Here is a 51,774-nt window from a genome sequence, read left to right on the forward strand (position 1 = left end):
TTCTAATCTCTTTCCAAGCATCAGTCTTGATTATTACTGACCTCTGAAGTCAATAACCTCAGCCTCCTCTCTTTGAGGCTTTGGCAGGGTGTCTCATTGGTCCCAATAACACACTCAGGAACTCTTCATGGAAAGAGAAGACATTTTCAAAACCCAGCACTAGACTGAAGAAGCTGCTTCTCCTTTCTCCACATTTGTTTGCTTAAAGACAATTTATATTTCCTGATTTTGCAAATCTGAAATTATTTGTTGTATCGATTTATAAGCTTTTTCTTCATTATGTGCACTTACAATGTCTACTGTTAGTTAAGAGGAAAGTCTGACCTCTAATTAAATTGTGTCAGTCTTCATCTTTGCTGCCATCTGTAGGTACCTTGAATGGTACAAAGAAGACAAGAAGCGAGTTTGGATCTGATCAGGTAACAGTCCTGTGATCAGGACCTGTGTTCACGAGAAAGTGTGATGTTCTTGTTACCTGTCCCTCCTGATTTTAATGTTAAAATTAAGCAGCAAAATATAAAAGATAAAACATACAACAGCTCGTGGCTTTGTCTCATCTTGTACCTCAAAGTAATAAAAAAAAAAAAGACAAGTTAGAATCACAGAACCGTACAATGGTTTGGGTTGGAAGGGACCTTAAAGACCATCCAGTTCCAACCGCTACACCATAGGCAGGGGTGCCATTCACTAGATCAGGCTCCTCAGGGCCCCTTCCAGCCTGGCCTTGAATAATTCCAGGGATGGAACATACCCACCTTCTCTAGACAACCTGTTCCAGTGCTTCACCACCCTCTGGGTAAAGAATTTCTTCCTAACATCCAGTCTCAACATGCCCTCTTTCAGTTTGGAACCATTTCCCCTTGTCGTGTCAGTATCTGCCTGTGTAAAAATTCCCTCTCCCTCCTTTTCATAAGCCCCTTTAAGGTACCACAAGGCTGTAATGAAGCCTCCTCCTCTCCATCCAAAACAACTCCAGTTGTTGGATCTGTGCTACTTTACAGCATTGTTACACTGTGGTATGCACCGGGAATTTTGACTGTAAATATGAAATACAATTCTTGGTGCATGTCGGGTAGTTGAAACTCAGTTTCTTTTCAGTGAACTATGCAATGTTTTAGCAAAACTGTTACTGTAAAGAACTATTTCCAAAAGAAAAATAAACCAAAAGCAGATAGGTTGATCATAATTTTAAAGCCATTATGATCAGTTTTGGAAATCTGAAATTAAACAAGTGAGGCCAGAAATTGAAATGGTTGATTTAATGACTGCACAATTTTAATACATAAAAATAGATACTTAGTAATGAACAAGTTTATACAAACCAGATTTCCTTTGTATGGTACAAAACAATGATGGTGCTAAAAAAAGATTTGCTGGATTACAGGGCAAGACAAAAGAACAACAAAACATCACTGAAGAAAAGTTTTAAAATTATCAGAGGCTTATTTAATAAATACAGTGCAATGCTTTCATTTAACAAATACAAAATTTACTATTTAATTTATCAACATCAGGAAATATACAAAATGTCTTTCAATGACAATCTTATTTAAAAACCGATGCAAATACAATAGCTTTTATAGTATTCTGAGGTAATATTACATATTAAATCAAAAAAAGCTCCAATAAATAAAACTAAACTGAAGGCAAAGTGCAATTCAGTGAAAATGAGAAGATAAAGCTTTATTTTAGCAATAATAGATAAATAGTTATTAAAAGTGGGCTTGACCCATAAAAAAATATTTTGGCTAATTTGCCATGTTTTCAGATAAACTGTATAGCTATTTATTTGTAAGCCGACCTTCCATGAATCCAACTCTACAAAGAGGGGAAGGGGGCAGGTGTTTGTTCCCAGATTTCTCAACTAACCCCATATTCAGGTATTAGAAATTTAACATTGTTTGAAGTTTTGTAGTTCATTCAGTGCAACAGTGAAAGTTTCATTTATTCCTTAACATCTGAAGTCCCGTAAGTTAAAATTTATTTCAAAAACTCCATTTGGGAGAAACAATGTAAAATGCAGAATTTTTCAGTGCTCCTTTTAACACTCTCATGTTAACCTAGTTTAATTCCAGGCTAAAGTCAATTGAAATTTTACAACTGGTTTCAAGGACATTACAATGAATATAATGCCCAATATTCTAAAATATCCTAATAGTTATCACTGCCTTAATAAAACAGTAAAATCACCAGTAATTTATCAACTGGATAGAAGAAAATAAAATTTATATTTTGCTATTGAAGAATATCCACAACAGCTTCGAAACTGGATTAGATCAATTAGTTCATAATCTGTAAATATTTTAATTATATGTAAATAATACAGAGAGAGAAAAGAAGACTAATATAATATTTGAGCACAGACACTACAAGATATTTAATCATCCATGCCCTAGCAGAAGTCAGTGGGGAAGGCTGACAAATTAGATGACAAAGTGTCTCGAATGACCTGGGCCTCATCCAGAAAAATCTATAGGAAACACAGTAGCTATTCATATTTAAAAATACTATACTGAATGTTGATAAATTCTTTCTGCTTAATGATTAAACCCCAGATTTACAATTACATCAGTATTTTAGAACCATTTATTTCCCAGCTCCTAATTTACTAACTCAGAACAGACATACCAATTATTTTTTCATGTAGTTTGCGCAGTGAAAACCACAAAACATTATATTCAAATGCTGGTCTTCAAGTTAATGAAAGCTTCAAAATTCTTCTGAAATGTTATTGTATTCACTTTTGTCACAGCTTACTTGAGACATTCAATAAAGGTGCTGAAAAAATGATAGCATGATACACTATATCTGTTGGCCATGAACTGTAGATTTAATTCTCTTCCTAAAACATATCATCATATGTGGAATTTATTTAAAATATCTAGTTTTGTTTACTATAATGCTACAGTAGATTGGGTTATTTTGCTGTAAAGAATGAACAGACAAGTTCCTTAATACCTGCAGCTTGAACTTGAATCCCCTCAAGCTGAAAAAATACCTTTTAACACTCTTGTACAGTCAAGTGTAAAAGCTGAATATAGAGCATCTAAATTCTCTTATTCATAAAAAATAATTTTTTAGCAGTAAAGGACACTATCAAAACCCTATTTCTTCACAGGCAGTTATTTAATCTTTAGACAGCTGGTTTCACTAAGAAGGAAAACCAGAATAATAAAACTACGTACATTTTATGAAGACTAAAATTTCTATTTGTGAAAAAATGGCTACATGCTGATGTTATATTTTTTCTTTTATTAATGTTAATTGAAAACATTCTACCACTGGAATTAACTAATAAAGAAATATTCTGTATATTATCTCCCAGTGGGATACCTTGATGTAAAGTAATTATGATTAATGATAAAGTGCTATCAAGAAAAAACTAAAACTCAAAAATTGTCTTAGCTGGGTTTCGTTTATCAAAGAGATGAGCTTTTTGTATAAAGAAAGCTACTTTTTGTGGCAAAGCAAGCAGTAAATATATTGCCATCCAGGAAAAACGATACATTTCATATTTAATTTAAAAAATAATCTAAGTGAGATAAAACTGGCACAGTAAAAAATAATCTGAGATAAAACTGGCACAGTACCAAGAGACATAACAATGAAAAGCTTAAAGGCACAATCAGAAAAGTGAATGCTACATAAAAATGCTGTTCTTTGAGTATTTAATTTTATTCTAGACCAAACCCCTCTGCATTTGAAATTCCAATGATCAGCTTTTGCTTCAGTTCCTTCTTGTTCTTGTAAGGAGGGAGACAAAGCTGGTTGAAGCAGGTATGGGCCACTGGTAACCTAATAATTTAAAAAAGACCCAACAAAACACATTTAATAGTAATGCAATAGAAGTGGAACACTGCCAACTGCCTACATATTTTCAGTTAAACATTACTTAAATAAGAAACCCTGTAAAAGGAACATTTATTCTAATGTTTGTTCAAGTTCTGCTGAATGCAAAAAAAACACCACTGTTGGTCATAAGCATCTCAGGTGACTCTGTTTGCCTTCAACTCCCTATCTTTATTTTTTTGTTAAGTTGGAAACATCTCCTTCCAGATTTTGGAAATTCCCAGTACCACATGACTTCTCTAAACACAAAACATGGGTACAGACAGAACCCACAAGACAAAGAAGGAAGGTGAGTCCTGCAGTAGGTACAGACAAACCTTGAGGAACCACAGTTATATGAGGATACAGAACTCAAAGTTCAGCCTGATACAAAGCATCCTTACAGACATCCCTCAGTGCAGAGCTCTAAGGAGAGGACTGAAATGATGGACACTTCCAGTTACAAGTTTCTTCTGAGAGAGAGTTCGTATTCATCTATTGCAGATACTGCTAAGAAATGCCTGACTGATACACTGGAAACTGCTTCTCACTAGAACAGACTAGTTTGACAAATCACAGATAATAAGAAGCCACAGGATCTTCTTGCCCTTTAAATTCTCGAGTGACATGCAGGACAACACTGAGGATAAGGACTTGTCCTACAGCTGATAATACTTGAGGGGAGAGAGGAGAAACACAGTGAGCTGAAGCTCAACCTGATGCTTGGAAAACGCCCTGAAAAATGTCTAAAACTCAGACAATTAAAAGTTAAATTTTTGTATGTGACACAAAAACTCTCTAGGTCTCCCTTCATTTAAACCCAGTCTTTTGAAGGGCAGCAGCTTGGCCTTTGATCATTGGCAAATGTTCTTGAAAGGGGGTGGAACTGCCCAGATCTGGAAATGCAAGCTACTTTTATTTAAAAGATCAGCAAAGACTGGTTAATCAGACTGGAGTCACATGCTTCAGAATTTGGAAAGCTGAGAAACTTTTATTAATTTCACAATTTTTATTGCTATTATATTCTTTGATCCTACTGTATGAGCAACATACCTACATTCATCCCTGTGCAGACACCCTGACAGCGACAATTATCTTGCAAAAGAGACCTACATCAGTTTAAAATGCACACTATTTCAAACCCCATTTTCTAGTTTCTAAGAAAAGGAACAAACAGAAATTTAATGTTGACTGATTTTTCTTCGCTTTTTATCAGATCCTCATGCTCCTTTAATGTTATTGGAACCAGTTATTAGCTCATTGAAAAAGGCATTAGAAATACCCCAGTAATGAGATAAATTGAATTTAAAAACAAAACCAAAGTTTATTTTGTTTATGCATTTAGTTCAGATCTACACAAAAAAAGCAACAAAACTTTTACTTTAAAATTATAATTCCATTTAAGTATTTTGATAACTGTAAATGTTTGAGAAATCTAGGTCAAGTCAGTAATTGCTGCTTATCAGTGAGTTTCAGAGCAGCCAGTTTTTCTATACGACTTTCCAAATTATTTTAACTGACAATCTCTAGTCTTGAGAAGACAAATACTAGCTGAAAAGCATGTGGAATGTCTCAAGTCAATTTAATACAAAATAAAACACTACCAGAAACATAAGAACTTGGCAAGAACAATGTAATCCTCACAATGAAATTGCAAGAAAACTTGTTCCTGTATCTTCTGAGCAATTTCTCTATAAGCCATACACCAGAGGCCCTAAAGGAATGCTGCATCTTTGCAGCCATACGTGTTAAAATTCTTATTTAGACCATCAGGAGAGAATCAAAGCATCTTCTGCAGCTGCAGGGGCTGCTATAAATAATGCCATCAAAATCAATGAATTCAGAAAAAATCATATCCAAGATATATTTTCATTTTTTTCAGCTGTCATGTATGAATGATTAAATGAATAATTTATTTGAATTGAAAATATGTAAGGCATCACTATTAATAAATAATTACTGGCCTAAAATGTAAACATTGCCTGGAGACAATTTTATAATAAATAGTCACCTGCAAAATCTATGCAATCACTAAATAAGCATAACATTTTGAAGTCAAACTAAGGGAGTTCAAGCAGTTTCTTCCTTGTACATTTGCTTGCTCTTCTTTAAAAAAGACACTCAAGAGAAATAAGGGCTGTTGGGAAACAATTTAACAAAAATATGTAAAACCCCCAAAACGCTACTTACCAATTCGTGGATGTTTCACTCTTTGAAATCTTGAAATTCAAATCAGCCATTCCTCCCACAGGTACTCTGTCACTTCCTGTAGCAAAATGTAGCAGCTTTTTTTGAAGGTCAAGAGAAAATCCAAGTACTACATCCCAGAAGTATCTATGTTCAAGGCAGAGAGAGAAGAAAATGTTGCCAGATGAAATATCATGACAAAACAGTATGAAGATGATAATACAACCACAAGTACTACACGATGAATGTCACTTACTGAGAATTTAATTAATGTAACATATAGGACATCAGTAGTATCCCAATATACAAGGTTAAATTCCTAAGGAATTGGTAAGTTCAATGTTTTATTAGGTTTGGAATTACGTCTTGTTAAATGATGTCCCAATTCACCTTCCTATGAAAGTATAAATGCCTTCTGGTCACTAATAAATGTCCTTAGTATCAAAGAGAATTTAAAAAAATGACTATTTTTAGAAGACTGGATTATAAAGACTCATATTTTGTATGGAAGCTATTCTTTTCAATCTGTCTCCACTTCCACCTGGTCATAACCTTTTAAAGATATTCAGCAACACATACCACTAACAGCCCTTCCTCCTGAGGATAATTTAATGTGTCTTTGTCTTATTTGGAAATAGGTTTCTATTAAACCATTCTCAGATTATCCTTGAAGAGATTATTGGCAAAACGTTAAGGTTTTGATGTTTCCAAACTCAGTAATTAGAACAAAACCCCCAAGCCTACCGTATAGTGAGATCAGTTTTCTGGTAGCCCTCGTATTGGGTAGTCCTCTGCAAAGCAGACATATCCAGCTCAGGGCTGCCACAAACAAGAATTTCTACCTCTTCTGGACGAAGCAGCTGCCAGAAATCAAGGATAAAATATTTATGAAAAAAACCAGATAAATGAATGGAATGCAATGTCATTCAATAGAAGTCTCTAACTTGGATATATACTGATTATAGAAAAATTAATCCATCAACCCTTTGAAGAATCTCTTACTAAGGTATATAGTAAAAAGCAAAGTACAGGATAACACAATACTCTAGTGTATTTCTTTTGTATCTCACCTCTTTTTCATTCTTACATTTATGACACCGAATTGCCTGCCATCTGATTAGATTACAAATGGGTCAGGAAGAAAATTAAGTTTGTATGTATGGAATTCTCAGCGAGGGTCTTGATGTCAATTTTGGTTACAACTCCACTTAATTTACACTGACAAGTCCCAGTGCAGGTGGCTGAGCACCAGTGGCTGACATAACTTTGCTCTTAGTTGTACACACTGCTGTGCAAACCTTACTTACTCATTTACTACAACATTGTAATATTGTATGGAAGTTTTGTCATGGCATTTCAATGGGTTCTCGTTCTCCTCCCAAAACCTTCCCTGCAGTTATTTACATCTCGCCTTGATGCAAGCATGTCATAGTTCACTTATTACACAGGAATTGAGAAAATCTCAAGCAAATTGTAATTGCTTCCCTCTTTCTCAGTGCAGAAGGGATGATGTCAATTACAAAAGTCACTCCGGCAGCCAAACAGGACTGAAAAGAGAATGTTTCAGCTCAACCTCACTGAGTCATGTTCTTGCAAAAAGTAATAGATTTTTTCAGAGGAGTCACTCAGGAGCACAGACATATACTTTTATAAATCTTACAATCATCCAGCACAATTTGTTTAATTTAGATAAGACATTATCAAATACTTGAAACAGAAGTGAAGAGTTGTTTCACTTTCTTCTTACCAGTAATGCATATGAAGCACAGACACTATGAAATCCATAATAAAAAGCTGCAAATGGTTTGTAGATGGATTTGTTGAGAAGAAAATCAACATAGAGCTGCACATACTCTAAAAAAGAAAAACATTTTGTTACATGATAATAATTTTAATCAATGATTTGTTCCACTCTCCCAAATTGTACTGCATTATGAAAAATGAATGCATTTCATTTTAGATATGATTAAATTGGCAGGCATAGCAGAAAGGACTAGTCATTTCATTTTCACACTGTTAACAAAACCCTAGGCTTATAGGAATGAAAAAAACCTTAAATCTGCCAAATATGTGTAGTTCATATATATTGAGCTACCTTTCCTATTCTTATTTGTGACTGGAATTTTATCTCCATTTGGCTTTAAGCTGTAAGATTTTATAACACCAAATTCTTCCTGAAAAACCTAGAGAAAAAGAGAAGTCAAGGTCAGTACTGGAAAATACATTCATATCCTCACAAAGTTTGCATTTATTATGTTATGTATTTCCCCTGTCTCTCTCTTTAACAGCACATGCTGGAATTCTGAGGGTTATGGGGTTTTTGAAAGTTAAATATTACCATTTTCAACAAATTGCTCAAGAAATTGGTATTCAAAGTAGAAAAATGAAGCCTGTTACACAATGGCATGTCAAACTGACCTGCATACTCTGGAGCCACACAGCTTTTCATACAAAAGAACAATCTAGAAATAGTAAATACAATTAAGAAGCTATTTGTTCTGTTGTAGCTTGCCTAGGAACTAAAAAGTACCTACTTGAAATTTTATTAACTAGTATGTGTTCTAAAGCAATAAATAAATGAAAAAGACTTTCTTGACTAAAGCAGCAGTTAAGAGATAAAGGTCAGGCGAAACTCCCATGACTTGAACAACCTATTGCTGGAGTGAGATTTCCTGGACAGAGTGCATAAAGGAGCCAAGGAAGCTCTGAATAGCTTCTGGGTTAGACAGAAAAGGGATTGCCTTGCAGCCAGATGAATTCTGCAAGCCAGGGCACTGATGGCAAGGTGATGGTGTCAGAGAAAGCAAAGAGCTGGAAATGCAGCAGTAGCTGGCTCTGGACCCTGGCAGTCAGCACTTGGATGCACCTGCACGGTCAGGGAACAACAGCTCAAAGCCTCCTCATGGGGCCAGTCCCTGCATGCCCAGAGGCCCCAGCACAGACCCAGTCTTGAAACCTGTGCAGGTATATTCCAAACAATCAGCAATCACACCATAGAAGGCCACTCTATTGCCTTATCAACATTCGTAAAAATGACTAAACAAGTTTGAGAATCCCTTAATAACCTGAAAGGTTGAGTAAAAATCCTCTTCGACATTGCCTTCATAGGATAGAAGTTCACTTAGTCCGTGGGCCAATTCCTACAATATGAGTAAAAATTCTTTAGTAAATCCACAAAACTAAGTGGTTTGATGCACTATGCAAGGACATGCCACAAGCACTACTTTATACAGAAAGTATCTTGGAAAAAGCCATATATTTAAAATGCATGCAAAATACCCCCATCACTGCTTAATTAATATGTGCATTTTTTCATATATGTAACAATTTTCTTTTTACTATGGAAAATGTGTCTATGCTCTTATCAGATTTTGGTATTTGGACTTCAAGTAGATCAATAAAAATACTGCTATGCTAGAAAACATGGAGATTTTCTGTTTTCAGCAGCAGAAGGAGACAGTCTTTGCTGAAAAAAGAAGCTGTTTTCAACAGTTTATAAATCAAGAATTAAATACAAATAATACAGGTTTTATATCAGTAAGTTAGCTTCTTTAAAAAAGGTTATACTTACAGGCATGATCTGAAACAGGTCATCTAATGTGACATCACAGATGCCTACAAGTGTGTTATGATCACAGGGAACAATGGGAGGACTCAATAATTTCTTGTAACAGCAAGGTGGGAAACGAATATCCAAGGTGATGCTATTATATACAGCCAGTCCCATAAGCTATATATGTCAAGTAAGTTAAGGGCAAACTTGACATAGCCTTATTACAGTTAGTGTTCTAGTAACTAAGAAAGAATATTCTAAGATTTTATTCAGCATGCTCTAATTCATGCTCAACAAACAGAAGGAATGGAAATTATTTATTTCTGGACTGACAGTTTAAAATGCAGTTTTCTATTTCAATTAAATAGAGGCTAAAATGGTCAAATGACATACATTGACTGAACACTTGAGGATCTTATTCATAATTTTCTGCACAAGTACTTCTACAATATATTGTTTCAAAGTATTGTTATTGGAAAAAAAGAATTGGATAAATATATACTCAATTCAAAAGTTCTAGTGAGAGCTCAATATAGCAATGTTTCTTTTAAATAGATCTAAAAGTATAAACACAAACCTGCTCTGGCGAAGTGCAAAAAGCCACATATTTATCAACAGGGACTTAAATGAAGCATTAATGCATACAGGTACATTGATGCTTATTGAATGAAACTCAGAGGTTTAAGTACATAAAAATTAAGTCTTATACACAAAAAATGTTGCATGTTTAAATCTTGATTCTAGTATGTTCTAACTGTAAAATGTACCATGTACCCACACATCACCATTTTCTTCCTACTTTTAGTTCACTTGCTTGAATGATATTCAGAACAGTTCATTGAAAGTGGGGCACAGTTGAGTACACAACCCCCGAAGAAGCTTTAGCCAGTGCCTTGTTTCAGCCCCGTGCCCGTTCACCCGATGGCTCATCGTTCAGCACCGTCTAGTGGACATAAAAGGATACAGCTCCAACCAGTCGGAATTCAGAATAGTTATCGCATTTAAAGCTGCTGAACCAATGGCAGTGCGAGTCCTTGTGGTAGGTAAACATGCCTGTAGAACAGCAACGTGGCCTTTACAAAGCCTGAGCTTCAATAAAGACTTGTACACAGCCTCACCTTTGTCACACGTGCACCCTTAGAAGTGCCCCCTTCAGTGTCCAGATCTCCACACTTGTTCCCTCTTCCCACCCATGGCAGGAGCCTACAGGCAGGTGCTTGGGAAGGACCACCAAGGGCAGAGCCAGGCCTGAAGCAGCTTCAAGCCCATCAGCACCCTGTTGGTGCTGGTATAATCTGCTCTTTGGGGCCCCTGGTTGTGGATATTCTGCACTGACTCTGTACAGTCTGTTTCTTCACTGCACTTTAACATCTGTACAGCCAGAAGCATTACCTAACTAAAATTGCAATGTAATTTATTTCTTCCTTTCTTCTAAGTCAACAGCAGATACAATCTCTAAAAACACAGGTATGAATCCCATGATACAAATACCAAAAGCTTTACCTTCTTAGAATAGAAGTCTGTAAAAGGTTTATGTTATAAACACACTAGCAGCAAAGGGGTATATTTCATATTTTCTGTCAAAAAATTTTATCAGAGAAGTTAAAAAAGCCACTTACAGGTCTAAATGAAAAGACAGATCCTACTGAAATCATGAGTATACACTAGTTTGACTGCTATTTGCATCAGATTTGGAACATCCTGTTTTAAAGAGTGACAGAACATAAAATCCTATATACTGAAAGCAGATAACAGCTTTAAAATGCCTAGGAAGTATTGCCCAGAGAAGCAAGACATACTCTAGATAAGCATGCACTAACAGTGAAATTAATTTCAGCAATGCTAAAGTAAACTGGATGAAACATCATGACTGGTTTTAATTTGTTGGTATGAAACGGGCCAACAGCTTATTATTGTTTCCACAGTCTGTACCAACCAAAGCACTGAGTAGTTTCAAGGACATCTTGTATGCAATAGCTCACTGCACGTGTGTTTGAAGATAAAGCTGGTAAAAAATAATATTTAAATGAAAAAAAAATTTAAATCCTTCTGATTCAAAAAAAGAATGAAAATCCAACTTGTCTCAGGGACATCCAGTTCTTACGATAAATTACAGGCAAAAATCTGCATTCATGTTTTTCCTCCCTACTCTCCTGAACAATTTATGTTTTGAACATCAGCTCAAAAAGGTGCTCATCACAAAATGTTTAGGCAGTGCCTTCATCACAAGCAACAGAACAGTTGCATGTAAGGCAGAGTAAGGTTTGCATACTAAAATATGGCAGGGATGCAGGACCAAAATAGATTTCAAATCCCATTTATTAATTGTCCACAGCAAGATGAACAAAACATTGGAAAACACATAGGAGAAGAGACAGTTTAGCTAATTATGAGTTCTTAAATTCCAGGAGTTAAATCTAAGGGATTAGTTAAACTAGAAAGTGTAAAGAATAGTGATGTTTTCCATTCCAAGCTTCTGATACACCTTATTTGCAACTTAGTCATTAAAGACAGCAGAGGATACAGTTCCTTTCCAAGGGACATTAATTATTTCTGAACTCCTCCCACACTTGGCTGATAGTCGTAACAATGAAAGAATTTACACTTTAAAGCAAGGAAGCCTGCCAGAGATGGTGAAAAAATAAACTACTCTGAATGTTTCCAAACTCATCAGTTACCAAGCTCTGCTGACAACATTCTTCCTAACAGAGCTGTCAAACTTACAGAACACTTTTTTCAGGATAAATTCTTTCCTATTAAGGCTGTTACCATCAATGTCATGTCTCCACATAGACCCCTTTTTACTAGAAAAAGGGCTACAGACAAATAATGATCTCAGCAGATTTGAGGACATATTTATGACTTAAAGTTTTGTATCTTTAGAAGAAGTCCTATAAACAAGAAGGACCGTGCACTTAAGGGACATGAACACTTTCAGGAAAAGACAGACAAGCTCTTGCATTCTACAAGTGACTATCAGGTGTTATGCTCAAGTCCCTGGAAATCAATGTTGCTAATTTAAAAGCCAGCCTGGAAACAATTTAACCCACTGAATCATCAGTAATGTATCCACACTCAATTTAGAAAAGCTAAATTTCTCATTTGAGAAATTACTGGAGTGGGAAATAAAACCCACCCAGATACACCTTCAGCATCACAAAACAAGTAGATTAAACTGCTTGTTTTTATGACTGCTCATTCATGTCTTACAAACTCCTATTTGCTCAAAAAGTCCTCAGTTTTTTCCTCTGGGCATGCAAATATCATTATGGGCTCACAGGTCCTGATAACAGCAGAGGCAGGCTATTTCATTCAGGCTCACACCTGCCTATACTGTCTCTGCACCTGACTAAAGGACCTTTCTTTCCTGAATTATCTCAGACTACTTTAAGAATACTGGCTACACAAATAATACAAACAGAACATACAATGAGAAAGATTCAAATAAGAACTAACTTCGACTTAGCCTAATCACAGAAATAGTGTTAGAACTTGCAGACACTCTTGGAGCTACTATCAGCACCAACAGAAACAATTGATATCCTGGAGATCAAGGTCGCAGTTTGCTAGAACTGAGCACAGTAACAGCATCCAACTGTAGCTACTTACAAAACCCAGGAGAAATCCCCAAATCAGGAATATGAAGACAAGAGAAAATGCAGCATGAGAGGAAAGAGTCAAGGACGGAAGATGATAAACCAATACATTTGGCCTTATCTCCACTCGAATATTTGCTAAACCATTGTTCAGGTTTAGACTGAGATAATTTCCTTCATAGCAGCTAGTGCAAGGCTACTGATTTCTGCTGAAAACAGTATTTATAATAAAAAGAATTTTTCATTATTGCTGAGCATTGTTTACACAGAATCTGAACAAATTTTTGCATTGTACCTAAGAACATTAAGAGGACTCACCATAATCTGGATGAAAAATCTGGCGAATTAGAAGAAGAAACCATTCTTTTGTCAGGCCACCCATATCAAGACCAGCTTCTCCTACAAACGTGACTTTTAACTTCTTTTTTAGATCTGCCCTCTTTCTTGCTAGCTATTGCAAAACAGGTAGGGAAGAAGAAAAAGATTCAAGATATTATTACTACCTCTAACCACAGAGAACACAATTCTGTCTCTACCACTCTTGCTTTCTTTACACTATTAATTTTCAGAATTTTCTACTATATTAAAACAATTTATTTACAGATGCAAGACAATTATGACTACTTGCCATCATCAACTACTTTGCACATGGTGCTTGAAAAGAAGTTGGTAGTGTGTAAACAGACTTAAACCACTACATACAATGAATTGAGTCTGTCTCAAATATTTTGGACCTTTTTTACTTTTTACAGAAGACATTCTACCAGGACGAAATGGCAAATTAAGAAAATATTTAGAAATAAGGAGGTAAGCTGAAAAACTTTCAACATTTGGACACCATTTGGTTCAGCATAAGATATCTTCCAAAAAGTACGAGCTGCTTTTTAAAACTGTGCTTTAGACAATGGTAACAAGCTCTTGTCATTGCTTTGCCCTAAGAGAGAGCATTTCATCCAGTTATGCAAAAAACCTGCAAACAATTAGACTACAGCCTTTCATAATTAACAGTGATCTTTCAGATTGAGTCCCTATACAATTTTTCTTTAAATCATTAATTACTGGCCAACTCCAGAGAAAGTGTTTAAACCAGTCAGGGAGATGCATGTGCCAAAGTAATTTCCATGCTGTTAACTGCTCAAGTAAATTCCTGTTGCACAAGTTTTATAATTATGGGTATTTGTGTTATTTGAAACAAGTTATTCATTAGCTGAATTTATTTTCCTTGCCATTTTTTTAAAAATTGAAATACAAATAAAACATCTTCTCCCTCACTTGCCATTCCCCATAACTTTGAGAATATGAATAATACGATTTTACTCATCTCTGAAATGGGCAGAAGAAAACATCAGAAATAAAAAGGAGAATATTTTGACCATTAGAACTTTTGAAGTTGTTCTCGGTTATTTCAGTGTGGTAAAAACCCCCTACAATGCCTGAGAGAAAGTAATAATATCACTCCTATTTCTTCTGTCTTAGGAGAGAAAGCCAAAATGAACATAAGTTTAAACCTACATTTTCTGACATGAGTAATTGTTATGGGTTCACCTAGGTGGGCCTAGATTTGGGCTCTGAAGTCTGGACTAGGCCGAAGCTGTCAGCTGACTTGAGCTGGGCTGAGCTGACAGCTGACCTCTTCTAGCCAGTAATTTTGTATTCCATACCACATTATGACATCATCTCCAGGGAAGTAGGAACCAGTGTGGGAGTGGTTAAGGCAGTCGCTTCTCAGCCCTCCTCTTGGGAGGACGCACGATGCTGTCCCAGGGGGGATGGAGAGGACCAGGCCCACCACTGGCTCACAGGGTACCTCAGGAAAGTAAAATGCATTGTTCTGGGTCTCTCCTTTCTGCTTGGGTTTGTCTCCCTGGGGAATAAGGTTCTTCTTAAGTAATGTGTAGTTAAGACAGTAGAATTTGTGTGTTCGTTAAGAAGTTGAGGTGGGGAACTTGTTGTTGTAGACTTGTGTGAGTGTATATTTGTACTCTCTTCTAATTGTCTCTTTCTTTCTGTGAAAAATATATGTAGATTTAGTATAAATGCAGTTTGAAGTGTTTTTTTTTCTTTCCCCTCTCTTTTCCTCCCTTTCCCTGGTCTTAGGAGGGAGGTTTTTCTCTCTGTGCTTGGGGGGGGTTGGCAGTTGCTTATCTCAAACCAAGACAGTAATCAAAATTTATTTCATTGTTTTTACTACCTGGACTTATTTTTCAATATAATTAGGCTGTTCTCAATGCTGAGCAGGAAACTAGATTTCATTAAATAATGTTCATTAGCAAGGTTCAGTGGATACTGAAGAATTGCCTACTTTAATGGACATATTTGTTCCATTTATAAAAAAAGGGAAAATTACACTCAAGAATGTGAAGAATTAGTTAAAAGCAAGATAAGAATTTAAGAAAAGAAAGCCCCAAATAATTCTTATAGGGTAGAGAAGTTAGGGGAAAAAAAAGAATAAAAATATTCCAAGAACTAGAACAGAACAAACTGACTAGGGATTAGTCACCTACTATTCATGCTCCTATCATGGACTCAAGTCCTACATACCATAATAATTATGCACTGTACTTTTAAAACAAAATTACAAACACAAATACATACCATGTGCAAGCATGTATGTTTATTATGGGCTTGGTCTTAACCATGGAGCAGTAGGAGCACAGAAAATGAATTTCAGAATGTCTAACACAATCTATTCTGCAGCACTAGAATTGTGCCAGTAATGGAGTTCTTTTTTAATTACTATGTAGTTATAGTCCCAATCTCCTAGTGCAGAAAGATTTAAGTATGAAATAAAACTGAACTCTAAGTTCAATAGCTATTCTGCAGCAACACACCATTTAATTACATTTTTTGTTACCTCATCAAGTGAATCACTAACAAGGTGTGTCCTCCTCACTTTCACATTCAGGAATAACACATTCATGTCAGGTTTCTGTCTACGAGAGACTTTATCCACAAGGCTTTGCTGTTTGAATAAAAAAGAAACATCACACATGCAGTGTCTGCATGAAAAAGAACAAAGTGCCACACTTATTAAATGTAAACATTTCTCATTATCTTGCATTAAAGACATTTTCCTAAAATCATAGCTGCTTCAGCATCTTCTAAGAGATGGAGAGCAATTCTTTCCTATTGCAGAGAGTATTTTAAATTATATTTGAACTAATTTATCAGGAGGTTTAACAAGAAAGTGGCAATTGTGCAGCAACTTTTTCAACCTCACAAATTCTTCAAAATACAGATTCTGGAAATGGCTTGTGCTTTAATTAGCTATTCACAAATCATATCCAGCAAGACAGGAATGGACAGGTAGTGGTGCTGCTACACAGAGCACCAAGGAAAAGAGTCTCACGTAGCACCTGTAGAGAATCAACACTGAAAGAGGCAGACAGACAATGCCTCTTTCAAAACAGAAGAGGCTGCCCAGAAGCAGTACCACTTCCATGACTTGAAAGTATAAAGTTGAGTCTTGGTCTTCCATGACAACACATCTTCACAGAATAAAACAGGAAACAATCCAAAATTCTCACAGAATTTGTCTTCCTTACTTATCTTGTTAATTCAACATGCTACCACATTATGCTGATTTCTCAAAAGAGAAAAAGAATAAGCAAATTACCGTAACTTTCTCCGTAACACTGGTATGTATAACCATCCTGAAACTATGCACATAATACATTAAAAAATAACAAAAAAAATCCAGCATGGACATTCATAGACTGATCATAGTAAAACGACTTAAGTTCTTTTTTGAGGTAGCCCAAAATACTAGAAGTTTTAATGACAGGTTGTGTATAATGTCAATCTCAGAAAAACTTACAAAATACCGTAGGACATGATACAAACATTTATCACTATGTGACTTACCCGTGCAATATTTATCATCTGTTGTTCTGAGTCCCTTTGAATAATAACTTTTTTTGCTGCTATAGAAATAATAAATGGGTATTGACAGAAAGAAAATCTAACAAGAGAAAAGAAGATAAAATTTTTTTAGCATATAGCACATTGTTTTGTATTTAAGAATACAGGACTGAATTGTTACATTATCATTCAGTAACTATCTTCCATTCACTGACACTAATTGGCAAATAGCTGCTGGTTTCTTTCATGTTGTGTATATAGATACTCAATTCAGTTGAATAAATTGTTACTTGCAAATGGTGCTAGAAACTAATAATACTTATCCTCAATAAAGCTCATTTTTATTGTTTATTATTATCATCAAGAGACCTAATAAAAACAGTCATCATCTGCTTTAAATACTAAATTTTAATTACTACATTGAATTAAAGAGAACAATAATATCTTCTTACTAAATGAAAGAAAAACATTATCTCAGTGCAGCATTCTTAGGTACACAGTGGTAGTATTTCTGGTTTGGCTTATTTGCTACAGAACTGATTTTCAAAGGTTTTCCACAGGCCCTTCAGATTTAACCTGGGGTTACAGGTGTTTGGGACTTCTGAAACATCAGATCAGAGCCACATTTTACTGCAATCAGATAATAAAAATGGATTTGAAAAACTTCAGAAATCATAACGTAAGAGATTTTTTTATTACTGGTTGTTTGGGTGAAGTTTTGTTGATTTAGCTCATGCATCACCTAGCAGAAGTTCATACTGAAATAACACAGCCCACCTGATCTACTGGAAATCATAATCCAAAATATTTTACCAAAGTGTGTTGACTTAGTTCAAAGCATTATGTATTTTAAAATATTCCATATGGAGGGTAAATGAGGACTTGCTCCTACTTGTCCTTCTTGGTTGTCAGGTTGGTTTATATATCCTTTTGTTTTAAGTGGAACAACACAGAGTCAGAAGATGGAAAATTGAAAAAAAGTGTCCTTGTAACAAATAAACAGAATTATATTTACTTTTAGAATAATGCAGCTAGTCTTCACTTCAGCTACTCCAACAATTATGTATCAAGCAAACTTTGACATACATTGAATTCCCCGTGTCCCAGCTAACTGAAAAGAACTGGAGCAGGTGGAAATTTCACAGCCCTTTTATAAGATTGGATGTGAGTGCCAAAACAGCCAGATGGTGCCAATGGAAAAAAACGAAAATCAAAAAACATTCGAAGCTCAGCAGTATTCATATTCCCATCCTTTGACTGAGACTATGCAAAGCTTATCACACACCTTTTGCTATCATGTGTCATGGGTTTTGGAGTAGGTTGTTTTTTGCGGGTTTTTTGTCATTTATTTGGGTTTTGTGTGGTTTGGGTTTTCCTTCCCAAGCAAACTATCAGATGTAAAACAGAAGCCTGGCCTGAAATACCTGCTTTGGTGGAACAAATTATGCTCTTCAACTTTTCTCCAATTGCTGCTAAAGGCAGGGAAAATTGCACACACAAGAAACAAAAAGCTATGTTTAGAGGGTTGAAGTCTTAAATTAGCTTACTGAAAAGTCTTGAGATATGGGGAAATTTTAATTGATCTTGTGATTCAAGCTGTAAAGACTGAGTGATACATAGTGATATGCTGAAAAATACAGCTATGCATTTTTATTAAGAAAATGTTAATAAAATTTTAAACTTCAGCAAAAAGATGAAAAGTCACTTTCTCTAGCTCATTCTAAATCATACTGCTGGGCTGCCTCTCACAAGAGGAGAAATACCTTTGCAAGCTTTGAGTCTAAAGATTTAACTTGTGTGTTTATTTTCAAGCAACAGAACTAGTACAATTGATTTCACTGGAATAAGCATGATTGGAGCCACATATATACATGCAATTACATATATTTTCATCATTAAGTGGTAAGTATGCACACACCATCACTATCTATGACTGTATTGGAGGATAAAATGTGTGCGTAGTAAGACACAAAAGTCTATGCCCATAATTAATGTATTATCATCTATATTTTACATCTTTTCTCCAGTTTGCAAAGGCAGAATAAGATTTAGTCCAGTCAATCTCACATCCATGCAGTAGCAAGTATAACAAGCAGTAGCTACACTATGTCTGTCCAATAAAATACAGTATTTATCGTGGATATATATACACATAAATGCTTTCTATAGCATATACACACACTATATATATATCCATAATATTTAATTTAGATAAACACAGCACAGATAGGGTGTTTTAAAATACTGCTTAACAAGAAACAACCAGCTATTCCTCTTACCTGTGAGAATTCCCATAGCACTGCCAGTTATGATATTCTTCCATAAGATCAATATGATCAAGTGTAGAATTATAAAAATCCGTATATGAAATTATAGGAGGACTGATCAGACTATTTGCAGCATCTACAAAGAAAACATCAAAGGCTTTTAAAATAGTGTCTGGATTCAGCACATCTCTCTCTCAGCATCATGAGCACAAGTGAACTCAAACTTTAAGCCAAGTCTAAAATAATACTAATAAACAAATAACTTAGCAACAGCACTTAGCTCAGTCTTAGCTACAGAATTATGCTGTAACATAACACCAGATGACATCACATTAATTCCTGTAGGAAACAGTAAATCCAGAGCCCATTTATGACCAGGGAACCTCAACTAGACTCCAGCTCCCTTACTGACATACACTTAATTAAGGTTTCACAGATAAAGGACACCATGTTCTCCTGAAATCAGTGAAAAAGCAATTTGATAAATGAAGGTGTTTAAGAAAGCCACTTAATTTCAAACACAGCTATGGCTAGAATATCTACATGCCTTCCAGGTAACAATGACCTGTTTGTGTTGGATGCCTTTTGCAAAAGGCATGGAAAGGGAGCGGCACGAAACACGGTATGCAGAGATACACCTGTTTCCTCAGGGAATTGCTATACCATCTGGACTCCCCTGTACAAAAACTATGTGACCAAATGAAGAAAACCAAGTCACATTTAAGCTATCTCATTAGGTCACATTCATATAATGTCAAATAGCTAATAAATGTTCTCTATTTGCATTTCAATACAACTTAATTTTGATCAGTCAGACACAAAGTAGTGTCTTTTGATTTATTAAATAACTCTTTTTCCAAAACTAAGGAACCAGCAAGTCTTTCACAGATGACTAGAAAACACCCATCTTGGTTTTAGATATGGGTGTGCTCATGTACCTAACTGGACAGACAGGTGGGGGTAGGCCAGTTACAGAAGAAATTCTGACAATTACACATTTAAGAGAGTTTCTTTTATAAATCTAAGGGAAACCTTAACCATTGGTTACTTCTCTCTGAATGATCTTCAGTTGTTGTCACAGGAAAATGATGCATAGCAATTATCTTCTACTGGAAAGCAACAGACGACTTACTTTGTTGCTTACTAGTTTTATTGTAGTTTGTACTGTGCCACCACCATTGTAAGCTCCCCCTAGAAGAGAAGTGGTATAAACTATCCTCTCTCTCTCTCTAAATGTATCTCCAAACACTATATACACACAAAAACATACATATATAAACACAGATATTCATAGAGTTCAAGAAAAATACCTACTAAATAAAGCCAGGACTTTTGTTGCTGATGGAATCCACCAGGTACATTTCACCATGGGTGGAAACTCTTCAGGTTTTGCAGGAAACAGGCGTAAAGAAATAAATTGCAGTAACCTGTCCACCACCTGCTTGAACCTCTTCTGTGAAATCCTAAAACAAACAGGCTGCACTTAACTCTCATGTGATCACTACCTACACTAGAGTTCATGTTATAAGATTTAAATGTTATTTTTTAAACAACATCCTCTGGTCAAATACATAAAACCAAAACTCCAAATACAAAGTTTGAAGAAGCATGCTTTTAAATATTGACACACGGCAATTCTCTTCAGTGTACCCCTAAATACTGAAAAAAAAAAAAAAGAAAAAGCAACAGAATCATTATCTGTTCTTGACTTTTCTTAAACAAAAAAAATCCTTATCTCTTTCACTCACAGTATTCTGAATACTGAGGAATTCTGATTTTTTTATTTTGAGATATTTGGTCCTATTGAATAAAGAGGGAAAGTACTTCATAGGCTTGTGACAAATGCACATTTTAAATTATGTCCTTTGCCACCATGGTAACACAATATACAGGTGTAAGCATATGTTAAAATATCCTTTTCTAAACAAAAGCTCTCCTATTTTAATGATTTCCATTTCTAATACATGTTTTAAGACTAAACACATCAATATGCCTATTGCATCCTTAACCAAGAGTGCAAACCTTATTGTAAACAACAGTTCAAATGAAATCATATATTACCACAATTTTTAGTAAAGCTAGACATAGGGTGGAGGATGTGAAATTGAACTTCCATCCTTGCAGAGAATAAAATCCTTTACTAACAGATTCCCTAGGAGATAAGGGAACTGTGAATATGGCCAATTTTTTTTTTTATCCCAAACTGAAATTTTCCACAGTCAGTACAAGGAAAGCAATCTGCATACCAACTTAGAAGCCACTCTTTGGGCAGTTACCCCCATATGACTTTATTAACAAGGTGCAATAGAGTTATTTCAATTAATTACCAATCTAATGCCGTAACCACAGTCTCTCACCACTTCTATTCCACTATGAAGCAAGGACCCTTGTTCATTGGTAGTTTTCATACAATGCAATAATGCTACAGTATATTTTGCTAATTATGCAAGATTAAATGTTATTTAAACAAAGATCATAAAGATGTTTGTTTTAATAATACCATATAAACATGTAACTAAAAATTTACACACAAGTTATTTTGCATGTTAGGGAAAAATAACTTAGGGAAGTTATTTTGCAATTAAGGCTTTTTTGCATAAAGATATTACTTTTTATGCACTATATACATTTTGCATCTATAAATCAGTATCACTTAGTGGATCATGTTTGCATGTACCTTGAAAGCAACAAAAACAATCTCTTTAGTCAATGAAATTATCTTTCATATAATTTATAAAACAGTCAACATCAATGGAAATACAATAACAATTGTAATCCTATACCGGAATTTTTAATTTTTTTTTTTTTTTTTTTACTTTTTAGACCAGTGCACTAGGAAATGATGGTCAGCTTCTGTTAAGGCTGCTATCTGTCTTAGCAAGTGAGCATAGATGACATAAGTAGAAGTGTTACTAAATTGAGGATTCTGAAAAAGATTAAAAAAAGGTGTTAGGTTAATAAACTGCATAAAGGGAAAAAAGTCATTAGGATTTTTTGTTATATTTGTTGTTGCCAATACAATTTAATTATGCAAGAAAGGAATTCACAAAATAGCAGTGACATAGGTAAAACTATGGGAAACAGTGACTTGCAACTTCTAGCCAAATAAGAAAAACATAATTGCTATACTATAAAAATATGATTCTTTTTCAAAAGAAAACCCACAGGTAGCCCAAAGGCAGTAGTCAGTGTATTTTTCTGCATTATCCTTTATACTGTAGTGCATAAATTATACTACTCTGAGTGATGTGCTTTTCATTTCAATAATAAGGATTCTTGTAGCTCCTGTCTATCCGCACATCAGTCCAAACTTATTTTCCCTCTTATCTGAGTCCACACATTCCCACATTTCAGCAGGAGACAGGCCTTGTAATTCACAAATAGTAAACCACCCCAGAGAAGAAAACAATTGTTTCAAAAATTAAATTGCCATCTGATATTCTCAAATCACACCAGAAACCACTCTCCTTTTGTAGAGAGGTGTTACACTGAAAAAATTTAAAGGGGAAATCTGCTACAAATGCAAATCAGCTATAGAAGCAAAGGTAATAAGCGAACTCAGAAAAAAAAACAGACAATGCAGCCAGTCAGATAAACTGGAGAAAGTCTGCTGGATAAACTGCAACACTGGAGAAAGTTACAGCAATATCAGAAACTGCATATACTGAAACTTCCAGAGTTACAGCAGACCACTAAAGCAAATCTGGGAATAAGAATGAAGTAAGAACAAATAACCTGGTAAAACATTTGTTCTTTCAAGCCACAAAATAATAGGAAACAACTACTTGTCTAACTGTTTTTTCATAGTTTTAATCTGAGCAACCCTTCCCCATCAACTATTTTCCATTAAGGTCTCATTCCCATCATGCATTCCCTACACTTCTTTCATAGTTTAATACATTCATATAACAGGAAATTAGAAGTGAAGCATCTCAGCTATATAAATTATCTTGTTTGCATAGTATACTGGTTTATAGATTATAAGTTAAGCAGACACATACTTAAACAAAAAGACTATTTTTCTTACCTGTAAAAGTATACAGTATGCTCTAAGATCATCTTTTGTTCGTGGTCTATGAACGAATGACATAATAAACAGGACCATATGAATGCATAATTTACACACATTAAGAGCCATGAAATCACACATGATTTTATTTTGCTTTGCCAATATGTACAGAATACTATACTTAAGAATCTTCACTGCTCTCAGAAATTGAAAAGGACATTTAGAGATTCTGACAACTCCCTAAAAGCAGTAGGCTATTTTATCATCTGTCTTTCGTGGTATAACACGAGAGAAGGCAAATAAAAAGACTAGAATTGAAGAGTCAGAGGTACTTCAAAGAGGCAATTCCATGCTATCGTCCATCTTGACTGACACCACAGATGATTTTATTTGCCGCATCTTTGATGTTTCCTGCAGAAACGCTCCATAAACTTCTACCACTGCTGCCTGTGTACTTCTTGCCCTTTATCAAGCCTTTTACATAACCACAAGTATACATGCAGCAACAACACAGACAAAGTAGCATAAACTGGAGAAAGGAACAGCCAAGGCCTGGATCACCAGTGAGTCAGAACAAGGCACTGTCTCTTGCTATATCTTTTTATGAATTACACTATGCTTTCTTCTATTATTTCGTGCTAAGATGTCATCACCAAAAAACTCTCCTGCTTTTGGGCTCTCCCTGTCCACATCCTGCACTGCTCTTTCTATGCTGCTGCCACACACAAACAGTATTGTGAAGTAAATATTGGATCAGGGAATTATACTAGTTGCTGTTGCGGGGGTGGAAAATGAGAATAAGTTTTACCCTAGACAAATTCCTTAATTCATCTCACAAGTCAGATGTCCAAAAGAATGCCCTGGCAACAAGCAGCTGAGAATTGGTGAAGGAATGTATGGCTGGGTCTGGATCCGCCTCTCAGAGGCTAAATGCCAGCTTACAAAGTTCAAGATGTATTTCAGCAGATTTGCCATGCAAAAGGAATTAAGGTCTTATGCATCAAATAAGTTGTATTACAAAATTTTCTTTCTTTGTCTAAAATAACGAAGACAAAACATTACTCAGTTTTAAGTGCTGGCACAGCACTAATGCAAACATTTGTTATAATTACCCCGTCCATTCTTGTAGCAGACCATTAATTATTCCTTTTAAGACAGACTTCTGAACATCTTGAGGCTATGGAAAAAGAACAGAAAAAATCAAATCTGAAGTAACTACACATATTCAATACAAGACACCATAAAACAAGCAAGCTTGTTTTGCTTGTGGTTCAAGCTAAGATATCTTCTGTGTTACAATGTTGAGCTCCTGAGTGTGTTCTGCACAGATTACCAGCTGAGGCCTGCAGTTGTACCAGTTGTGGCTTTCAACACTTTAACCAATGTAAAAACTGTAAATATAATTTCTAAGTTACTCCTGCTTTTAGTTTACTAGGCACAATGCCTACTTTTTGTTATCCCCATCCTCACATTTTATTTCCCACCATGGAGTGTCCCATCACAATCATGTCACAGTTTGCAAGTGGCCTTTAAGACCTACCACAATATAGACTGTGCTCTACAAATAGGAAACATTTCCTCCTCTTTCACCAGAACAGCTTTCATGATTCTATGGCAATTCTCACAGGATCATTTTAAGAATGTTTTGAGAGATTCTTCAGAACTCATGCCTATCTGAGAAAGATTTTTGGTATAAATTGCTTCTTAGCATATTTCTTTGCTGAAATAAATGTTACAATGTTTTAAGACATAAATTTTTTTCTTCTACTTACAGTGTTTAATAAGGCATCATAGACAACATTCACAAATTTTGCATCGATTCCAGAGTCCTCTATGGTATTAAATGGAGAATTGGTATCTTTCTGCAAGTTAGATAATACATGAAGCATTTTGGGTTTGAAATATTTTGAATATTTTATCTATTTTTGAAAAATGTAAGTTTAAGAAAACAAGTCCAGATATAACTATTTTCCTTATAGAAACATAAGAATATAAGTTTCTGTAATTAATATGCGAAAGATCAAGCAAAATAACAGTAATCATACACATTTGCAATATTCATGTAACTCCATTACCTTGCTGTTCTATCTCACAAATTTAAGAGGGCTTCAAATAATGAATTACATTGAACTTTCACCTTTTATCTTTGTTGTTGATCCACCATCGGACAAAAGCATAGAAATTTCAAGCATTCAATGTTTGTTAAGCAATTGAAAATCACAGGTTATTTTGTCCAGGTTCAGGCCCTACTGTCCATATTAAATATTGTAAGTTTGTTCCATAACAGACAGGAAATAATAATTTAGCATGAATAAAGAAATACAAATGTAATTTTTCTTAAGGAAAAGCAAGTCTGCCATCATAACACATGAACAGCTATACTAGAGCCCATATCACACCTTTTCTTAGGGACGGGGAATTCCTGTTTCCCTATTTGCCTTGGCCTCCACATCAACTGCATTAGTTTGGATATTTTAAAACTGTAATTTGTGTAGAAAGTATCTACACAGTCACAGTGTCACAAAATGTACTATGTACTGGAATTTTAAAGCTGCACATAAATTTGAAATACAGTTGCTTAAACTGGAATCAATAAATCAATGCAATAACAGATTGTCTATCAAAGGCAGGTGAGATCATGACAAAATTATCATAATGGCCTTGAGCAAAGCCACAATAAACTGACTGTAAGACTTCACTGATACTTTTGTAAACATTCTGAAGATACAAAGCACTGTTAATTACTAAATAATATTGTAAATTATTTTTTACCTTAAATGCAGCATTTATTTCCAGGAAAGAATCAAATGTTGTAGAATAAAAATCATGTACAGCTTTCCAATCTCCCGATGCCTTAGACTTTTCTACATCATCCCTAGAAAGAATATATTAAAATACTGGTAATAGAAGGGTTTGATCCTTCCAGCCATTTAGACTCCAGAATGCACTGTAACTCTAAGCTTTTCTCACTAAGCACATTTAGAAGACAGACAAGTATAATATCAGTATCTTTCTAACATCTTCCTTATCATTTACAGATTATGGTATTATAAGAGAACAAAAGCATAGTTTGTGTTTGATACACCTGAGCAATGTCTTTTATTCAAAATGTTAATTCACAGTGTCACAGTTCAGTGTGTTAAGACAAATAATTAGCAGAACAGAATTATGCAGAAGCTACACTAACATGATAAAATTTCTCAGACTCATTTAAATAAGTATGGAACCTCCTTTGGCAGCTGTCCAGTACCTGAAGGGGCACTTTGGAGCAGAATTTTATTTTCGCTCTTTGTACTAGATACTAAATGAATGTATCTAGTACATTCGGATATTAAAAAAATGCTAGTTACTTTTTAATACTTGAAAGAATAAAATTATTGATAATTCATAATTAGGCAACAGTCAAATAGATACAAAAATCTGTATATGGAAAAAAATTAATCTCTTCGGATCACCTGAATACCAGCAAAGGATCACTTCTTTTCAAATTCTTTTTATACCACTTGTCTTTCCCAGCAAATACACATCAAACAATTAAAAAGCATTCCTTTTCTTCACTGAATGCACAAAATTTCAAATGTGGAGAATAGAAATAATTGGCAGTGTAAATAAAATACTTAAGATAGCAAAGGATTTTCCAGACTACAATAAACAATGCATAATTTTTTTCCAAAACTAGACATCCACTGAATTTCTAACTCTGAAGTATATGCTTTGCTATTTTCTATATGAACAACACTAAGTTAGAAAAAGTATTTTGATAATTTTCACAGTAACACGGTTATCAGTCCCACCATCACAACCAAACTTCTTGTCAGTCTTACTGAACTGTTTCCTCATTTGAGATTAACAAAATCAAATGTGTGAATTAGGTCAAAATGAAAAAAAGTTCAGAGTGTACACTTTCAGGAACACCAGCGTAACTTACTGAAAACCTTTCACGGTTTTGGTTCGGATGGGAAGGGAGGGCTCTGAAGGAAACGGCACTTTCAGTTCCTGGGGTACAGTATCTATCGACATGCGCTGCTTTTGCCGTACGTCAAGGCAAATTGGGGGTAGATCTCTCACTTAAAAAAGACAAAGATGAATAAACACAATGCAATATATACATAAACATCTAGTTGGTAAAATGCAGATATACAGGAACTAGGGAAAAAAGAGAAAACCTACAATATTTGATTCTACATGTTTAAACAAGAATGTTTTTACCACATGTACATCCCAGACCTGATAAAAACTTTGACTAATTTAAAGAAATAGCAGTGTTGCCCCCATTGTACTTACAGTATAATTTTAAATATTGTAATATACAAATTGCAACAATGGTGTTCCCTACAGCTATGAAAAATCTCAAGCACAACCACACCAAAGTCCAACAATCATACCAGAACAAGACTTCAGTCCATTTTTCTACACTGTGATATATAATTTTAGCTAGAGCTGACTGTGGATCACCTACTGCCTACTTAAAGAGTATCTCCAATAAATTAAATGGGAAAGGCAAACTTTTTTTGCGTTACAGAGAATTAATGAAATAATAGCATCTTTGAGCATTTCTTCTCAGCAAATTTGGCTGCCTATTCTAATACAACCAGCAGTGCTTTACCAAGGTCTTTCCGTTCTAGTCCTTTCCATTTGATCTGAGAACATTGTATCAGGTCAGTGTGGCAAGATTTGGCAACAGCGCAGCTGCTGTGAGAGGAGAGATGGTGCTGCTTCTATGTCAGACACAACCAGCTGCAAACATACCCACCAAAAGCTGAGCCCCTCAGTGACAGCGGTAGCACCCTTGTGATCATATATTTAAGGAAGGGTAAAAAACACAGCACAGCTGAGAGGAGGGATTAAAAAGAAAAAAAAAAAGAAACTGCCCTTCAGACACCCAAGTGAGTGGAAAACAGACCATAGTGAAGCAGGTTATCCCCCTGTGGTGCCAGAGTGGAGCAGGGATCCCCCCAAAGCCCATGCAGAGCCCATGCCTGCGCAACTGCTGGCAGGAATTCTGGCCCATAAAGGACCCATGCTAGATCACTCCATTCCTGAAGAACTAAACTCTGTGGAAAGGGTCCACACTTGAGAAATTCTTGAAGAACTGTAACTTATGGAAAGGACTCATGTTGGAGAAATCTGTGAAAGACTATGTCCCATGGGAGACTTGCCATGCTGGTGCAGGATGAGGAGGAAGGAGTAGCAGAGCGACTGCAAACCCCATTCCTCAGTCCACTGCACCACTTGGGGAAAAGGAGACAGAAGCATGGGGAAAAAAAGGAGGGAGCTGAGACTGGGAACAAGGGGAGCAGGTAGGCAGGGCAGAGGAAGGTGTTTTGAGTTTGTTGGTTTTTTTTAACTGGCAGTAAATCAATACCCTCAAGTCTGCTCTGCTTATGACAGTAATTGGAAAGTGGATTCCCTGCCTTTATCTCAACACATCTTATTTTCTCCCCCATGCCCTGTTGAGGAGGGGGAGTGATAAGAGCAGTTTGGTGGGTGTCTGGCAGCCAGCTAAGGTAAACCCACCCAAAGCATGAAAAAAACCTTCCAGTGCATTTCCAACTCACACGTTACTGACAGTGTCTTCACAAATATCCTCAAAGTGCTTTTTTAGTCTGGTTTATACTGCACATTTTAAAAAGCATTTATATGAATTGTGACATATGTTTGGGATGAAAGACATTATATGAAATAAAAGTGTCCTCAAAAGTCAAACATATTTAAAAATCCTCCCTGAATTGTCTAAGAGGCTTCTAAGCCTTTTTCAAGAGTTGCTTTTTTAAAATTAACTAAACGTCAAAGTAGTATCACTACTCCACTGCCTACTTCATTTATCACAGCAGGGAAAGAGATGCTAACAAAATCCCCAAAACCCAAGAGCAGATTCTTTTCACTCATGCTAATGACAGAGAGACTGTCATTGTGACTTAGCTCAGCCACCACTCATGAGATAACAGATCAGAACTGCCCTCAATCCAGACTATGGCATCGATTACAGACAGAGAACCTTGTCCTTTCTGACAGCTGGAATTTAAAGCTATTTGAAGAGCAGTAATTTAAAAAAACCCAAAACTGGAACAGATCCTAAATTAATTCAAGTAAAGGTGCCAAACAATCTCACCATGCAAGTGCTCTGCTATTACACACCATTCTCTGAAAGCAGGATGGACTGGCTTAAAAGAAAGTAAGACTTTGTCTTATTTTTATACTCTGAGAATAACAAGCCATTTTCATTTAACTCTCATTCTATCTTCTCAATTTTAAATGAATTAAACACTGAGTTATAACCAACTGAATACACTGAGGAAAATACTTTTTCCACATCTGTAAAAGAGATCTGCTGACAGAAGCTGTCTGCACCCTGACAGCCATGCAATTTGCTTTGAAATACATGCAGTTTAATTTAGATATGCTAAAATTGTTTTTTAATAATATGTTTAACAAATGCGGTCAACTTCAGTATGTTTTGCCATCATTCAAGTTTATTTGTAAACAAATTAATCTGCTCATTTGCCAGTAAAGAATACTAATTAAGGTCTGTCACTTGAGTTTCATTAAGGAGAAACTTGAAACTTTATCTGTTTAGTTGAAACAGTAATAACACAATATTACGAGATGAGAAAAATGATTATTTTTGGCTTCTTGCCCAGTAACATCAAGTAAAGAGACTGAGCAATGCAAGACTGGTTAAGGAAGGATAAAAAACTTTGGGGAAGAAAATCTCATTGATACAAAGTAGAATTGAGTAGTACAAGGAAGCTCAGGGTAAATGAATTTAGAACAGCAGTTAAGTATTTGGTGGTGACCAACAAACCTGCTGGCAGATGAAAAATTTCAAGGTAGTTAAAGCAAAGAAAATTTACTTGTATTTGCAGCATTAGAAAAGAACTAAATTTCATACCAGATCATTGTTACAACATTAGAAGACCTGTTATATGTGGCAGCCCTATAGCAAATATCTCCCCAGCTTTCATGCTGTGTTTACCAGAATTGGTTTTTCCATACTTCTGTTTTCAATGAAATTAACATCCTTCAACTCAAGCATAAAATATTACCAGTATATGCACATATATCTACATGTATTCAGAGAGATAGCACATGTGTGTATATATATATAAACAAACACACACCGAAACACCAACCAAGCATTATTCCAGAATGCCAGATTAGCAAAAGCAGCATTTTTAACTGAGACGTTTGTTTCAACTGTTACTTTTTCCAAGGAATACACATACTGCCTCAAAATACTCACCTTGGACTGTTAATCTGGTTTTGTATAGGCAAGCTACTCTAACTCTGAAACTACCAGAATATCTGCTCAGTCTTACACACTGAGCTCTATTTCAAAACTCTATCCTTGACTATAATAAATATTTCCAAGCATTAGTGTAGTGAAAATTGACAACTAAGTATTTATGAAGCAGTAATTACAACTGGGACAGTATTATTTGCAGCACAACTGAAGGCACTTCAAGAACAAGGTGTTTAGAGTTCGCCATTCTTGTCAGAGACTAGAAAAAAAGGAGGGGAGACAGGGGACAATCAGATTTCTCCTGTTTAGTGACATTAATTTTGCAAGAGAGTACTGTATTTTTCACATTGCTTGGCCCAATATTAATTTTACTTTGTCCTAAATTTTATTAAGCATCAGGTGTTCATATTGTAACATAAGATTGTACTAAGCAACTATGCAGATAGAAGCTGGCTAGGAAACAAGTATGGTTTAAATAATGAAAGTATCTTGGAGTCTGAATCAACTGCATGCATGTTTCAAGTACAGAGGTTAGCAGCTGAGTAATTAATAATATTGATGAGAGGTCACATTTTGTTTCTCAGGAAAATAATGTGATCTCAGCAAAGTAAAATATTTTATTTCTTTAAAGACTTTAGGTTTCAGCAATAGTACAATTGCTTACATGCAATTCACACATGAAAACATCTTTGAATTATAGAAGAGAGAGCAATGGTCACCTAATGGCCATTCTTCCAGCGTTGTGTCTTAGTTTGAGGGAAACCGAAATGTTTACCAAGGCCAGAGGAGAGGATTCCTCCTCAATAACCACATCATCCCTTATTAAATTTAGAAAAAAACCCAACACAAAACTTAAATTAGAAAATGTATATAAGAAGGATAACTGTTCTTAATGACTATATATAGATATAGATACAACTATGAACAGACCAGAGCAAAGTACACCCCCAGCACCAAAAAACTCCAACAACAACCCCCAAAAACTGTAGGTTCCTCCTGGTGCAATTATATTTATGGACAGTGTCAGTGTCACACCTCGGCTGGCTGCAAGGTGAATTCTCAGTCTTTTCCCAGCGAGGCAGAGACAAGAGGGTGAATGACTCACGTGGTGCAGGATGGAGCCTTTCCCAGGGGGGAAAGAGCAGACTCTCTCTCTCCTTGTCCTATGTTCAAAAGAAAGAAACACTGGGAGTTGAGGAGTGGTGGTAATTCCCAAAAATCTCCTTGCAGTCGAAATCAGTCCCCAGGAAGAAAAGGTCTGAAGTGTGTCCTGAAGCAGTTGTGACCCATCTCTCTCTCTCTCTGAAGCTCAGGGTGCCCAGAGATGGAGGGGGAAAGGCGAAGAGCTGAGCCAGAAGGAGCTCTCACCAGCTCAGTAAATCAGTGGCTCTCTCCCAGCAGCTGCCCAAAACGAAGTGAAGCCAGCACACGGGAAAAGCCTCTCCCCCTCCCAGGTGCATCGAGTCTCTTTTCTCACCTCCGCCCCACCATTCAGTTGGAATCTGGAGCCATCAACCACTCCTTTGTTCTCAGTCCCGGCACTTCAACTCCTAAAACCTTTGTGTTGGTAGGGTGAGAAAAATTCCCTGAAGGAACCCTTTGACACTTTGTTACAGCACTTTGTAAGAATCAGCAGAGCTCTAACCTGCTTTGCAGCATCTTCTTTTTGCCTTACCCCAAGTATTGCCGTAAAGAACATTGCTTTGACCTTAACTCTGGCATGTTAGGCAGCAGTGGGAGAATTCTTTACTGACCATCTCCAGCTATGTAATTTCCTTCGACTTGAGCAGAGCATAAAATCCTGTCTGACGTCATTCAATCAAAACTTCCTTTTGTGTTTCAGTGATTGCTCTTGTTTTGGAAGTAGAAAGCTCCTTTTTACCCCATAACAAAAACTAACAAAACAAAACCAAAATCAAAAAAACCCAAACCAAACCAACAACGAAAACAAACAAACAAGCAAAAAAAGGTCTTATACTGACCTTTAGTTTTCAGTATAGCTAGAACAGGTACAAAGATTTTTTTAAGCAAGAATCCAGTGCTACAGGTTATAATCTACCTTCTTCTATCTACCCTCAAATTCATTGAGTGCTATAATGACTTAGTGAACCATACCAGAATAAGGCTGAAAGGGACTTGCTCAAAGGCAAGACCAATACAAACCTGACAGATACTTGTACAGCCTGTTCATTAAAGTCCCAGATTATTGAAATTCCATAGCCTAGCCCAAAAACTAATAAAAATTCCCAGTCTAACCACAACATCATCTCATCCAAGCTTTATGATTCTAGCCTACCAAACTGAATACAGAGCTCCACTTTATCTTTTCATCAATGATTGTTATATCATCATACCCCAACTGTGTTCCTTCTCACCTTTAAAGCTCTTAAGAAGTTACCAATCTTTGCCTATGCATTTTATTTTGTGTAATCACTGGCCTTCATCTTCACTGAGAAACACCAACTCTTAGCAACTGTCCCCCTTAAACGCCTTATGCTTGCCTCATCCCTGACATCCTTCAGATAGCAACAGAAAAATTTTCTCCAAAATTCTGACACAATTTTTTAGAGACACTGCCTGACTGCAGTTAGACAAACAGCATCTCCAGACTACTGAATTGGTAACTTTCTTTAACTTCCAATGATTATTTCATCCTCCAGGGCTATTGTTTTTCTTACCCAACTTGTCTCTATGATACATTCTCTATTGAGGATGGACTATCATAAGTATCACTGCCTGCACAATGTACAACACAGCATAATTTAATGAAAACGAGATTTCTAGATTTTATGGCACTACCACTATACAAATATTGGCAGAAAACTGAGCACCTTCTTAACTTGGTAACTAAGTAACACAGAGCTTTTATTCTCTTACCATTTTTCATGTTGGGTATAACAAGTTGCGTAGGTGAATTTCCGTTTGCAATGCCTTCTTTCTTTTGATTGATAGTTGTGATGAAATTGCTGAAAGTGGAAAACTGATTTTTGGCTCCTCCCTCCAACTCCTGTAATTAAGATGACAGTATGCTATAAAGGGCTAACACATTACTGCAAAGTTATTACATTACTAGAAAGTTATTACAGAAAATTCTTAGATATCTTTAATCTTGAAATCAGAGAGATAATACCTAAATGATTCTGCAAGTTTGTTTCAAATTGAATCAGAAGAAATACCATAAAATTCCTTTTCATTAAAAAACCTCCAGCATTAATTTGCAGCATATAAATATATCCTTGGAGTACTGTGAGGAAAACACAATAGTTAGAATGCTGTCAATGATATTAAAACTTTCTGTATCCTAATGTCTAACTACTTTTATATTCCTCACTACCTCCGGCTCAGTGTAAACAGATGTAAGTTTCCCATAATCCTTTTTCCAAATAACTCTAAACATCATGGCTAGGCTTTGAAAAAGAAGATTTGGGAAGGGCTCTGCCCACGCTTGGTGCAAGCCTGCTGGTGGCAAAAAAGGCCAATGCAGGACAGGGAAGTCTTTGTTTGGCTGCATCAGATGATGCCCCTTGGCTGCAGTCAGCCAACCCAGTGGGGAGCGGAGACGAGCTTTGGTTAGGCCACCTTTTCTAAGCCCCTCTCCATGTGGAGCAAGCAGTGCTTCCCTTGGAAAAGGCTGCTTGGTCATTCAGGATGCTGCCAGTGCATCTTATCACCTGCCCTCACCTGTCACTGCAGGGCTTTGCAATGTGGGTGAACCCTTCAAGCCTGCCCAATGGATTTTTCAGGTGAGGCACAGCGTGCGCAGAACTGGCCCCACCCTTTACTCCTAAGGTTCATCTCCCAGGGCCGTGAGAGCTTGGACAGTGATAGCGAAGTCCTCAGGACGTAGGTTTGGTTACAGTATCCTTCTCTTAGATGGATGGCCTTACAGGGCAAAGCGAGCTCCACCTGCCCGGGTTTGGAGTTAAAGTTGTCCTTCTCCTAGGATGGCTGCTGGAAGGCTAGTGAGCCCATCCTGCCCATGGACACACTTCGCCTGGTCCTTCAGCTGAGACCTGCCTGGCATGGGAGACGCTACCAGAGGCACATACACTGCCAGCATAGCACACAACCTCATGCGGGCACGCAAGCTTCTCCCACAGGACAAGGGGGTATCTGTGGAGAAGAAATAGCCCTAATATACAGAAGTGTTTTAGACAAATTTTAGACAAATACTGACTACCTGGGTAAAACTCCCTAATGATTCAAAATTGTCAGCATCTGCTGCCACTGAGGAAAGGCTACCCAATAAACATTTGATAACAGTGCTAAAAGAAATCCTGCTTGAGTACCTGCATGTGTTGCCTCAAGGAGCCTGTACGTGTCTCTGCTAAGAAGTGTTGCGCGCTAATATGTTTTAACAGCGATCAGAAGTTAAAACACAACAGACATCCAAAAAATTGTGCCAATTAGTCTGTTTGACACTGGGCACTAGTAGATATAATTATTTACTCTTGAATTTGCACAGGGGCTTGCCCAATATGATAGAAGTAGCATGATGAAGATTTTAATTTTCATTTCAGCTCCAAGTCATCAGTTGATATCAGGAAAAGGTAGGTCAACTCAAAAAAAGATACACAATCTTCCTGCACATCATGATATTCAGTTTCACAGTCACCTAAAGACTTGTTTCATATCTGGCATCTGTGCTCTCAGAAAAAAATGTTCCCATGCAAATCAAAACTTTAATTCCCATAATGAGAATAAAAATCCTAGAAGAATTAATGTAACATCCTATCAATTTTTTAGGACAGTACCTTTCCCTTTCCCCTTAAGAGAAATAAATTTGCACTATGACATGCAGCCAGAGTTCTGAGGAAAGCACTTCACTTCCACCCCAACATCCTGAAATAGCAACAGGGGGGTAATAACACAGCTCATAAACCTACCATACCACAGTGTATGCAAGCTGGTACACTGCCAGGAATATTAAATAACTGTGGCACAAACAGCTATTTTCCATGGCCTATAACTCAGTAAATTACAATTCTGAACAATCAGCAGGACTTCTAGCTTTAAAAATACCAAGTTTCAATTCCCAGTTCTAAATTCCTTTTATGAAACAAATATTCAAAAATAAAATGTAATTTCCGCTGTAATTTTCACATTAACTTTTTCTTTTATTCTATAACCTTTGAAATATCATTAAGATGCTTCTTAAAAATCACCTGGCACATGACTGGAGAAAAAATGTCCCTGAATAAACATTACTGACTGAAATAGAACTTTTAAACAAATCCAGATCTGAGGTTAACCTGCTCTGCCACAAAATCTATGCTCCCAGCAGAAAACCTCTAAAGCTCGGACTAGTCTAATTATGATGAATAGGAAATAGATAGCACAGATAATTGAGAAAATAAATTATTGTGACAGCCTTTTTTGACTGACTTAGCTTTCTAGGTTTTACTCCAGCCATGCCACTGAAACACTACAGGTGAAGAGTTACTTAAAAGCTTTCTTCTTAATGTCAGCTCACCCAGCAGTGATCATAAAGGACAAAAATCGCATGTGCTGTAATTCCATCAACCTGCCCCAAGTGCAGTTTCAACAATATTAGACAAACATATGGACAAAGACTTCTCTGGAAGGCTGTGGAGGAAGGACAAGAGCACACCATGTCATACTTACAAAATTTTGAGGGAGGTTCTTAGCTTCTGAACCAAAGACTATATACACATACTGAACATCCATGCACCTTTCCTCCTCCCCACTGTACGGATTGAATATGCTTAGAGGGAGTAAGTGGATCAAAGTAATCTTTAGTCCTGTTTTAAGAGCATATTAATAATTTACAACTCTGTTGACTTCTTAGTGGAAGTTTTCCAAAACATTAAGCCCTCCATAAGACTGGAGAGGTACTAGCATTACATTTTATAAATCTATGGTTTTCATTATTGAAGTTAAATTAAACAGTGAAAATAAGTCAAATTGCTTGCAAAGAGCACATACAGACTATTCTCTGGGAAGAGGCAAAAGCCCATCTACAGGATTTTCTTGAAAATCCTATGCTAGCCCTAACAAAAAGCCATATATATGTGGCAATCAAAGAATAGAGAGACTAAGAGATTTTCTTCTCTGTGCAAGAAGACATGGAGGACATTCATTACCAAAAGGCAAGTGACACTGCAACAACCTACACAAGAAGCAGGATTTTCCCTTTATTCATAGCTTGAAAGGTGTAACTTTGGACTCACTTTGCTTTACAGAAGTCTCTATTAGTTCCTCCTAAATAGAGAGCAACTTATTTAGCTTCCCACAAATTTCTTTTCATAATCTGAATACTGGCATCAAAATCATCACCCCTTATGCATTATTTCTAATCACCATTTGGACCATAAGAAAAGCCTGAAATCCTTACAGGATCAAGTTAATTTATTCTTGGACTAATTTAACCTCCACAATGTTCTTTAGAAAGAAAAGAAACAATCAAACAAGCCTTAAGCAACACTCATTTTCAGATGTTCCACTAGAACTTCTAATTCAAGAATTTGTATTAAAACCATGCTACATATGATGAATCTCACAACATACTTCACTAAGCCCTGGAATTAGATGTGTCAGTTGGTCACAGCTGGAGCTTAGCAGACCAACAGTCCAACATCTTCTTCACAGCAACTCAAAGATCTTGCAAAAGCATACCAGCATTCCCTGTTTGGTATATTCCATCAACAATAGCATCCTGTTATAGAGAAATCCAGGGCTATGGAAATGTCTCTGACATCTGTCCACAAAACTCTCTCTCTTGCTCTGTAACATGCTATTAAACCCCATACACTGCTCTTTGTAAATTCAAACTCTGCCATGCATTTGACAAGCAATCACACTCAGCCAGATCTGAGCTCCTCTGTAGCATGTCCACTTAGACAACTTATGCCTGAGTGCAGCAGTTCAGAGAGACAGGAACAACGTCCAGCTACAAGGCAGTTCTCGGGATTCTGTAAGGCAGTTGGGATCCTACATGGCTGTCTGGGTGCACACGTTTGTCATTAGCTGAGGTAAGCCTGACACATTTTAGGCTAGCACTTGTATCTTTATTCTAAGGGACTAGTATTTGCCATTCTAAGTCTGAAGTGGAGATTTTCAAAAGTAAAAATAACTCCTGGGCACTTGTCCATTACAGATTTCTCCCACCGAAACGGTATTTGAATCACAAGAACAAACACATTCTGCCACATTCTTGACAGATTTGCAAAGCTGAAAGTCTTCCAGAAGATTGGAACGTTTAGGCAAAACATAAAATTGGCAGAATTGCTCCTGGGAGTTTGCAGTTTGCATATGATTACTTAGTTTCAATTATCTCCCAACAATAATAAATATTGTATGCTCAATCTTTTAAAATCAAATTATGTAAAATGCTAATTTCTACTAAGTCAGATACTTATCAGAACTGTTGAACTAAAATCTCATACCTGCATTACTTACTATAGGATTAGTAATGTTTTTGCTCTGTTGTTGGACTGAAGTAGCTTACTCCACATTTTAACACTGAGCTACGTAAGATATTCAACTTGCGCCAGGAAAATTTTATGTTTTGTAACATTGTATGGTCAGCAGAAAGAAAATCACAACTTCAGTATAATTAAAAATCTCAAACGAGGCTTCTGAAATGAATTTTTTCTTGCAAATATCCTTCTCCCAGTTTTTTACCCACGTTAATTCATTTCATCAAAATGTTTCTTCATCACAAAGTAAAAACCGGAAAAGACTTTTTAAAAAAAAGTTAAAAATACAGAACTATTTCCCAGCCAGCTCTCTTGCCATTAAGTGTGTTGAGCTGGAGCTGAAACCCTCCACCCCCGAGAACCCTTGATGAACACTCACAATGCTGCAAACCCTCAGTCATGACTAACCCGACAGAGCAGACCGTTGTAAAATGTTAAAGAACTAAAAGTGGATAGAGAATTTATAGCTTCATTATGTCACTCTTTACAGATGAGATGCACTTGTTATTTTTAAGAAACTTGAATGAAAGCCTCTCAACAGAAAAGAACAGGAAAGAAAATGAACACGACGCTTCATCCCTTCCCTTTCCTTTCCCCAACAACCCGGCAAGCCCAGCAAAAGCGAGGGAAGCTCCGGCACAGCCGACGCTGGTCCCGGCCGGTCCCCGGGGCGCTGACGGGACCTACCCCGGCAGTCGCGGTGGACGCCGACGGGATGGGCGGCAATTTATCGTGCTCCTTTTCCTTCTCCCCTTCTTCCTCCTCCTCACCGCCCTCCTCAGCTGCCGGGGGTGTGGCGCTGCCCCGGCTCAGCTCCGCGCCGGGCGCGGGTCCCTGGCCGGGGGGCAGCTCAGCCGCGGCCGCCCGCGGGGTCTGCAGCGACATGGTCCGGCTGCCCGCCGGCACCCGGCACTCCACTCCGCTCCGCTGCGCTGCGCTCCTCCCTCCCGCCGCCCCCGAGCCACTCCGAGGAGCCGCCGCGGCACTGCAGCAGCCGGGCTGCTCCGGGCACTCGCACACCCCCGCACGTCGGGGCGGAGCACAGCGAGGTTCGGCCCGGCCGCCCCCGCCAAGGGGGAGCGCGGGACGCGGCGCGGCGGAGGCGGCCCCGGGGCCCCGGCGGCCCCACCACCCACAGACCGCGGGCGGGCAGCGGGGCCGCCGCCGTGTTGTTCATGGGCGGCTCTTGGAAACGCGCTTGGCGACCGCGACGCGGGGGGAGCGCAGGGGACGGGCAGGAGCCCCGGGCATGGGCGAGGGGCCCGCGCAGCCGCCTTGCGAGGGGTGCCGGGGTGTGGGGCGACGAGTGAAAGCACAGTAAATATAAATATACATATAAATATACACATAAATATACAAATAGAGAAAATATAAATATCAATATCTAAATATACGCACAAAGCTGGGGTGAAAGGCCCTCGGGGCGGGCACAGCTCAGGCTGACCCGCTCTTCCTCCCTCCGCGCCTTGCCCAGCATGGGCTGTGCTGGCAGTGGCACCTCTTGCATTGTCCTGTGCCCTCATGGCACCTTCCTCGCAGCCTTAAGTCACGGTCCGATGAGGAATATACAGAAATCATAGAATCATTAAGGTTGAAATATCCCTTCAAGATCATCAAGTCCAAACTTCGACCATGCCCATTACACCAAAATCCTATCGCAAAGGACTAAAATATACAGTGAAGAAAGTGTAATGAATGCAGGAGATGAAGTTGAGTTGTGTCTCTGTTCAGTAGCAAAGCCAGAGTGGTGCCAGGGCTGCCAAATGGCAGGTCTGGGATGCTGGAAGCAACACGCGCTGTCAAAGCCTCTGTGTGGCTCCCTGGATGTGCTGAAGGTTTGCTGTGTACTTGTATGAAGAAATACTGTCTTCAGAGGAGGTGATATGTTGACGTGGTTGTAATAGAACATCTAGACCAGATGTCTGTGTGGTAGTGACCTGCCAGTTGGCTTGGTATTCACAGTTACAGGGGCCCTGCTTTGTGTGAGGGACCATGTTGTGTAATCTACATCAAACAGAAGTCCTTCAAACCATCAGCTGCCAGATGAAACTAGTTTCTTTCAGACCACTCTAATTTTGTGTCTGAAGAAGAGTTTCCCTCCCAGCTTCAGGAACAGAGTGTGAATAGCATTACAGACCACTTGAAACAAATCTTCAGAATTTTTTTTCAGATGGAGGTAAACGTGATGGGTTTTCTGAGCATTGGAACTACACAAGGAGCTTCTGCAGGAGCTGTGGGAAAGATGTCTGTAAGCAGCATAAAAGCAAAGGCACAATAGGTATCGCAGTGTTAATCTAACACTGAAAAATGCTTTCCCTTTCTGAATGAAGTGGCAGACCTGAAGTGTTTTAGGTTTCATTAAGAAATGGCTTTGTCTCCTTACCAAATTAAGTATGAGATCTGGTTTTCCAAGAAGTTCACTCTCCTCACTGTGCTGACTTCCCAGTGGCTCTCAGCACCTTGCATGAATAAGCAGCCTGCTGCACTTAAACAAAGCTCCCCAAACACTCACTTATCTTTTTCCTTTCCATGCTAAGAAATAACATAATGATAGTAATTGCAACAACTTCAGTACAAGCAGCTTTACACCCAGTGGCAGCCCCCAACTAGAAATAATTGGCACAGCTGTTTTGTGGAGCTGTGCCAGCTTGAAATATGGAAGCTTGAACCTGCAGAAAGAGATGAAACAAAGAGAAGATGACATGTAGGAAGGCAAGTATAGAAACAAATTAATTTTTTTCCAGTTCCATTGAGCTATAAAGGCCTGATTTTTGACAGCTTCAAATACACTGAAATAGCCTTCTACTAAAATTATCTCTCAAAAAGCTAATGCAACATCAAAGACATAAATTTTTACTGTCCATACTCTCCTGTGCCATTTGAAGCTGAAACACTCTATTGAACTAAACTAATTAAGGTGAATATATTGAGTCATTACAATTATGAAAATAGGCACAAAAATACTGTTAAAAATTTTATTTCTGTTTTTGTAGGAGAGTAAAAGCACCACATACTGAAGGAGAAGCGAACATATATTCCTACTTGTAGTAAATATAGCATACATTTAGTGCCCAGGGTTTGTAACTAAGGGTATTTCAATAGAATTCATAGATCCACAAAACAGCCAAAGATGTAACTACAGAGGGGAAGGGCATGCCTAAACTGGCTTTAAGCCTGCTAGCATGGATGGATGCTAGCTGGGAGCAGCAGGGCTGCATGTAATGAGGCAATGCATGGAGACCTGCAGTCATTTGTTGTCAAAGTGATGAGCTGGGGTAGTGGGAAATAGAGCAGTAAGAAAACAGGAAAAGACAGTCTGTATTCTAAAAGACAAGATTTGTAGGATATACAACATACACAATTTTTGAAACTTAAAGAAGTATGCAATTGCCATTCTACAAACTTCATGAATTTGTTGGCCTGATGGCCAGGGAGTCTTGACAGAGAGTCATGCACATTTAATGCCTGTATCTCCTTAATTTTTAAAATCTCTTCTAAGCTGCTTAAAAATCTTAAATTACAGGTGCCAGCTACTTCACAGAATTTTTTGGTGCTGGGGGAGAGGTGAATTTCATCTGAAAACTGTTGCTCATGCCAAGCACACGCTGCCTGGGCCTACACATCCCCCCTGGCTCCTGGCTGAGTTTGCAGTCCCACTGGACCACACGCTGTCATGCCAAGCTGCTGGCTCTGATAAATATATGTAACACTGCAGTAACACCCCTGAATGACTATGTGGGAAATACAGGCACAATGTGACCCTGAACAGATTTTCTTCTACTTGCAGAAGAACACTCCTGTCTTAGCAGGGTGTTGATCCTTTCAGCCAGAATAAGACCTTCTTGACAACTTATTCTAAAATGATTCAAAAATGGGCTCCTTCTATCCTAAGAGTTTGATTTTTCAGAAAGGGGAAAAAGTCACCAGCACATCTCTGTGCAATGACGTGGCCAGGCACAGACCACCACTAGGAGAGACAGATGGAATGAAATCAAATGCTAATGTTTGTTCGCAAATGATTAGTAAATGATTACAAGTAATAGATACACTCACAGAGAGTGGCATTTGGGAGTGACTCACAAAGGTAAAAAATAAAAAGGGCTAAATTCTCTGGCTAGTATCTTTGTGACAGTGTATCTCACATGTTTCTCTGCACTTAGAAGTCAAATTCAGCCATAGCCAAAATCACCCACGGTTTAATTCGGTAACATTAGGCATAAATTTGATTAATTGTTGGATTTTTCCTGGTCCTCAAATGGTTTACTAGTGTTTGCAATCAAATGGTGTCAAACATCTCCAGTGCAAAGTAGTATTTCAGGAACTAAAGTGACCTGTGCTCTTTAGAAAAGACAGGCTGAATTTTCCCATTCAGTTGGCAATATACTGTCATCACACATCTGTACTGTGTCTCTCTCTTTTATTGAGTAGTCCTGTTTCTTTCTCTTCACACCTTTTGAAGATCTCTTACACTTCCCAGTATAATATATTGAGACCATTAAGCAGATGTGTGCTTTGTGAGCTGTATCCTGAGTGGGCATAAGGGGAAGCACATGATGACTGAAACATCAAAAGAGGAAGCAAAGGCTGGAGACAACCCATTTCCTCTCTGTGGGAGTAGGTGGGAAAGAAATGGTTGGGAGTTTTCCAACACAACAGGCTTTCAGCAAAACATTTCGGTTTCAACAGAAAAACCTCATTAATTGAAATGGAAATGTTTTACGAAGAAGCATCTTGTTCAGTGACCTTTTAGCAGAACTCAGGCAAGATGCCACCGAAACCCACCTGTTACTCTGCCAACTCAGTTGGAGAGCTCACCACACTTGCCATGTGAATCACCAAAATCAGAGACAGTATAACTTCTGGACTCCCACTAACTCCTGAGTTGCAGTACCCTCCTGTGCCACCTGCCCACAGCATCCTTTAGGGAAGATGGAAGTTCGTAATTGTTCTGAGACTGCACAACCTAAGAGCTTGTAAGGGGTGACTCTAGTCTTGTCCAACCTTCCCTATTTGTAGCTTTCTCTTGAAAGTTGGGCCAACGTATAAATTTGGGGAATTTTGTCCTAAGGAATCCAAAACATATGAATGCATCTGCAATTGATAACAAGATAGTCCATTTATGTTTTTTATTCTTGGTGCAAATTTGAAAATATGTCAACCTTGAGTTTGTCTTACCCTGTCTTTTAGTTCCTGAATCATATGCCTTCATTTGCAAGAGTGAAAAGCTCCTTCTATTCCAGGAGCACATGTTGCAAGGTACAGTCAATCTCTCCTGAGCTAAGTCCACATTATTTCCATTATGACTAACATTAGACGAACTAATCTATAGCTCTCATTTACCCTTTGGCTGTCCTTCAGTACTTGGAAAGCCTGATTTTCAAAAAAGTTTATAGACATTTATAAAAATTGGTGCAAAGAACTTCTCAGATAATTCATTTGAGACACATACATGCAGCTTGGTTTGTCTTGGCAGATACTCATATCTTTCTCCTTGGCAAATGGCAAACTTTTGATTGAAGGTACATCATCAAATGGGATGCATCCAGCTTGGGCATTCCTAGTACAGAGAAGGAAGAGGTAATCAGCAGTTCTGTCTTATCTGCGTAATTACATTTTCACTTTGGATTCCTTGTCAACACTGACTGGTGCAATTCAACAGCTGTACCAGCTAACTGAAAAAGGCTTATGGACATTGGTGCCTAGGCAACAGATGATTTTCTAGGTTAGTGATTAACTCCTTTTTGTCTGCCTGAATAAGATGAATATTATATTACCCCTTGCCATGGAACAGGATCTTTGGGTTGAAAGAAACCATTAGACTCTCTTTTAGAAGTGCTATGGCTATTTTAGTCATGTCCAGAGTGAGGTTACCTGTGATAACACGGTGTATGCTCTGGAAGAAAGATATAGCAAGAGAAAATTTACCAAATGAAGAGCACTCACTTAGTGACCACGCAACTTTACTAAGGTTTCCATTTCTTCTCTCCAGAAAGTTGGTGTTGGTTATTCAATCTTTAAACTTCAGTTAACTTCACTTAAACTCTTACAAAATATAACAGTAGCATGATCTTCCTTACATTATAACATGGGACAGAAGTTAAGGCTGGGGCATAACCCACTACCTTTGTCATGTCTGATCCAGAATTTATTTTTAAATCAGAGAGAGGCAGGCATTAGGCATAGAATTTTATCCAATTTCTATTCAAACTGGAAATGAGAAATAAATACACCATGCTAAAGAATGTTCAAATGAGGATGCAGTAATAATGCTTAATTCAGAAACTAGCTTCTGTACCTTTGTCATCATATGACCTATAAAGTTGTAAAATACTGTTAGAATTAAGATTTGTTTAGCATGGCTTTGCAAAACTCCGCTTGCGGTTAACAAAAGAATCTGATTTCATTAAAAAGACAGCGTTCTTGAGCTGAAGTGACAGCTAGAGATAAAATTTTAATAATTTTAATACGATCATCCTTTTTGCTTAGGAGGAATTGGAGGAGGGGAGGGTGCCGGTGGAGGCGGCAGTAGCCGGGACTGCAGCTCCCTCCAGCGCCGGCACGGCGGTGTTTCCAGGGAAGGGAGGCAGCCTCGGCTGAAGAAGCATCGCACTCGGGGTTCCTGGCGTTTGGAAATTACTTTTAGGTCACAGACATATTTCACATGGTAGAGATTCCTAGATTTTGAGCTTTACAGGTAATAAATATGGTACAGATCATGTATCCAGTAATTTGCATGAGTATGCTGGAAATCTTCAGAGAAAATGGCATAGACAAAATTAATCCCATATGTTGGTTTGGGCAGGATTAAGAGCTGGATGCTTGAAGACTGTCAAGAATTTTTAATGCAGCATGTTGCATCCCCTTTGCAATATCTACATGGGATGGGTACAGTATCTGCTTCTTCCAATGTATCTCCTATTTATGGCCAACTTTTTTACAAATAAGAGAGATGTCTGAACAACTTCCAGAAGTCTTAATTCTCCCAAGAAAGGCCTCTGGCAGACATATGATGGTAGCTGGAATCAAAGGGCTGGGGTTGTTACTGCCCCCCATTGAATACTGTGGTCCTTGCTGATGAGTCTGCACCTTTCCTGCCACTCTTTTTAGGCTGGTCTGTTACTACAAGGCTATGGGAACACAAAGTGGAGGGGGAGCCACTACCACAATGCTCTTAGTGCTATTCCTACAGCAGAGCAAGCCCTGAGGACAGTTCTCCTGAACCCCAGTTCCTCTTGTGCTGCTGGAGCTGGGTTGGGATCCACTTGTGGAACTGTAGCACTGATGTGGCCTAGCTACTAGCAGAACCTGTTTGGTGCTATGTCAAACAGGCAGGTACATGGTTTTCCTAAGCTCAGTCTTCTCTCTTCCAGAGCTGCTTTATTGTCTCTTCTTCCCCACTCAGGGCAAATTATTTGAGAAAGTCAGTTGTTCAAAATGCATACCAGGGCTTTCTGCCTTGTCTCCTGTAAACTCCACCAGTTTCAAACCCAACTCTTGCACTTCCACAAGATTTTCTTAACTTTCCCACACTATCAAATTTCCTCTTGAACACTGCTATAGACCCCCTGGCTGCCTTTCAACAGCTTGCCTTGAGTAGCTATGAGAGTAGAGATAAGATCACCGTACAGTGCTATGGCAGCCACAAACCAAAACCACAGAAGAGGGAGGAAAACGCCCAGCAAGACCCCAAACTGTTCTGCAGTGTCACTATAGGCCTGTCACATATACAGACTGAAAAGGTCACCATACCTCTGAGTAGAACACTGAGGTTTCACAGCAGATTTGGCAGGAGAAGCAGCTTCAGAACAAATCTTCAGTCAGTGTGGGCTCTTGCACCAGAAGTTCCCTGTGTGCCAGCAAGAGGCAGCAAGAAACACAACTCAATTTTTCAGAAACATGAGAAATGCTCATGGGATGGGATGGGTGCCAAGCACATCCCTGTGCTGTGCAGTGTGGATGCCATTCAAACACCCTGAACTGCTGGCATGTGGCTGCAGACAGCACCCAGTGCATGTTGCAGAACTGTACTCACTGAAGGCCTATTTTAAAAAAAAGCACAAATGTAAGTAAGTAATATCAGGATGTGCTTTATGGATACTGCCTAGCTTCTTTTACATAAATACTCATACTCACTCAAAACTTGTTCCTTCCTAAACACTGTCTCTTCAAGTAAAACCTTCTTATCCACCAAAAAGCACAAAAATCTCCCCTTGGTTTGTGTGGGACAAAAGGAGTGATGCAGACGTAAGTAATGCAAAGGTGACTAAATTTACTTAACAAATGAATAAATAATGCTGTTTTGTTTCTGCCGTCTTCAGAGGAAATGTCCATGAAGTGGTTAATAATCACATTTTCCATCCTTGCCCCACACAGTATCCCTGTATTAAAAAAACCCTCCACCACAGTGCTTGACTCTAGGAGCAGAAACCTTATGAAAGCAAAGCATTGTTTTAGGTAATAGGATTGATATATCTGACTTCTTCTGAATAATTATCTTTTAAGAAATGTGAACTTTTCCCCCTTTGAACTTTTCCTTCACCTATTCTTAAAAAGAAATACTTTAATATTTTTCACAAATGTCTTCACCTTCACTGGCATTCCTGAGACAGTAAGGCAGTAGAGAATCTTGTAATTATAAAACATTTTTTATATACCAGTTCCCTGTATAAATTATTACAATTGCTGAAAATAAATCTGGAAGTAATTTTCATTAGACTAGATTCAGCTCCTGGCTTTGTTGTCCAGTGTTGGTAGAGTGATCAGGGCATCACTTTCCTTTTCAATCTGAGTGACAAAATAGGCTCATCCTGGACTTCTACACTGTACTGCTCCACCTGACCTCTCTGGATAAAGAAAAGGGGCAGAGGAAAACTCTTGCAAAGCTTCCTATGAGTCCTCTGTCTAGCAGAAGAGGCAATAAGGAAATGTGTGTAGATCCTCCCTGTGCCACAAAGCCTGGATAGAGGCAAGCAGGGGTGTTGGAAAGGCAGGCGAGGATGGATCGGCTCCTTCCAAGGGGCAGAGCTGACAGCAGGAGAACAAGGGAACCAGCCTCTGCCTGTAGCACAGTGCCCCACGTTTTCAGCTGGTATTGCAGAATTTACTCTTAATGAGTACAGAGGAGCCTGATTTGCTGGAGGGCATTGCAGGAGCACAGGCTCCTTCCCAAGACAGTGGTGCCAAATTATAACATCATTTGTATTTAGCCAAGTAGTTCTGTTTATAATAACCTTTCAGGTGACTCAGTCATTTACTTGGTAAAGCATGTCTAAAGGAGATTAGTTTCTATCTTTCAGAGTATGAAGTAGTGCACTATATAAATACTGCAGCTTAGCTACTGTCTATTTTGAATGTCACTTAGGATCAGGTAGTGTTTATATGCTCCTGAGATTTAGCAGTTTTTATTCAGGATTTCTCAAATTTTCAGGATCAAGCTGAAACTTGGCATGTAAGCTGTCAGCACAGATGCAAGTTTTATTCCAAAAATAGAGTGTGTTGAAACTTTTAAAGGTGTCAAGTGGCTTATTTATGCAGTGGTTGCAGATGCTTTAGTTTTCTGGCTTTTTGAATTATACAAAAGCTTACTCTGTCACCTTCCTCCAGCATTACTCCAGTCTCCAGCATTACAGTCTTGAACAGTGACAAATAAGAAGGCCAGTAATCACACTGCAGTGATAATCCAAGGATGCTGGTGCCTTGGAAACAGGTGTAAGTAACAGTCATTTTTGGTAAAACAGAACTATCCTCGCGGAGTCACTATAAAGAAAATAATTGAGAAGACATTTGAAGTGAACACACTACCCAAAATGATAACACATTGTTTGACAGCACAGTGAAAGGGAAGACAAAATCCCCAGCACTGTGGAGGTTCCCCAACACTCCCTTTTAGACAAGAAAGAAACTTCTTCCAGGGATCACTGCAATGCCCTCCTCCAGTAACTATTGCAGTGTATTAAAGCCTCAGGCACCACAATTCAGAACACTTGTAACTTTTGTTCAATGATCTACAACACTGTTTCAATGGTAACAAACTGCCCCTCATAAAATAAATCAACCCAAATGTGTATATCCACAAGAGAACCCATTTGCTCCATTTTGCACAGCCAAAGAAATGCCTAAGTTCTGGTAGACTAGAAAACAAAACTAGGAGAATTATAAAACACAGGAGGTTTTTTGCAGACTGTCCTGACAGCAGCTGCAGGAGAGGGCAGGTCAATGTAAGGATGACATATACACCCTGTCCTCTTTTGTAAGTACCCTGAAAGACAGGGTGGAGAAGATAAAGCCAGGAAGGTCCTGCCTAGCCAGAGGTCTGTCTCCAGCACAAGTTTCCATTTAGAGCAAGTGGAGGAAATATATAATTATTTGCAAGCATGTTGATATATAAAAAAGTCTCATATGTAGGGTTTTGTTAATTTTAAAAGCTTTAAGAATACAGGTTGCAAAGATTGTGATTGGGTTTCAGATGAACTTATTCATTTAACATGATCTAATTCATATCTGTATTTTTTTCAGTGAGCAATTTACTTTTGGTAGAAGCATTCCTGCCAATACAAGTTAATGTGCATAACTTCTTTTTTCTACCCCTCCTGGGGAGGCATGTTCCATCTGTTTAAAAAACAAAGAGAATTTGGCACAGACAAATATTTTTAAGTTTAGACCCTTTCATTTCACTGAATTCAACTACACCCAAATATGAATAAAGACCAGTCACAAAACTGTAAGCTTGAAGCATTTGCTGATACATAATACATATTCGATACTCAATCATTTTATTTTCCCTGAGGAATGGCAGACTTTCAACACTCATTAGCGATACCTCTTTTTAGAGGTCTTCAGCAGTAATTTCTCCTCTAAAATTTATCAAAAGAATAGATGAGACTATATCAAGCTCTATTTATAAGGCAAGATTTACACACCTACAGTACTCTACATACAAATGGTTTAGTCTTTCCTATCAGAACGAAGCAATGTGAAAAACCTGATGAATTTACCTGGGCTTTAGACAGCTGTGGATGAGTACTAATATATGGTCAAGATTTAAAATCATTCCAGCAGGAGCCTACTCTTTAAACAGATGCTTCAGTATTCTATGAAGAAGGTCACATATCTCACATCATCATTTGATGGGAACCAGGTCAGAAGTCTCTTCCCCTCCTGCTACAGCTGTCCCTGTGAAATAGCAAATGTGGTTTTTGGTCATTGTGTGCTCTGTGAATTATTTTTCTAAAAACTTCTTTACAGAAAACTCAAAGTCTATTTTCTTAATTCTAAAAACATAGAGGTTGAACCAAATCATGTTTGTTAAAAAAACCCTAATCCTCAGTGTGGTACAAACCTGATTTTTTTAAAAAACAATTTAACAATGTTAAACTAATTTTACAGATAATAAAATAAAAACCCCAAACTCAAAAGGGATTCTTCTTTATAAATATTTGCTTTTGAAAATATATAGAAAAATTTAGAGATTGCTTTTTTTTTCTTATGGGACATAAAAATGAGACAGCCTAGAAAGATTCTGGCAGAACAATCCATGTTAGTGCTGGTTTCTGCCTAGACCACCTTTGGAGCTGCATGAATGGGAGGATTTTCACATTATACACCATCTAATGCTGTTATGTAGGCATAACTTGGTGTTTCTTTAGCACTGTAGCCTCCTTTGAAAGAGGTTTCAGGATGCCTGGGCACAGCTGCAGGAGGAGCACAGAATGGCTACGGTGCCAGCACTCACTTTCAGAGCCTCTCCAGGACACTTGGTTCAGTCTAAGTGTTCTCCAGGATACTTGGTTCAGAGCTCTGAGTGTGACCTCTGTGCTTGCCATCTGTGCTCCAGGTGGCAGGAGCTCCAGGAGCTGCAGCAGTTCCATGCCTTTCCTGAGGCCAAGCTGTTGGAGAGAATGGGCCAGAGGAGCATGCCTAGGCCAGATGCTTTTTGTGCCTCTTCAGCCTCCATGAACACCAGGTCTCATTGCAACATCTCCCCTTAGGAGACATGGTTTATGTCAGAGATTTCTACCTCTGAAGAGTTTCATCTGTACCTGTCTTCAAGTGAGACAAATAGAAGGTGGTTTTTTTGATATGTTACTCATGCTGTTGATAGTTAGCAATGGCTGTAGTTTCATGAAAGCTTTCAGGTAGCATAAACCAGTTCTGGTGTGAAAGAATCTGTCTACTTTCTCTCACCCTCCAGGTATCTACTGTAATCCTATCACTCCCTCTGTTTTCAGGAGCATTTTGTGTGTAGAGCTGGTTGTGCTTAAATCAGGGAAAACACAGAAAAGTTGGTATATCACTTGTTGCCTGCAAAAGTCTGTGAAAAGATGGTAAGGACCAGCAGCAGGACCTGGGCTCAGAAGTAGCTTAGGGCAGTACCTGAAGGTCAGGCACCAGCTCCAAGGCTGGAACTCACCACACTGATGTAGGTGCTGTGCAGGAAAGGGCGACTAAATCAACCTCTGGGACAGACTCAAACAGGGCACCCCTGGGATTCAGAGCCCAAGTTCACTTCTGGTGCCTGGCTGCCTAGACATACACAGAAGAGGAATGTGCATGTAGGTTATATTTTGCAAGAACTGCCAAAAAAAGGTACAGTGAGTATTTTTTGCTTGTGGTGTGACTTGACACATGACATGCCACAGCAGCCCTCCAGGGCAAAGAATGCAATCCCAGTATGTATCTGATATAATTAAGGATGTATGACTTAAGTACCAGCTCATGGCTGTGGCCTGAAGTGGACTGGACTGAGATACAACATTGTGGTGTTGCTTTCCATCTAGGGAATTGCCATATGTGCTAAAAATACTGTTGGGCATGTGGAAATGCAGAGTGTTATCGCATGCTGAGGGGGACATGGAATGTCAGTCACCACAGAAGAGGGAAAACATAGCCTTGGACATTGTAAGGTAAGCCTTTCTGCATTGCCAGCAAGATAAGCTGAGGCTGGCTTGACATTCTTTATCCCTCTCTTCCCTCTGTCCCTTGCAGGATGGGAAATGATCTGTTTAGAAGTGAGTCATAGCTAAATAAAACATGCATAGGTAATCATTTGCACCATATTAGACATCAATTTTCTGCCACACATCATATCTGTGTAGCCACTGGAGACATTGTTTTCCTCCCTGTGTTTTGTCATGGGAAGTTGTATCTATTTTTAAGCTGTATTTAAAGCCACTCATCTCTAGGGAAACATGGAGAGGATGCTGGACATAAAGGACCTCCAAATGCACTCTGTGCCTCCGCTCTGCTGTCCCAACTCTGGGTGGCACACCAGCACTGTGGTTTAAGAGGATATCCAGGAGAGAAGGCTTTTTCTGACAAACTTCAAAAGTACTCAAGATCCTGTCCAAAATTCTGATTAGAGACAGCAGCATCTGCTGAATTATTTAAACAGATACATTCAGGTTCTACAGTCATAGAAGAGAGACAGCAGAGAAATTTATACACAGTTCCTTGTATAGGACAATAAAGTAATAAACAAAACATTCTGGATAAGTAATAAAGTGATTAAATTCAGCCTTAGAGAGCTATATAGCCAACTCCTGCCCATTTTACCCATTTGAGTAGTTTCATTAACAACAATCTGCTTCTTAGTAAATTGCCAGTTACAATAAAAACAAATAACTTGGTCTTTTGCTTCTCTGTTGCTATACATTTTAATAATTCCAGTCACACTCTTTAAAACTTGTGCTTTTATACTCCCACGTTATAAAATACTCTTCACATTACTGCTAAACCACTTCTATCCCTCTTCTGTCTGAGCAATATTTGTCAATACAGCATCCACAGAAGAGG

The 51,774-nt window shown here is 37.9% G+C and overlaps 1 protein-coding gene across 2 annotated transcripts; it reads right to left on the reverse strand.

Annotated features, from left to right (window-relative positions):
* Positions 1-1,244: 1,244 nt before the first annotated feature.
* On the reverse strand, positions 1,245-38,986 carry HECTD2 (HECT domain E3 ubiquitin protein ligase 2). Of its 2 annotated transcripts, XM_071563886.1 has the most exons (21): positions 38,671-38,986; positions 33,422-33,551; positions 27,230-27,368; positions 26,074-26,176; positions 25,074-25,163; positions 24,414-24,478; positions 23,320-23,365; positions 22,109-22,218; positions 20,607-20,755; positions 19,305-19,428; positions 17,029-17,125; positions 16,019-16,126; positions 13,483-13,615; positions 10,533-10,621; positions 9,587-9,745; positions 9,081-9,155; positions 8,111-8,198; positions 7,763-7,869; positions 6,760-6,875; positions 6,019-6,162; positions 1,245-3,795 (listed from the first exon to the last, which is right to left on the reverse strand). In XM_071563886.1, exons 1-21 carry the CDS (start codon positions 38,866-38,868, stop codon positions 3,675-3,677), a joined length of 2,391 nt encoding a protein of 796 aa, XP_071419987.1. In that variant the 5' UTR covers positions 38,869-38,986; the 3' UTR covers positions 1,245-3,674. The 2 variants fall into 2 exon arrangements, with proteins under 2 accessions (XP_071419987.1, XP_071419988.1); XM_071563887.1 differs by lacking the exons at positions 22,109-22,218; positions 23,320-23,365.
* Positions 38,987-51,774: the final 12,788 nt, after the last annotated feature.

Source organism: Pithys albifrons, chromosome 9 (genome assembly GCF_047495875.1).
Source record: "Pithys albifrons albifrons isolate INPA30051 chromosome 9, PitAlb_v1, whole genome shotgun sequence".
Taxonomy (NCBI): domain Eukaryota; kingdom Metazoa; phylum Chordata; class Aves; order Passeriformes; family Thamnophilidae; genus Pithys; species Pithys albifrons.

Bases quoted from the DNA above. Each gene is read 5' to 3' on its own strand.
- HECTD2 (XM_071563886.1), bottom strand. From the start codon at position 38,868: ATGTCGCTGCAGACCCCGCGGGCGGCCGCGGCTGAGCTGCCCCCCGGC. The intron at 16,127-17,028 runs GTAAGTCACATA...TTATTCAAACAG, and splicing joins AGATGATAAATATTGCACGG to CAAAGCCTTGTGGATAAAGT. The intron at 6,876-7,762 runs GTAAGAAGAAAG...GATTTCTGGCAG, and splicing joins GTGCTTCATATGCATTACTG to CTGCTTCGTCCAGAAGAGGT.